Source organism: Coffea eugenioides, unplaced genomic scaffold (genome assembly GCF_003713205.1).
Source record: "Coffea eugenioides isolate CCC68of unplaced genomic scaffold, Ceug_1.0 ScVebR1_84;HRSCAF=423, whole genome shotgun sequence".
NCBI classification, from domain to species: Eukaryota; Viridiplantae; Streptophyta; class Magnoliopsida; order Gentianales; family Rubiaceae; genus Coffea; species Coffea eugenioides.
The window spans coordinates 9,495-81,583 of record NW_020864724.1 but is presented as its reverse complement, the minus strand read 5'-3'; the positions used below and the strand labels follow the sequence as shown (position 1 = coordinate 81,583).

At 36.8% G+C, this 72,089-nt stretch overlaps 1 protein-coding gene across 1 annotated transcript; it reads right to left on the bottom strand.

Moving 5' to 3' along the window:
- Positions 1-17,541: 17,541 nt before the first annotated feature.
- On the bottom strand, positions 17,542-19,869 carry LOC113759016 (pectinesterase 2-like). The gene is made up of 2 exons (XM_027301653.1): positions 19,146-19,869; positions 17,542-18,351 (listed from the first exon to the last, which is right to left on the bottom strand). Exons 1-2 carry the CDS (start codon positions 19,852-19,854, stop codon positions 17,660-17,662), a joined length of 1,401 nt encoding a protein of 466 aa, XP_027157454.1. The 5' UTR covers positions 19,855-19,869; the 3' UTR covers positions 17,542-17,659.
- Between the last annotated feature and the right edge of the window lie 52,220 nt (positions 19,870-72,089).

The window sequence follows — 72,089 nt, the reverse complement described above, 5'->3', positions numbered from 1 at the left end:
CCGAATTAGGCTTAGCATAAAACATGAAAGTTGTAGAGAATGATATTTTATAGATTCCTACAAAATTTCAGCCCAATTAGAGTAATGTATCCTGTAAAAAGACCAAAATACCCTCACTGCCCTAGGATGCATTCCAGTGATCCGTTTTAGACAGTTCATCCGTTTGGCTGTGTTTATTCACTATGATTCGTGCTGATTTAGCCATTTTCCAAAACATGAAAGTTTTAGTACTCTATCTTAGCTTTTCAACTTCTCTAAGAACGCCTTAAACGGACTTTGGTAGCCTGAGATATGGCCATTTAAATGTAGTACGGTTAATCAGCCGATTAGTTGGAATTTGGTTCTGTAAATTGGGAATTTGACTGGGTTACACTGGAAATTTGACTAAGTGATCTTCATGGAAGTTGTAGACCTTCGACTTAGCTTCGAAATGGTATAAGTTGTACCCCAATCCGATAAGCGTAACCTCAGATGTGTTCTTTCCGCAAAAACCCGTCAAATCTGTCTTTTGTAAACTTCATTTCCGCACTTGTTGTTAGCTTGGTTTTGACCTTGTATTGTCTTGAGCCTATTGAACGGCTATTGAAATGGATTTGTGTTGTGTGTACCTTTGGGTTTGAATGAGGAAAATAATGAAGCCATAAATGGCTGGAAATAGGAAAATACAAAGGGCATGCTGCCCAAATTTACGCTCGAGGACTAGAGAAATATACTTGCGACTTGAGTAAGGGTTAAGAGTGATTACCACTTGAACTATCTAGGATATTTGCCTCTTCTTTTACCGAGGTATATAGGTAAGGATTTGGCCGAACTTGTACCCTTGAGAAATACAACTATGACTACTAGGAATACGTTTTCCTTGTACTTTCGACTCAAATGGCATTTCCAAGTATAAATGTTACAAAGTTATATAGTTTGAAAAGCGAGCGAGTGTTTCACGAATATTCTCCAAGTGAATTTCCATTTCTTGATTCTTATTGAATGAAACGTCTACGTTTTGAACCTTAGTTGATTTTTAAAGTTCTGAAACAAAGTTTTATTGCAGATTTGGACTCCGAACCCGGAGTATAACCCAGACGTGATTACTAGGGGCACTTCATTTTGGTGAGTGCTTCCAAATACCTGATTGAACTGAACACTTGTTTCCAATACTTGATCAATATGATTAAATGATATATGATTGGTTTGATCGGGTAAGAGTGTATTTTATCGCACTTGCCCTTATTTGATATATACTTGTTTATTGTTGAAATTGAATTGATATACTTGTTTATGTTGTGCGCACTTCCTGGAATTCCAGAAACCCTGCGGCAAGTTACTCGAGTCGAGCCGGCAAGGGCTTGGTCGATTGGGTAACGAACCCTGGGTCTCATGTTTGTCGAGTGGAGTGATATCTCCTCGACTAATCGGTATACTCGAGTATTACCACCCGTGTTTATTGAGGATTTTGGGCCCAATAGGGGGTATGAATGGTGGACGGAGAGTAGTGTAAGTGGTGTTCTACTGGATTGGTTAATTACTTGAAAGTTGACGGAGTGTCAACTATTACGTGATCAAGCTCCTGATGATGAATGGAAGTTGGCTCCTGAGAGCCATCCGTATCTTTATGCTTCGAAATGATTATTGCTTATTGGATTATTGTTTATTTTGAAAAAACTTTTACACTCGCTCATTTTGAGATTGCTACTTGACGTGCTATTGCTCACTTTTATGAACTCTTCATGCTCGTTACTTTGCTATATCGAAAACTTGTACTTATAAATAATGGTCAATTTGCTATTTGGAACCTCACTGGGCTTTTATCTCATACCACGCTAGGGCTGTCAACGGGCCGGGTCCGGGCCGGAATTCATTATTCCGGACCCGGACCCGAATTACTATACCGGACCCGGATCGACCCGTTTACCCGACGGGTGTTTTATTCTATGTTCCGGATCCGGCGGGTCCCGGATCCGGGTCGGGTCTACCCGAACAAATTTAGCAGAATTTATAATTTCTAATAAAAATGAGAAAAAAATATATTTGTAAACTAATTTCTAACTAATGCAAAGAAAAAACCAATTATTAATTCATTTATATCCGGATCCGGGTCTAATACGGGTCGGAATACTATATTCCGTATCCGACCCGTTTTTTTATTTGACAAAACGGATCCGGATCCGAATCCGGGAAACGGAATTAAATCCCTACCCATACCCGCAATAATTTCACGGATCCGGTCCGGATCCGGGTCTAGACCCGACCCGTTGACAGGCCTATACCACGCCATTTGTTTTCCTTACAGGGGTACGAGCGAGGCGTGAGATATGTAAAGACTAGCGTAGACTAGTTGTTTTTGACTTTTGACTTATACTCACGCTATTACTCGAATAGAATGTTTTGTATCTGGATTGTAAACACTTTGAACCAGTTTGGGTATATTGAGGTTTTGTATCTTGATTGTGCATCGATGTAAATTATAAGTTTGAATTGTGTCATTATTTATGGTCTATGGATGTATGCACGTGATACGAGTGAGTGAGTCCTGGCGAGAGTTGGGCAGGCGGTTCGCCGAACCCTTTGGTACGCCTTAGGGGGAGGTGGGGTCGTCACATAAGTCGCTTCCATAAATAACATTAAAACTTACACCACTAGTTCCAAACAATACATCAATCATCCAATTCTTACATTGGTTCCCAAAAGATACATAAATTCCCAAAATATACAACAGCCACAATGTCTAGTCAATTACATTTGGAACCTTAACACAAAAGTACAATAGAAAGGTTTCTTCGAGTCTCACTCCACGTCCATTCCTGTTCAGGAAAACAAATCTATGGGGTGAGCAATCGCTCGTGAGGCCAAGAAATACACATGCAAGCACGTTGTCCAAATAACAATCCCAATTCACAAGAAAAACGATAATAATCGAGTAACTAACAATTCAAGTGAAATATAAACAGAAACAATTCAAGGATATGGTAGCTCTCAGGAGCTAAGTTCCACTTGCTTTGCCAGATCTCAATCGTATACCTTCCCATGGTGACTCTCCATCAGCCGGGTCGGTATTTCCAATCCGTAGACTCTACTTTACTTCACATGTCCTTTCACCTTACAACCCCCCACCGGACCCAAACGACGATAAAGGCACTACTGCACGAGTAGGCCAAGCAAGATCTCTCCAATAGATCAAGCTTATCATGTTATTCTCATGGCTTACCGAGGTTCCCGACCAAACCCATGCCGGCTCGAGTCCCAAGGTCGGCTTATGAGTTTGGGCGTCCCCCATGTAACATTTGTGAGTCGAGGAGATTCACTCCACGACGTATGCAGCCATAGCATACTATTTCATGTCATTCAAGCATTCAATACATTCAATCATTCATTTCATTTCAAGCAAGTCATTCATGAGTTATTCATTTCAAACGAGAACGAGTGCGGTAAAGTACACACTCGACTCCATTTTCAAAATTTCCATTCGACAATAACAATTAAGCATGTATCACGTTCCCATAATTTCAACTATTCATGCACTTGACACTCACCAAGTAACTCAACAAGTAAAGTACACTTGAGGGTTCAGGCGTCCACCGTGGGATCCTCTTGAGTGCCTGAGCAAATGATAATAACTATTACACATTATCACTTAAGACCCCTAATTATCGAAGAAGACTGTACTAGTGTACAATCTAAAAAGATATCACGAAAATGAGCCTTAATTACTCGTAAATCGAGGCTCAAAAGTGGGGTTTTAAAATATAAGAGAAATCTAATTTTTATCTTTGAAATTGAGTGTAAAACGGTCGAGTGGTATCGAAGGAAAAATGGAGAGTTCTAAAAACTCAATTTCCTTTAAGTTTGAAAATTTCAGATTCGACATGCAATCTTTGAAAAATCGTAACTCACACTCGGTAAGTCCAAAATTGGAAAACTTGGTACCGTTGGAAACTAATTCCAAAGTTCTAAAAGTTCCTAGAAGGCACTTTTCCATGATTCCCAATGGAAGACATTCAAATTTTGGGTCCAAAATGCTGTTTTGGAATACCAAGACAGATTTGGGTTGATTTTCGGCAAAGTTTGGAAATTTGGCAAAATTCACACAATGCGAACTAGCCTCTGAAATTTGGAATTGAATTAGAGTTACAATCAAATTTTAAAACACAACAAGTGGAACAAGAATCAGAGTTTCGAGCACCAAGATATAGTGGCTCAAAATTACTGAAATTTCCTCACCAAACAAGGGTTTTCCAGATTTAAAATGGGAACTTGAAGACTTTGGTTGAGCATCAAAATGGACCTGGAAGGGCATCAAATTTGGTAGTATTACCCTACCATATGAGGGTTATTCCTCTGTCAATTTTCATGTAAAAACCGCACGGAAAGTTGGGTAACAAAGTTGCTAAAGTTCCACGATTTCCTAAGGCAAATCTGCCTTGCACTTTCGTTTTTCTTTTCTCAATCATTTGGCCAATGAAATCTTTTCAAACATGGTCCATTTATGAAGATAATGTCTAAGAGATATAAAAAAATGTGTTTGATAGGTGATTAACACCATGAGTTTCAAAATAACAACTCCCAATCAAGATTAGCCATTGACCAGCCCAAATTTAGGGTTTTCAAGCAACGAGGCAGGTTTGAAATTCGGCCATAAATCACTCAATTCAACTTGGAATTGAGTGTGGTTATTGGCATTGAAAACTAAATTCATAAGGCTACAATTTCACAGAAGGAATCGTTTTAAAAATCTATCCACAACTAGCTCATATTTGAGCATCAAGTTGCAGCTCATAACATGCACTCCAGTAAATCCGTGAAACAGGACAGGCATATTCAAACGATTGGTACGGTTCACTCAGGTGGAATCAGGGGATACATTTTATAGTGATGGAAAACTGGAAATGTCTAGTTTCTAATGCCACAAGCAGCACTCGATTTCAACGTCGGAGCAAACAGTTATGGTCGATACAAAATCACTGCCAGAGAGACTCTGGTCACGTTTTCCAGTTTTGGTGAAATTTTGAAATCTCAACTTTTACCTAACCAAATCAAGTAATTTTTTGAGGAAACTTTCTACACAACCTATATTACACATTTACATCAAAATCAAGTCAATTGGACCACAAAAATTGCACTAAAGGGGCACGGTAAAACAGGGGCAGAACCGTCCATTTTTCTCATTTCACTCCCTTTGAGTTTTCTTCCACAATAGAACTTATATACACTAGATTAAGCACTAATCCAACATAAATAACACCCAATATCATCAAACCAGCTCATCAAGTCCATTGTGAGATTTCATAGAGCCCACTCACAAGATTTCCAACAATATAGAGCTACCCACATGCATCTATAAGCTTACAAATGCAATATAACTTATATAAGCCAAGATTCAAGAGATTGATCATTTGTTACCTCCTTAGATGACTAAAGCAGAAATTTTCTGTCCTTTGAAACTCAAGAAAACCGTGCAAATGAAGCTCCTTTCCTAGCTTGAGTTGATCTCCAAGTGGTTTGCAAGGTGTAGTAAAATTTTGGAGTGATTTGGACAAGAAATGAAGCAAGAAAATGAAGAGCTTTTGGTCTTGTTTCTTCCTTGGGGTGGCCGGCCAGCAAGAACAAAGAGAGAGAGTGTGTTTGGCTGATGATGAAGCTTCCTTGAGAAGCTTAAGTGTGTGGCCAAAAAGTGCTCCAAAAGTCAACTAGGAATAGTGCGCGTTCGGGCGAGTTTCGTGCTCGTTTCCTCTCGGGTTTGTTTCACTTGTGCACTAAACCTCTTATGCACTTCCATCCATACTATTATTATTCACTCTAAATAGTCTAAAAATAAAGGTCTAAAGTCCCTCGATTAATCGCGCGCGTGAAAAAGCGTACTTCCGATTTGTGCGCGATAGAGCGAAATTTCTAAGGAATTTTTGTAACGATAGTATTACTAACTAATACTTGAGTACTTAAACATAAAAATAACTATTTTGAGACTAATGTATGAGTCTTCACTCTCCAATCTCACTGTATCCTCAAATCGTTTATTGTCTCCAAACGCGTATTCACTATTCTCACTTAACGAGTTTTCAAAAATTAAATTTTGAAACGAGTCATTTTAAAAATATAAGTAAGTCATAGTTCCATGTAATTGGGTCTAAAAAGGTTGAAATAAAATATTCGGAGTAAACGGACAATTAAATATTTAAATAAGCTAGTAATAGGAATTTAAAATAAGTAAATTTTCGAGTCCTCACACTTTATCTCACTCGACCTACTAAAATGATAGATTTTTACCGTCAACTGAGAACTATTACAGTTTACCGTTTACCGTTTACCGATTTACTTGATTATTTGTGCATGTTGTAAGCTCTAAACTGAACTGGGCCCTGCCCTTAGTTACTAACCTGCTCGAGTCAGGACTGGACTCGGTCGGGTAGGTTGGAACCCTAGGCCACCGTTTCGGTATACTCGAGTATTACCACTGGAGGGATAAGGTGATGGCCAGACAAACCGAGGGGATCTGAAGTTATATGGTGAAGTTGACCGAAATGGTTCCACTGGAACACCGTATCCTTCAATATGTGTTTATTTCTGTATCATGATAACTGTCTTATTGTAAATGTGCCAATGTGAAATCTTGAACCGTATATGTATCATGCTTAACTTACATGATTTATTAGAATTGCTAGAGTGTCTTGGAACCTCACTGGGCTGTTTAGCTCATTCCACGTTTTTGTTTTCCTTAACAGGGTTCGAGACCAAGGGTGCTCGTGAATAGTACTAGATTATTTTCTTTTGAAGACCTTAAGTTGTATTATAACAGATGGTTGTAGTACATATTCTTTTGGATTGTATTAAACTTGAAAGCTAACTAATTGTAAGTATGAAATATTTTGGAGTACTTTAATTATATAGTGAAAATATTTGAAGTGTTTCGAACTTTTGGATTATAGATTGTAGTGAGTCCCGGCGAGAGTTGGGCAGGAATTCCGCGGATACCCTAAGATTCGCCCTAGGGAGAAATGGGGGCGTCACAAATTACGTATCAAGTGGGGGTTAATATAGACTTTTTGCAATTATTTAGGGAGATAAATGATATTTTTAAAATCTCAGGGGTGCCCAGTGATATTAGGAGAAACCTCAAGGAAGGTTTATGATATTATCCCATATCTTAAAAGTTCATTTTTAAAACATAAAGGTGTGAAAGAGCCATTTACCAACTTCTAGAACAACTCTATGTCCAGTAAAATACCACTACATTATCTCTTTAGTCTTCCCCTACAACAATAATTCAGTTTGTAAGATAATTCTAGTTCTAGTATACCTAAAAGCCAATTCGTATTACAAACTATTCACTGTGACATTCTAATAGGAAGCTAAAACTGGATAAGTAGAAGCAGTACCAATGCTGTGACGCCCCCACTTCTCCCAAGGGCGAACCCAAAAGTATCGGCGGGACGCCTGCTCAGCTCTTGCCAGGACTCGATACAATACCAATTCAAACTTAAAGGGACAACAATTAAATATACAAGTCGAAGTAGAGAAAATAAGTCGCTTCCATACATAGATATTCAATCTTACATCACAAGTTTCAAAGTATATCAACTTCCCCAAAATATACAACTTTCAAAAGATGTCTAGTCAAGTACATTCCCAAAATTCTAGTCAAAAGAACCATCAAGTAGGCTTCTCCATAATTCCTTCCAATTCAACTCCTGTTAAGGAAAACAAATCTAACGGGATAAGCGGATGCTCGTGAGGCCAAGAAAAAAAAACAAAACATGCACATGCGAACACATAGTTCTAGTAACAAGTAACGATAACATATGTACAAGAATTGAAGTCAGAAAGTTCAAGTAATTCATAATTTATAATATAACACACTTGTTAAGGATACGGGAGCTCTCAGGAGCTAATTTCCACTTGCTTCGCCGGGTCTCGATCATATACCTCCGCGTGATGACACTCCGTCATCCGGGTAGGTATTTTTAGTCCGTAGAACTCCACTTTACTTCACAAATCCCGTTCACCGTTACAACCCCCTGTTCCGGGCCCGCTCATCATTTAGAAGGCGATACTACTCGAGTATACCAAGCGAGATCTCTCAAATAGATCAAGCTTTACGAATGATCTCATGGTTCACCAAGCTTCTCGACCAGGCCCATGCCGGCTCGAGTTACAAGGTTAGCCTATGAGTTTGGGCGTCCCCCGAATACGAATACGAATATAAGTCGATGAGCAGCGCTCCATTCGATGATTCCAAATGCGAACCACAAATACGAATTACGAATACGAATCATAAGAATATAAGTCGATGAGACAACGCTCCAATCGACGGTTTCAAATATGATGCACATAGCCAAATTCGAATAAAATTTTCATTTGAAAGAGAACGAGTGCAATAAAGTACACATTCGATTCAAAACTTCCAATTTCACATAATTGATGCAAAATAATTCACGTATTTAACCGCATAACATGCACTTGACACTCACCAATCAAAATATGGGAATAAGTGCTCAAACAAGTGTTTAGGCATCCGCTTCGACATCCTCTTGAAGGTCCCCTTGAGCGCCTGAGCAAATAATAATTGTGTGACGCCCCGAAAAGAATGAGTGTGAGAACCCAAAAATTTTCTAATTTTCTGGTGTTTATTTTATTTAATCGCCCGCCTTTTCTACATTTTCTTTATTAGAAAAATTCCCCAGATAAAGTTTATGAGCAAAGATAGTTTGAAAATGATTTTTCTAGTATCGGTTAGTTTTTGAGAAATTAAAAGCGTATTTTGAACGTGGGACCCGCAAGTGCGGTAAATGCATTATATTTTTGACAACTTGTTGGAATTTTGTATTAAGTGATATTATTTTACAAAGTGTTAAGATATTTGTATTGGAGAGACAAAAAGATAAGTTTTAAACCAAAAGGTGACATGTGTCACCTTCTTATTCAAAGTTGGACTTTGACTAATTTGCATCACCTTTACTAAACCTCAAAAAATTGACCAATTTCTCTCCATTTTAAGCTTGTCTTGGCCGAACCTCTTGGAGCAAAAATACAAGAAGAAAGCCTTCAACTCCATTTCTTGCTCAATCTTGTGAATCAACCATTAAACTTTCAAATTCCTCCACAAAAGTCACTTGTTTAGGAAGATTGAAGGTAGTGGTGGAGTGATTAGAGAAGGCAAAGGACTAAGCCATCAACTTTCTTGATATTTCAAGGTTCATGTCTAGCAATCCTTTCTTTGTTCTTCATTATGCTAAATTAGTGACTTGTGATGGCTAAAGAGATGGTTTGATGGATTATATCTTGAGTTGTGGTTGACTTGATGAAGTTTTATTAATGTTGGGGATTTTTCTGTTTTAATACGAACATGGTTGTGTGGTTATATATGATTATTGGAAATGATGTTTAAGGACTCTGTGAGGTGGAAAAAGTGGTTAATTGCAAACAATTTCTGTTTTGGAAGAAATCTTGGAAAGTTAGGGTTTGATGTTCTTCATTCTGCCCGAATTTGTAGCTCCTAGTTAGAGGCCGAATTGGCCTTGGATTAAAACATGAAAGTTGTAGTAAATGACATTTTAGAGCTTCCTACAAAATTTCAGGTCAATCGGAGTAGTTTAGAATGAGAAAAGTCGAAATTACTATTGCTGTTCTGGTTTTACCCGAATGTAAGAATTGCGTCTGTAATTGGTTGTTGTGGCTGGAATGTTTTCGGAATTGGTTGTTGAGGTCTTCTGATGAAATTTAACCCTGTTTTTTATCTTTCAGCTGGTTTTGGAATTTCTTGATTTGGACTTGGATAGCCTGGTTTATGATGTTTCCGCTAGAATGCGTTCTGTGAATCTGTTTTTGTGATTCTGGTGTAGTATCTTGCATTTTTGACCTGGTTACACTCGAAACTGGGTTGAGTGACCTTCTAAAATATTGTAGCCCTGTCTCTTAGCTTCGAAACGGTGGGTCTTGTACCTTCATCCGACAATCGTAGCGCCTTTGGTACCATTACCGTAAAATGACGTCAAAACCTGTTTTTCTGGTTTTGAGCTTAACTTTCATTTCCGGACTTTTCCCTAGCTTGACTTGTACTAGTACTACTTGGAGCTTGCTGAATGGCTATTGGATGAACTTGTTGTTGTGTGTGTACCTTTGGGTTTGAATGAGCAAAATAATGAAGCCATGATGGCTGGAAAAGTTTGCAAATTCAGGGGAAGTGCTGTCCGAACTTTGAAGGGATTTGTTTGCATTGAGTTTGTGATCTGAGACTTGGATTTGAGCAAGGCAATGTTATATGATGGATGATTTCTGAGCCGTGGAGGTGAGTGACCCTAAACTATTTCCAAAGTACTTGTGAAATGTTTCTTGCATTATGTACTCGATTGCATATCATGCGTGCTTGCATGTGAGTTCATGACATGATTTGGCTTCAATGATTTCTGGGAAAGTCTTGTGCTGGACACCAACGTCTCCACTCTGTTTATGGTTCATGTTCATGTTTATCTGGAGCTCAAGAAGGGGCTCCTCTTAATGTTAATGTTAATGTTAAATGATCTATTTGAGCGTTGGGTGTTCAAGTGCTATGATTTCCCTGGCTCACGAGAGCACTAAACGAACATTTGATCTCTGAATCATGACATCATCGAAATGATCGAAATGCAACATTGTGAAATATATTTGTTTAAGGATTTTACTGGTTACTCGCTGAGCTTCTAGCTCACCCCAAAAATATTTTATTCCCCTCCACAAGGCTCAAAGCGAAGGAAGGACTTGTTGTGCTTATTCACATGTCTGGATGGCCTATATCTTGTACAGTTTGGATTTGGAATCATTTTATGTATAGTTGGGAATTGTTTCCGCTTCGCTTTTGATATGTAATTATTGGAGAACTTGATGTAATATTTGAGATTTATCTTGTAATTTATTTGAGGACTGTAGTGAACGACTGAGTCCCGGCGAGAGCCGGGCAGGCGGCCCGCCGAACCCTCTGGTTTGCCTTTGGAGGAGGTGAGGCTGTCACAGGTGGTATCAGAGTTTAGGCTTCAGATCTCTGTAGTGTATCCTAGGCTTGAAGTTTAGGATGCCTGACTGTGGGTTTGGTTTGCAATATTAGTGATTCTTGTGGGATGTCTCGACTTGATTGGTACAAGATGGAATGTCGAGGACGACATTCTTTTAAGGAGGGGAGATTGTGACGCCTCGAAAAGAATGAGTGTGAGAACCCCAAAATTTTCTAATTTTCTAGTGTTTATTTTATTTAATCGCCCGCCTTTTCTACATTTTCTTTATTAGAAAAATTCCCCAGATAAAGTTTATGAGCAAAGATAGTTTGAAAATGATTTTTCTAGTATCGGTTAGTTTTTGAGAAATTAAAAGCGTATTTTGAACGTGGGACCCGCAAGTGCGGTAAATGCATTATATTTTTGACAACTTGTTGGAATTTTGTATTAAGTGATATTATTTTACAAAGTGTTAAGATATTTGTATTGGAGAGACAAAAAGATAAGTTTTAAACCAAAAGGTGACATGTGTCACCTTCTTATTCAAAGTTGGACTTTGACTAATTTGCATCACCTTTACTAAACCTCAAAAAATTGACCAATTTCTCTCCATTTTAAGCTTGTCTTGGCCGAACCTCTTGGAGCAAAAATACAAGAAGAAAGCCTTCAACTCCATTTCTTGCTCAATCTTGTGAATCAACCGTTAAACTTTCAAATTCCTCCACAAAAGTCACTTGTTTAGGAAGATTGAAGGTAGTGGTGGAGTGATTAGAGAAGGCAAAGGACTAAGCCATCAACTTTCTTGATATTTCAAGGTTCATGTCTAGCAATCCTTTCTTTGTTCTTCATTATGCTAAATTAGTGACTTGTGATGGCTAAAGAGATGGTTTGATGGATTATATCTTGAGTTGTGGTTGACTTGATGAAGTTTTATTATTTTTGGGGATTTTTCTGTTTTAATACGAACATGGTTGTGTGGTTATATATGATTATTGGAAATGATGTTTAAGGACTCTGTGAGGTGGAAAAAGTGGTTAATTGCAAACAATTTCTGTTTTGGAAGAAATCTTGGAAAGTTAGGGTTTGATGTTCTTCATTCTGCCCGAATTTGTAGCTCCTAGTTAGAGGCCAAATTGGCCTTGGATTAAAACATGAAAGTTGTAGGGAATGACATTTTAGAGCTGCCTACAAAATTTCAGGTCAATCGGAGTAGTTTAGAATGAGAAAAGTCGAAATTACTATTGCTGTTCTGGTTTTACCCGAATGTAAAAATTGCGCCTGTAATTGGTTGTTGTGGCTGGAATTTTTTCGGAATTGGTTGTTGAGGTCTTCTGATGAAATTTAGCCCTGTTTTTTTATCTTTCAGCTGGTTTTGGAATTTCTTGATTTGGACTTGGATAGCCTGGTTTATGATGTTTCCGCTAGAATGCGTTCTGTGAATCTGTTTTTGTGATTCTGGTGTAGTATCTTGCATTTTTGACCTGGTTACACTCGAAACTGGGTTGAGTGACCTTCTAAAATATTGTATCCCTGTCTCTTAGCTTCGAAACGGTGGGTCTTGTACCTTCATCCGACATTCATAGCGCCTTTGGTACCATTACCGCAAAATGACGTCAAAACCTGTTTTTCTGGTTTTGAGCTTAACTTTCATTTCCGGACTTTTCCCTAGCTTGACTTGTACTAGTACTACTTGGAGCTTGCTGAATGGCTATTGGATGAACTTGTTGTTGTGTGTGTACCTTTGGGTTTGAATGAGCAAAATAATGAAGCCATGATGGCTGGAAAAGTTTGCAAATTCAGGGGAAGTGATGTCCGAACTTTGAAGGGATTTGTTTGCATTGAGTTTGTGATCTAAGACTTGGATTTGAGTAAGGCAATGTTATATGATGGATGATTTCTGAGCCGTGGAGGTGAGTGACCCTAAACTATTTCCAAAGTACTTGTGAAATGTTTCTTGCATTATGTACTCGATTGCATATCATGCGTGCTTGCATGTGAGTTCATGACATGATTTGGCTTCAATGATTTCTGGGAAAGTCTTGTGCTGGACACCAACGTCTCCACTCTGTTTATGGTTCATGTTCATGTTTATCTGGAGCTCAAGAAGGGGCTCCCTCTTAATGTTAATGTTAATGTTAAATGATCTATTTGAGCGTTGGGTGTTCAAGTGCTATGATTTCCCTGGCTCACGAGAGCACTAAACGAACATTTGATCTCTGAATCATGACATCATCGAAATGATCGAAATGCAACATTGTGAAATATATTTGTTTAAGGATTTTACTGGTTACTCGCTGAGCTTCTAGCTCACCCCAAAAATATTTTATTCCCCTCCACAGGGCTCAAAGCGAAGGAAGGACTTGTTGTGCTTATTCACATGTCTGGATGGCCTATATCTTGTACAGTTTGGATTTGGAATCATTTTATGTATAGTTGGGAATTGTTTCCGCTTCGCTTTTGATATGTAATTATTGGAGAACTTGATGTAATATTTGAGATTTATCTTGTAATTTATTTGAGGACTGTAGTGAACGACTGAGTCCCGGCGAGAGCCGGGCAGGCGGCCCGCCGAACCCTCTGGTTCGCCTTAGGAGGAGGTGGGGCTGTCACAAATTGACTATCACATACTATTACTTATAAACCCCTTGTTAACAAGGAAGATTGTACACTTGTACAATACTAAGAAAATATCATGAAAGATAGTCTTAATTACTCGTAAATTTCAAAAGTGGCGTTTAATAACACAAAAGGAAAAACTGATTTCTTCCATGAAATCAAGTTTAAAACTGTCAATCAACTTCAAAGGATGGAGAAGAGTTTCTAAAAACTCATTTCCAATCGAGTCGGAAAATTTTAGTTTTAAGTGACAATCTTTGAAATTTCATATCTTTCACTCAGTAGGTTCAAAATTGGAAAAATTTGTACCGTTGGAATCTTGGTTCAAAGTACTAAAAGTTCCTTGAAGACACTTTTCCAAGATTCTAAACAGAAGACATTCAAATTTCAGCTCAAAGTGGCTGACTTGAGCATACAAGACAGTTTCGATCATGTTTTTCGGCAAACTTTGGAAATTCGGAAAAATTCACAGGAAGTGAACTAGCCTCTGAAATTTGTAACACAATGAGAATTTCAATCAAGGTTTCAAATACGAAAAATGGAATTAGATTCGGAGTTTTGAGTGTCAAGATATAGTAGCTCAAAGTTGGAAAATTTTCACTACTAAACAGTGAATTTTCCAGATTTGAAAGTAAACTTTGGGTCATCATTTGGGTATCAAAATGGCCTTAGAATAACACTAAATTTGGTACAATTCAACTCCCAAATGAACTAATCCTCTACCAAATTTCATGTAAAAACTCATACGGGAAGGTAGTTAACAAAACTACAAAAGTTCAAGAAATTTCCAAGACAAATCTGTCTTCTTGCTTTTTTCCCTTTTTAAACACTTTGTACCATGAAATCAGTTCCATTTTGGTTCATTTGTGAAACCAAGGTCCAAGAAACATTTCACAAGCAATTGATAGTTGGTTGACATCAAAATTTTCAAACAAAGCATCTCACAAACAACCAAATCAGTTGGCCAGCAAAAAGTAGGGTTTTCCAGCTCAGCTGCAGTTTACAAATTGTACCATATCTCACTCAATACAACTTGGAATTGAGAATGGTTGGTGGCATTGGAAACTAGAATCATAAGGATACATTTCATCAGAAAAATTTGTTCTGAAAATCAGTTCATAGGTAGTTCGAATTCAGGTGACAAGTTGCACCTTCCCACTGCTATTCAAACAGAACAGACAACTTTGGTGAACCACTACGGATCACTCAGTTCGAACTAGATGGTGAATTTTATACCGTTGGAAAGCTACAAATGTCTTATTTCAAATTCCACAAATGGAACTCGATTTTGACTTTTATACAGAGAGATATGTTCAATTAAAGAGACACTGTTCATCAGCCCAAAACACGTTTTCCAGTTTGTCTTTCATTTCGAAATTTCAACTTTTACTCAACCAAATCAATTGATTTTTGGTAGAAACTTTCTATACACACTATATAACATATATACATCAGTTTCACAATCATTTGAGCAACAAAAATTTGAACTAAAGCCACGGTAAAAATAGGGCAGATTTCGGTCAGCTTTCCTACGAAATTTTCCTTCAACTTTCCTTCGATTCTCTATCTATAATTATCTTAAACAACCCAAATCAAGCATTATATCATCACATCAGCCCATACAACCAAGGTGGGATTTCATAGAGCCCACATCAACCATTCCAATTCAAATAACAACATCAATAATGAAGTTACAAACTTCATAGTCAAGATTAAACCCACTAAAGCCGAGATTAGAAGATTGGATGATTACCTCCTAATCCTTGAGAGAAACCAGAAATTTTTGCACCTCTAAAGCCCTAAGAAAAACTGTGAGATGATGTTTATCTCCTAGCTTAAGTGAATCTCCAAATGATTTTGAGGTTGGATGGTAATTTGTAGAGGATTTGGAGCAAGAATTGAAGTGAAATGGTGAAGAGTTTTTCTCTTCTTCTTCCTTGGAGTGTTGGCCGGCTATGGAGAGTGAAGAGAGAGGGTGGGCTGATGAATGAAGCTTCTTGGAGAAGCTTGAGTGTTTGTGGTTAAAAGTTTGAGCAAAAGTCAACTACGAATAGTACTCGCGCGCGCGTGTCGTGTCTGTTTTCTCTCGGGTTTGTTTCACTTGTGCACTAAACCTCTAATGTACTTCCTTTAACATTACTCTTAGTAGTCTAGTATTAATTTCTTAAATCTCCATTGGGTCGATTTGACGCGAAAAACGCGAACTTCCAATTCGCGTTTGATAAAACGAAACTTAAGAGAAATTCTTGTAACGATAATATAACTCACTAATACTAGGGTAAATAATCCTAAAAATAACTATTTTTGAAATAAAAACATGAGTCCTCACAAGTATTAATTCCTCAAATCTCCAATTAGTTTGTACAGGCGCGACTTTCGGGAAACTTTCGACGCGCACACGGTATAAACTTAAATTTTAACTCACTCACATCTAATCTATCAATTAACTTTTCTTAGTCCACTATTGATCATTCTTAATTCTCCAAGATTATTGCACTCTCAAATCGAATTTTACCTCGAAAATGTGTACTCATTATTCCTTACTAAACGAGCCTCCGAAAAATAAATTTTACTAACAAAACATTTTAAAAACATAAGCAAGGCATTGTTCCATGTAAATGGATTTAAAATGACTGAAATAAATTATTCGGAGAAAACGGGTGAATAAATAATTAAATAAGCCAGTAAAATAAGATAAAAATAAGAAAATTTTCGGGTCCTCACAAATGCTCTGTTTAATGGGGTATAAGTCAAATTGTGTAGGTAAAAAAAATCATAAAATTTGCACCATCAAAACTAGACTTAATGTGCTAAAAATCTTTAGAAGATAGCACTTGGTGATTTGAACCATAAACTGGTCCAAATTCAGCCGCAAGTCAGTACAATTTCCTATCCTTAACTGTACAAGTTACGATTTCCAGCCAAATATATGAACATTTTGATATTTATAGACAATGAACCAGAGTTCGAATTTTATATTGTTGGGAAGATGTTCCAATGTAGTTTCAAACTTAATTAACGACACTTTTGACTTTTCAACATCAAGTTATGAATAGTTTTCTAAAACTACACAGGGATGACCGATAGCTGCGGAATTGGTTAGAACTCAATGTGTTTTTAGCTATTAACACCTAAAATCATTTCAATTTCGTGTGCATATCCGTGTCAGATGTTTGGCTACAGATCAATAGCAACATATGAAAGAAATCACACCAGTAAAACAAATTTATATCTATCCAATCTCATTTCTTACAACCAACAGTTATTTGAGTTACCATATTCAAAGAAACCACTAAGATTCCACTGCATAATCTTTAAATTCAGCTCACGAAATTTAAGAAGACTTGGTTCTTTACCTCAGATTTGACTGAAATTGGTAGATGATAATCTTTCTCCCCTGCTCTCCAAGTCTCTGCCTGCCTCGTGTGTCTCTGTATCTTGTGATTCTTAAGACAAAATTATAAAAATCATAAAGTAAGGCGGTGAGCTATGGATAGATGTTGGAAAATTTACAATCTGGCTCCCAACTTAATTTTGCAATTATAAAGAATATCTCCACTTGTATTAATTCTAATTTAGGCAATTATATTTTGGGTAGCGAAGTTTGTATATTACACATAACAACTAACATGCTGTTTTATAAAATTGGTAGCCATGTGGCAATCCATGGACATATCTTGTTATTATTTTATTTATCAGGTAGATTATAATTATGCGTTACGCTCTTTGGAGGAAAAAATAATAAATCATGCTTTAGGCAATTTCACAATTCCATATGTATTCCTTATCCAAATCCAAACTATTAAATATGGTAGAGTTAAATGATGCGAAGCACCAGCAGTACACAAACGTACTTTGGTGTAGAGCAATTTGCTTAACTTGATTCAAAGCTAAAATACAAATACCTTGGTGTAGAGCAATTAAATCACTTTAATTTCATTACATTTTTTAAAAATTTCAATGCATCTTAGAATTGAGACATTTTCTATCCCAAACAGTCGGGAAAGAATGATTAAAGGACAAAAAAATAATTAACGAAACAATGGTCAAAATTGAAATGTGTACATAGAAACAGTAGAGAGACTTAAAGGTTAGAGTCCTGCAGCGAAAGGCACATTAGTTGCGGGCAGCCATGACCGACCGGCAATGAAATTTGCAACAGTGAATCGAGATGCTTCAGTTGGATTAGTTATGACATGGTAACCGCGCCATTTCACTCTTCTGCTTGTAGAAGAACCCGGGCCGGAGTTCTTATACTCTCCATAATACAAGGTGTTGAGAGCAAAATTGCCATCCCACTCTAACCATCCAGCAGGATCCACCAACGAGTCAAGGTATGTCTGAATAAAAACAGTTCGAGAATATTGTTTCCATGGTCGTCCCAAGTATGTTTTGAATGAACTCAGCACTGGTCTGAGGTCTGATGCAGCCATAACACGGGAATTATGGATTGAAATCCCAGTGTTTTGGTTAGGATCAGTGCGACCTTGTGCTGTTATGGTGTTTTTCTGCTTATCCATTGGCCTCCTCGCGTATATCATGCAGTTCTGGAGAACCACGGCAGCATTCCCAAAAATGAAGTCCACCGTGCCGTAGATATAGCATTCTTTGTAAAATTGGCGTTGGGAATGGACATATAGGGTATCTTGGTAGCCTTCAAAGCCACAGCGATGGAAGACAGAAAGATCGGATCCTGAGCGAAGTGCAACTGCTTGGTGGTTTTGTGGTCCTGCTGTGTTTCGGAATGTAATGCCTTGAGCAATAAATCCATCACCAGTCACAGCTGATATTCATACATTAAATGAAAAAAGGATCAGCAACGTTTTACAATGTATGTGATGCTATATGATGTCTATGCATTTGTAACTAAAACGTCAATGTTTGGTAAAGTTAGACAGTACTGCACCAAAGCTCGCAAATGCTAAGTTTAGCTGGATATGCATTGTTAACTAATCTATAATACTGTGATGCAAATACTCTCGAGGTTGGCAAAGTCAGACAACATGACACTAAAGATTATCAGAAGCTTTCTAGAGATTATTGGATTTACGTGGTCAGGAACTGATCACAGTCATGGAAATTTAAGAGCTCCAGTCGATCAACGTGGCGAATTATTCAAACGGAAGGACTTGATCTGATGAGTTTTTAATTTTTTGAAAGTGATATTTACCTAAATATACTGAACAAACGAAGTTTCTATATTAATTGATGATATGAGTATTTCATCAGAAACTTGAAAGGAAAAAAAGTGATTTTTCTTTTTGTGGATAATAATTGCATATCACGCATTCTGTGATTTTCAAAATAACAGACACAATGTCTGCGTCTGAGATTTTTTAAAAATATATATTAAGAGTGTTCACTTTTTAAGGGTGGATTTATCTAAAATTTAAGTATAATGTTAGGATTAGATTGTGAGAATGATTTGTATGAAAACACTGTTAATAGTTTATATAGGTATGTAACTTTCAAAGTTTCAATTTCTATAATCTTGACGTTATCTTTTTTTTTTTTTTTATTAAGTCAAAGGTACCTTAAAATAGTAAAGCAAATACATGCAAATTAAGAAGGACTTACCAACAGTAGCAGAGTCAAAGGTGGTGGATCCTCCGCCAACACTTCGGCTGCCGGTGATAATCGTGTCACGCATACCAGCGCCAAGCAACATGATGTTCTTCATTTTATTGCCGATCTCAAGGTTCTCTCTGTAAGTACCTCGCTTTACTTGTATCACAAACCTCCCGCTACCACTTCTTTTCGCGGCAGCATCAAGGGCAGCCTTAATGGTCCGATAATTCCCAGAACCATCTTGAGCCACTATGAGATTTGGCCTTACCAAAGATGACTGAAGCAGCTTTCGGTCTCCAGGCGTTACCCAAGTTGGGAATCCATCTTTATATGTTTGCTTCTCTACTGAAACGTTAATGTTATTGTTAAGAGCCAATGTGTTGCATATCAACTTGGAAACGTTGTTGCTCATGAGAGGCAACACAAAGTCAGAAACACCGAGCTCCTGGAACCCTGATCGACAAGTCTCGAGGTTCGTCAGAGCTGTACTTAGCCACGTTTGAACATCAAAATCGGTGCACTTGGTATTGGAGTCTAGGGTTCGGTTAAGTTGAAGAATGGTGCTTTCGTAGAGCTTCAAACAATCGGCCCATGCAGCCTTTTCGCGCTCATTTCTACATTTACTCTCGAGGTTCTCGGTATGAGTCTTGGCTTTGAGAGCTCGCTCTAGGGTTATTTGCATAGCCATCTTCTTGACATCGGCTTTTTCTTTAGGCATGAAGTGGTTTGTACCATGGTTTAAGAAGAAATAGTTGCATTGTTCTGGGTAAGGAGTCTGGTTGCACCACCAGTTGATATCACCGGAGGAAGGATTTTTGGAAAAGCCAGGGGAAAAAAATGAAGACAAGGAAATGAAGGTAAAGAATAGCCACCCTATCTTGGTTGCCATTGTTGCAATTTTTGGGTATGGTCCGTTGAGATTTGTATAGTGAATTTGTGATTGTATGGTTTCGACAAGGGCGGAGTCTCTCTTTATCTAGTGGAAAAAGTCGGGGGAGTGACAGGTTGGCCAGGTTTGAATGGAGAACTGTAGCTGCGGATTACAAAATTGACAGTTGACAAAGGCAACAAAGTGTGGCCAAGTCAAAAGCAATAAACGAGTGTAAAGAATATTCTCATACCTCAAGCTTTTTGTTTTATGGGCTTCATTTTTAATTTATGATATCTGTCTGTTGCTCCATTCTCAATCATACATGCATCCAATGAAGAATTTTAGGAAACTAAATCATATTTAACTTAGTTGAATAATTTGTAACCAGCCATGCAATAGCAGTCTCGACTCTTTTATTTATTAGTATTACGCGTGAAAGCTTGGGGCTGACCTTAGCGCATTTGATCTTATCTTTTCTTTTTAACACAAAAATCCATTTACAAAAAATAACTTTAAAAATAGATATGATTAAATGATAGATACAACATGAAAACTCCAAAAGGCCAAGTGGATCATCTTTTAATTTATATTTGTCATGTCGTGTTGTCCTATAAATTGTTGTCATTAATGTAGGATTTTCCTTCACACAAATCCAAGTTAATGCTGAAATTATAACTAGCCAGCGGAACAAGTAATTCTGATTTCTTTTTTTTTTTGGATGATGGCACTAATATCATTTTTGCACACAATTGAAGATGAATTAATGTAGAATTAGAGTATTTGTTTTAAGCGGTAAATTAAACTTGCAATTATGATATATCTCAGGCACTTTATCATAGTACTTCTACATCGAATTTAGGCTTTAACATGGTTGGCACGCATTAGATCATTGATGAACGGCTATAGTCTTCGTCTTCTTAGATTTTGGATCTAGGGAAGGCTTTTGCCGGATCCATAACTTAAGATGCGTTTGATAAAATTGAATTTTGAAAACTGAAATCTAAAATCTAAATTTTGAATCTATTAAATTATTGAATTGTTAAATATTAAATTAAATGCATGTAAGCATATATCACATTCAGTGATAAATGAATAACTTATCACTTATTTTTTAAAGCAAGTTTTGCCCAAAAAATTGAATAGCACTTAATTAATTTAGATATTCAATTTTTTATTATCAAATATATCTGAATATATTAAACTCATTAAATTTAAGTGTTGAATTGCGTTATCAAACAGGGACTTAAATCTAAAGGAAATTGTCCCCCTAGTATTCATCATATTTAGTGTCAATCAACAACTAATTGTGTTAGCAACATGGTCGGTGCCTTTGGGTTCTATATTAGACATTGGCTGTTACACCATATTTAAATAAAAGGACAAGTATCTCGTCTTATAAATAGTGTAACATAAAGTGTGACATAATGATCCAAAACCGTGTTTATTATTGTTTATGAAAAAGAAAAAGAAAAAAAAATCGCCGCTTGAACAAAAACTTATTTGGTGAATGTCATTCTTTTTAAATGGACCGTCTACCCAGACGTTTCGGGTTTGTTTCGCCGGCCCATCTTTGAAGCAAAATCCAATTCAAAGACTATTAAAATTGCAACACGATGATAATTACAACCTATCAAGCTTTTGATTAAGAAATTCCAATGTGTGGAGAGCAGTTTTACTTATTTAGAGAATTTCTACATTTCAGGTTAAAAATGGCTCACTTGCATGTGAACAAACAATACTACAGTAGGCGGAGCAAACTTTTAATAGTTAAAACTAAGGGCTTATTTGAATTGCATTTTTTACAGAAAAATTTTGTGGGTTTGCGTGAGACCATTTGCTTGTCATTTTTTATAATTACTTTTTTATTTCATATACATCACATAGGAAAAAAATTGTGTCATAGTATATTTTTCTACAAAAATTTTCAAAAAATTACAAATCAAATGGGCTCTAATCTCTACAGTAAAATTATATACTCCCTCCACCCTAATTTTTTATTGTGTTTCGGAAATTTAACTTTTTAAAAATAGTGATTTTATTGTGATATTTATATTTCTTTTTCCAATTTTATCTCTTAATATTTAAAATTTAAATTTGTATGTAACATGCACACAATTTAAGGAAGGGACGATCTTGAACAAAAATAAAAAGAATTTTGATTTTTTAACACAACAAACATTTCAAAACATTGCAAAACGCTTTCAATGAAGCGAAAGAGGCATCCTAAAAATGGTTTTAAACATTGCAAGGTATATTGATGAATTTTACGTAAGTTTTAATTCTCCTAATCTTTAAAAAAATAATTATCTGTTTCAATTAAAGATCCAACTAAATTTCCTTTTTAATAACATGTGTGTGATTTCGCAACACTTTCCAGGCATTTCTACTACACTTTTCATGCGTTGGTGTTCTAGAGAAAGCAGAAATTTAATAACAAACGTGCTTTGCCTGCCTGCCTGCCTGCCAGCCAGCACCTAACTGGGCTGGTGGATTAGCAGATTTGACCGTCTCATCAATTGACTTTTATAAGTGATTATATGCCCGAAGATTGCTAGGCTAGACCAAAGATGGCTACCAACGCGTTGACTAATACGAAGAGATACCACACGTGTCCGGCACCCATCAACACAGAAGCAAAGGAATGGTTTTCATCCCTTTGTAAATTACACTAAACCCCCTGTAAGTATTGTTTATTAAAATTTGCCTCCTAAGTTCCTTTCATTAGAACTTTGCTCCCTGTGACCAATGGTCAAAGTTCAAAGATAATATTTGCTTCCAAAAGACGTCTACCCTTAAATATTAAGTATTCAATTTAGTTAACTTTTTTTTATGTACCACTATTTCCTTCCATTTACAATTGTTATATTTATACCTAAACTAAATTTTTATATTTATTGTACTGCATTCTTTTACTTGTGCTGAGGTGTTTTTTGTCTGTCAATTTCCAATTTTATCCTACCAGTTGGGTATTCGCTATTGAGAGTCAGAGAGATGAAAAAACCTTATAATCTTCATTCATTGTAAGACACATATTAGAAGACATTATATATTTCTTGCATTAGAAAGAATATTTAATCTAGAAATATTTGTTGTCAAAAATACAAATAGAGAAGTTAGATAGTGGAATACTATTCCAAAACAACAAATAAAAAATAAAATAATAGAAAAGAAATTGCTAGAGCAAATAAAAAATTCTGTTGTATGTGTAGAAGTAGTCATATTAGGTGACAGTATGATCGAATTGTAGAATGTAGATGAAGAAAGGAAAAATAAAACAAAATAGGAAAGAAGGGCCACTTAATTTGGCAGTTCATAGTAAAGAGTGTGAGGACTCGCAAATTTTCTTATTTTAAATTTCTATTACGAGCTCATTTAAATATTTATTTGGCCAATTGCCCCGAATATTATTTTCTAACCTTTTTAGACCTAATTATATGGATCTATAGCTTAATTATATTTTTAAAGTGACTTGTTTCAAAGTTTAATATTCGAAGGCTCGTTAAGTGAAAGTAGTGAATACGCGATTGGAGTCAATAATAGATTCGAGAATACAATAAACATAGAAAATTAGAGACTTGTATATTAGTCTTAAAATAGGTAATTTTATACGTAAGTATTCGAGTATTAATTAGTGAAGCTATCGTTATAAGAATTTCTTGGAGATTTCGCTTTATCGCGCAAAAATCGGAAGTATGCGTTTTTACACGCGCGATTTAATTGAGAGACTTTACACCCTTATTTTGGGACAATTAAGATTGAATAATATTAATATGAATATAAGTGCATTAGAGGTTTAGTACACTAGTGAAATAAACTCGAGAAGAATCAAGCACAAAATGCGCGCGTGCGCGCGTGAAGGAGAGTTGACTTTTGGGTGAACTTGGGCCACACATTAACGCTTCTCTTGAAAGCTTCCTTTGATCAAACACTCCCTCACTTTTCTCTCTCATTTGGCCGGCCATCAAGAGGAGGAAAATACCAAGGAGCTCTTCAATTTTTCTTCTCCATTTCTTCACAAAATCATCACCCATTTCACCTCAAATTGTAACCATACCTAGCTAAACACTTGGTGATCATCTTAAGCTACAAAAGGGGGTTGCTTTCCACGGTTTTCTTGGGCTAACGAGGGCCGAAAATTTCTGTTTTGCCCATCAAAAGAGGTAATGGACGATCAACCTTGAAAATCTTGATTTATGGAAGTAGTGGTGCACATATAAGCTCATGCATGCATGTGGGTAGCTTGTTTATGTTGGAAAAATTATTGTGTGGGCTCTATGAACTCCCACTTGGATTGGATGGACTGATTTGATGAATGATGATGCTATTAATGTTGGTTTAGTGCTTAAATTAGTGGAATAATGTTGGGTTGTTGGTAGAAATTCAAGGAAGGTTCAATGAACAAAAGTGACCATTTTACCCCTACCATGTTCGTGCACTTTGGTGTGAAATTTTGAGATTCTAATGACTTCTTTGTGATGTATACATGTTATATGAATGGTGTAGAAAGTTTCATTGAAAAATAACATGATTTGGTTGGTCAATTGTAGTGATTTCAAAGGTTTAGCAAAACTGGAAAATTTTCCAGGATTGCCCAGGTAGTCCTTTTCTTTCGGCCATAACTTTTTACTCCGATGTCAAAATCGGGTGCCATTTGTGGCACTGGAAACTAGACATTTCCAGATTTCCAACAGTATAAAATACACATCCTGATTCCGTATGAGTAATCCGTACCAACCGTTTGAACTTGGCTGCCCTGTTTCGTTAGTTCCCTAGAAGGCAGAATATGAACTACAACTTGAGGCTCCAATTTGGACTAGTTGTGGACAGATTTTGAAAATGATTTCTTCTGACAAATTGTAGCTTTATGAATATATTTTTTAACGCCACCAACCACGTCCAATTCCGAGTAGAATTGAGTGATTTGTGGACGTATTTCGAAACTGACTTCTAGAAGGAAAACCCTCCTTTTGGGCAGATTTGTTACTAAACTTGATTGAGACTTGTTAATTCGAGATTCTTGGTGTTAATTGTAAGGCCCGAAAACAACCCTCTTTTCTAGGCGACCACACAATGGAGTAGTAAATGAGAAAGCACAAATGCTTGTGAGTAGAAGAGATAAACAAAGTACAGATTTCAAACGTAACAATAAGTAAATAAAAAGGAAAGAATAGCAAACCAATTAACTACACAACTCCTCTTGAGCTTGTAGATAAATTCAACCAAGCTACTTCAAGTTGATGAATTACAATCACTCTTGTGTACAAAGGAAGGTTCACCTCCTCCTTGCCCTGAACTCCACTCGGTCAAGCCAGGACGTTTTACTATCCCTCAGGACAACCCTCACAGAGCTACACTCATGAAGTATTCACACACAAATGAAAAGCTTACAATGAACCTCACACCACTAAGACTACAAATCTTCTTTGAAGAGTATTTTCTCACTAAAATCACTCTAGATCTTTTGTATCTTCAGTGTGCCAAAGTTGTTTAAAGTATCTGACCATCCACTATTTATATAGGACCAAGAAAGTGCCTCATTAATGCTTCCAACGGATAGAAAGTAGCTGAAGAGTCAGCTAGCCGTTGGAGTATCGGACGTCCGATGCTTGTGTCCGATACTGTCGGACGTCCGATGCTTGCGTCCGACAGCAGGCAGTGAGTTTGAAAATTTTTTTTCACTTCTATCGGACGTCCGGTAGGCTGGTTTTCTGCGTCCGAAGATATGATGTAAAACTGAGAATTTTTCTTCAATTCCTTAGGACGTTCAGTAGGCTAGTTTTCTGCGTCCGAAGATACTCAATGGTTGTCGGACGTCCGATGCAGTCTTTTTGAGCGTCCAATAGCTTTCAGCAACCTTTGTCTTCTTTCAATTGCACTTGTTCATGGAATCAAATAACTTCATAACTGAAAGTATATCTTAAAGAGATATTAGTATCATCCATTTGTTTTGTAAATATCAAAAGATAGGGATCAAGATCAACATTCTCCCCCTTTTTGATGATGACAAAACAATGGATGGAAAGAAACAAAAATAAGTATAGGCTCTCCCTCAATCATTGCATCCAAAACTTTCAAGAGCCAAACTCATAATCTCAGAATAACTCCCCCTTACTCATTGCAACCATTTCTCCTCCTTTTGTCATCATAAGATGAGAGTAAAAACTAGCTACCATAATCCAATAACAATAACAAAGAATCCAATATTCCAAATAAAAACAGAGAAATGACAGCAATAACTATCATATCACAGAGAATTGATATCAAAAAGGAGTATCAAAAAGAGAAATAACAATCAAAATAATTATCAGACCAAATCATCATTAGATCAGAATTGTTCTTTACTCCCTTTTTAACATCATACAGATCCAATAATATTCAAAAAATATCAGCGAAAACTCAGATCAAAATATCAAAAATATCAAAAGAAAAAAAAACATAATGAACGAGAATTACTGCAATGATTAATAAAATCTCCTACTTGTTAAAGTTAACATCATGTCTAACTATCCACATGCATTTTATGCTTTTTTTTTATATTTTTTCTCACATAGCAATCACTTTTCATGTGACCTTTTTGACAACAGAAATTACACATAACCAAAGAGTTATTCACATGAACGGGTTTAATAAATCTGACTTGCCTTTTCCTATGGATAGCAAACTCATTTGCATATTGATTCAGTCTTATCTGATGAGTGCCAAAATGAGGTTTTGATTTATTACTTTGAAAACAGTCTTGTTTTTTATATTGGAGCAACTCATTTAAACCATCCATTCTTCTTTTCAAATCACCTTGTTCCTTTTTGAACAATTCACAAAGCTTTATTTTTCTATCAAGTTCAAAGTGTAAAGCAGTCTCACTCTTTTTGAAGAAATCATTTTCAGCATTCAACTTTTTATTTTGTTGAAAAAGATTTGCATTATCTCGAAGCAAAAAACTAATTTTCTGTTTTAACTCCTTGTTTCTAGCATAAGATTCTTTCAAACTATCATGCAATTTTATAATGAAAGATTCAAGATCATCATCACTTTCATCATCACTTTCAAATTGAGAGTTACAAGTTGTTACCTTATCATCTCCAATGGCCATGAAAGCCAATTGAGCAGATTCTTCTTCCTCTTCAATTTCACCATCGGAGTTGCATTCATTCCATGTGAACTGGAAGTTATTGAATCTGGGTTTTCTTTCACCTTTTCTCTTATTCACTGGACACTCACTTGTATAATGTCCAGGTTGGCTGCATTCAAAGCACTTGTCATCTTGCTTTTTGTTGGCCTCATATTTTCCTTTATTTCTTACATTGTTGAATTGATTAGAATCTGAATTGTTAGATCCTCCTCTTCTAAATCTCTTTTTGTTGAGAATCCTCTTGAAACTTCTTGTGATGAGAGCAAGATCACTGTCATCAACTTCCACATCTTCTTCATCTAGGGAGGCAGAATCATCTTCATCTTGAGATGCATTTAAAGCAATGCTCCTTCTTACTTTCGCATCCTCCTCCTCTTGCACTTTGGATTTAAATTTCAGCTCATAAGAGGTTAGAGAATTAACAAGAGATTCAATAGGCATAGTATTCAAATCTTTAGCCTCCTCAATAGCAATCACTTTATTTTCCCAATCATTGGACAAGACATTCAGGATTTTTCTATTTTTCTCACCTAGAGAATATTCTTTTTCCAGCACCTCTAAGTCCTTAATGAGGTCATTGAATATACAGTACATCTCATCAATATTTTCATGAGGTTCCATCTTGAACGATTCATACTTGGTAACCAGAATGGAATTCTTTTGTTCTCTAACATTCTCACTACCTTCATGAATTTCTCTCAGTTTATCCCAAATTTCCTTGGCTGACTTGCAGCCTTTGACTCTAATAGATTCATTTGAGTCTAAAGCACAATGTAACACATTCATGGCTTTTCCATTTAAGGTGAGATGAGTTCTGTCTATAGCAGTCAGTTCACTTCTTGTTTTTGGTCTAGATCTATGAGTATTTTCATCTATAAGAGAGGCATCATATAGACCTTCACTAATAATAAACCATAATTCAATATCAATAGATTGCAAAAAAATAATCATTCTTTCTTTCCAACTCACATAATTTGACCCATTAAACATAGGTGGTCTAATCACAGAATGACCTTCAAAAAACATAGCATTATTGGTTGTCATTTTTACTTCCAAGCCGATTGAGCTTAATCTCTAGGAGACCAAGCTCTGATACCAATTGTAAGGCCCGAAAACAACCCTCTTTTCTAGGCGACCATACAATGGAGCAGTAAATGAGAAAGCACAAATGCTTGTGAGTAGAAGAGATAAACAAAGTACAGATTCCAAATGTAACAATAAGTAAATAAAAAGGAAAGAATAGCAAACCAATTAACTACACAGCTCCTCTTGAGCTTGTAGATAAATTCAATCAAGCTACTTCAAGTTGATGAATTACAATCACTCTTGTGTACAAAGGAAGGTTCACCTCCTCCTTGCCCCGAACTCCACTCGGTCAAGCCAGGACGTTTTACTATCCCTCAGGACAACCCTCACAGAGCTACACTCATGAAGTATTCCCTCACAAATGAAAAACTTACAATGAACCTCACACCACTAAGACTACAAATCTTCTTTGAAGAGTATTTTCTCACTAAAATCACTCTAGATCTTTTGTATCTTCAGTGTGCCAAAGTTGTTTAAAGTATCTGACCATCAACTATTTATATAGGACCAAGAAAGTGCCTCATTAATGCTTCCAACGGATAGAAAGTAGCTGAAGAGTCAGCTAGCCGTTGGAGTATCGGACGTCCGATGCTTGTGTCCGATACTGTCGGACGTCCGATGCTTGCGTCCGACAGCAGGCAGTGAGTTTGAAAATTTTTCTTCACTTCTATCGGACGTCCGGTAGGCTGGTTTTCTGCGTTCGAAGGTATGATGTAAAACTGAGAATTTTTCTTCAATTCCTTAGGACGTCCGGTAGGCTAGTTTTCTGCGTCCGAAGATACTCAATGGTTGTCGGACGTCCGATGCAGTCTTTTTGAGCGTCCGACAGCTTTCAGCAACCTTTGTCTTCTTTCAATTGCACTTGTTCATGGAATCAAATAACTTCATAACTGAAAGTATATCTTAAAGAGATATTAGTATCATCCATTTGTTTTGTAAACATCAAAAGATAGGGATCAAGATCAACATTAATCACCTACCAAACCGATCTTGGAATGTTTATTAGACCTTTTCTACACCAATGAACCATGTTGAGGGAATTTCCTTGGCCAAATGCTTGAAAACGGAAAAACGGAAGTCCAAGGCAGATTTACCTTGCAACTTCTTGGGGTTTTAGTGGTTTCGTTAACCGATTTCTCGTACATAGTTTTCTATGAATTTTGGCAGAGGAGTAGTCCTTATATGGTAGTATATTCATACCAAATTTGGTGCCATTCCGAGTCCTTTTCGATACCTAACCAAAGTCCCAAAGTTGGAAGTTTAAATCTGGATTTTTGCTTAACAGTTTCGGTTTCTCGCCAACTTTGAGCTATCATATCTCGGTGCTCAACACTCCGACTGTTGTTCCATTTTTTTTATTTTAAACTTGGATTGCAACTCTAATAGAGTTCCAAATTTCAGAGGTTAGTTCAAATCAAGTGAATTTTGCCGAATTTTCAAATTTGGCCAAAAACCGACCTAAACCTGTCTCAAGTGCTCCAAAACAGCAACTTTGAGCTAAATTTTGAATACTTTCCGTTTGGAATCATGGAAAGGTGTATGTAAGGAACTTTTAGTACTTTGGAAGGAGTTTCCAACGGTGCAAGTTTTCCAATTTTGGACTTGTAACGAGTGAGATACGATTTTTCAAAGATCTTGTATCAAAACTGAAATTTCCAAAACTTAAGGGAAATAGAGTTGTTCGAATTCTCCTTTTCCCTCGATATCACTTGAACGTTTTACCCTTGATTTCGAAGGCGAAAACTCGATTTCTCTTGTACTTTTGAACCCCACTTTTGGGCCTAATTTATGAATAAATTAGACTCACTTCCGAGAAATTTTCTCGGATTGTACAAGCGTACACTCATACGTGATAATTGGGGTTTATAAATGATAATTCGCTATTAATTTGCTCAGGCTCGCACGAGGACCTTCAAGAGGATCTTACGGGTGACCTTAAACCATCATTTGAACTTGCTACTTGAATCACTGTGAGTGTCAAGTGCATGAATTTGTGCTAAGTGGTTAACTGTTTCTTATCCGTTATGTGAATTTGAAATTTTGAGACGAGTGTGTACTTTACCGCACTCGTTCTCTTTCGAACGAAATTATATTCGTATTTTGCTATGTGAATTCATATTCGACTTGTACATAGTAATGTGGATGTGATTCGTATTTGTGATTCGTACATGTGATTCATATTTGTGATTCCTATTTGGAATCGTTGATTTGAGCATTGCTCATCAACTTATATTCGTATTCGTATTCGCCCAAACTCATTGGTTAACTTTGCAATTCGAGCCAGCATGGGCTTGGTCGATAAGCTTAGCAAACCATGAGATATTCGTAGAGCATGATCTATTGGAGAGATCTTGCTCAGCATTACTCGCGTAGTATTGCCATGATAAACTCGAGTATTATCAAAAATTTGACGAGCGGGCCCGGTAAGGGGGTGTAACGGTGACGGGATTCGAAGAAAAGTTGTGTATCTACGGATTTGATACTTATGTGGTTGACGGAGTGTCAATATGAGTTGTGATCAAGACTTTGACTCGACTACGTGGAATTTAGCTCCTGAGAGCTATAGTATCCTTGAATTGTTTCTGTTTATTTTCCTATTCCAAATGTGAATCATTCGAACTTGATAGCTTTACTTACAATGTAATTGTTGTTACTACTTGGATTATGTGTTTACATGTGTGTTTCTTTATCTCACTGAGTATTGGCTCATCCCATTAGTTTGTTTTCCTTAACAGGAACCCGATTGGAAGGAGTTAACCAAATGCCGACTTGAGGCACTTTTGTATTAGTGTTTTAATTGTAATCGACTAGACACTTTTGGATGTTGTATATTTAGGGGAAAGTGATTGTAAATTTGAAATTGTGATGTAAGACTAGATATTTATGTATGGAAATGAGTTCGTAACTTTATTCCGACTTTTATTGTTAGTATTAGACTAGGTTTGAATTGGTTTTGTTGACCTTGGTCGATCAATCCTTGGTTTTGATGATTAACAAACCAAAATGTAGATTTGGGCTAATGTTTTTATGTGAGCAATTTGTTAGAACAGATTCTTGTGGCACAAAAGAAGAAGCAAAAACAGGGCACTCATGTGGGACGTCCGAAAGGAAGCTATCGGACGTCCGAAAGGATGAAGAACATCAGGAAGGATATTCTGTCGGACGCTCGTGAGGAAGCATCGGACGTCCGGAAGGATCGGACGCACCCCTCGGACGCACATCAATCGCATCGGACGTCCGAGAAATTTCGCAAAGATTTGATGACTCTCTGACGACGTTCGGACGCAGGGTTCGGACGTCCGACAGGTGGTTTGGACGCAGGGTTCGGACGTCCGACAGTTGGTTCGAACGTCCGACAGGCCAACGGCTAGTTTTGACAGCATTTAATATTTGACCGTTGGAGAGCCTTTTGGAGCCATTTCTCACCTTCTATAAACACCCCAAAGGACAAGAAGACACGGGACTTTTGCCAACACAAAATACAAGCTTACAAGTGAGATTTTTGAGTAGAAAGATTCTTTGTTGGTTGTATAAGGGGTTGGGAAAGTTGGGTTGTGAGGTTGCTCAAGTGAAGGTTATTCTCTAGGAGGAGTAAAACCTTGGTGAAGGTGAACCTATCACTTGAAGTGGTAAAACCTTGGTGAAGGTTGCCTCATTTGTATAACATAGTTCTTAATTGGGTGAGTGATCTTTCAAGTGTAGGTTGTTGAGGGTTAACTAGAATAGTTGTAAAACTCCTTGGCTCAACCAAAGTGTGTTTGGGGTGAGGAAGGAGTGAGCCTTCACTTGTACATCTTGGTTAGCATCGCCATCAATTGAAGAGGCTATTGGTTTGATAGTTGGTTTGCATTTCTTATCCTTTCTCTTTAATTAAGTTTTCTTTATTGTGCTTAAATTTGATATATCTTTGTGCATCATTGTGAATTTGTTTGTACTCATTGGGTTGCACCGGGCACTTACAATTGGTATCAGAGCTTGGTCTCCTTGAGACTAAGCTCAATCGGCTTGGAGTAAAGATCATGGCAACCATAAAAGTTTCCTTTTTAGAAGGGCAATCTATTGATAGACCACCTATGTTTAATGGTTCTCATTTTAGCATGTGGAAACAAAGAATGATGATTTTCTTACAATCCGTTTATATTGAATTATGGTATGTGGTAGAAGATGGTCCTTATGAAGCTAGAATAGTTGACTCTACCACCAATTTGAGTAGATTAAAGACTAGACAAGAATTGAATGAAAAAGACAAGAGATACCTTTCTTTGAATGCCAAGGCCATGTGTATATTGTACAATGCATTAGATGTAAATGAATCTAGTAGGATTAAAGGTTGTAAATCAGCTAAAGATATTTGGGATAAATTGTGTGCATTTCATGAAGGTAACCAAGATATTAAAGAACAAAAGAAATCTTTGCTTGTTTCTCAATATGAATTTTTCAAAATGCATCCTCTTGAAAATGTTGATGAGATGTGTAGTAGATTTTGTGACATTATTGAAGATCTTAAATTGCTTGGAAAAGAATATTCTTTGGGTGAGAAAAATAGAAAGATTTTGAATGCCTTGCCAAAAGAATGGGAAAACAAAATAAATGCTATAGAAGAGGCAAAGGATTTAAATTCTATGTCCATTGAATCTCTTGTGGATACCCTAACCTCTTATGAATTAAAGCTGAAATTCAAAGTGCAAGAGGAAGAAAATGCAAGAATGTATAAGAGAGGCATAGCTTTTAAAGCATCTCAAGTGGGGGATAACCCATCCTTCATGGGTAATGAAATCATGGAAGTGGACAATGATATAACTCCTCACATCAAAAGTTTCAAGAAGATCTTCAACAAGAGATGTTCAAGAGGAGATTGCAAAATTACATGGGATGAATGCAATTCAAAAAGAGAAAAAGAAGAGTTGGCCCAAATGGCACTAATGGCCGTTGGAGAAGATGAGGTAAGTTCTTATCACTCTTCTTGTGATGAAGATAATGAAGATGATGATGTGAAAATTCTTATGATTAAAATGCATAAAAGTTTGAGAAAATCTTATGCTAAAAATAAAGATTTGAAAATAAAAATAAATGATTTGTTGGAAGAAAACTCCAAACTTTTTCAGGAAAACAAATGTTTGAGAATGGAAAATGATGATTTAAAAAATCAAAAAAATGTTTTTGATTGCAAAAATAATTTGAAAAGGAAGTTGGAAGAGAAAACAAAGTTTTATGAAAAAATGTTGGAGGAACAAAATTTGTTAAAGAAAAGAATTAATGACTTGAACGAGTTTCTCCAAAATGAAAAACAAAAGTTTTCTCAAACAAAAGAAAGCAAATCTTTTCAAGGCACAAATAAGTTTGATATGATAAGAAGTAAGAAAATTAGTTGCATTAAATCCACTTATGTGCAAAATACTTCTATCATGTGTCACTTTTGTTGTCAATTTGGACATATGCAAAATGATTGCTATGTAAAGAAAAATATGAGAAAAGGTATGAAATCCATGTGGATTGCTAGATCATGTTGTACTAACTCCCAAGAACCCTATAAAAAATTACAATTGGTATCATGAAAGTTTTGTCTTTCTATATGGTCTTGATTTGGAAAATAAAGGGGGAGTTTGCTTTTTGATTGATGTCAAAAGGGGGAGTAGGATTTATTGAAATTTCTTTGTATGTTGGCTTTTTCTAAGGGGGAGTTTTATTTGAACTTATTTGATCAAAGAAATCTTCATTTTGTTTGTCATCATCAAAAAGGGGGAGATTGTTGACCTTGGTCGATCAATCCTTGGTTTTGATGATTAACAAACCAAAATGTAGATTTGGGCTAATGTTTTTGTCGCGCCCCACTTTTTGGAAAAAATAAAATAATTTGTCTTTTGTTGAATTTTATTGGTTTGGGAAAAGTGAATTTTTTTTGATAAAAACAAAAATGGGTCTAAATGGGACTTTTGAAAATGCGACGATTTGACCCAAGAAAAATAGTTCAAAAAGGGTTTTTATATGAAAAATGGAGTCGCCACTTGGTATAGAGTTAGGGTGTACCAAGTCACCCAAAAATGAATTTTTAAAGTAAACAGTAAGAAAACCCTTTTTAAACGACTCCTAGTCCACGTAAAACAAAGAAAAAGGTTCGGGAGTCACATTTGACGAAGGGGAAGGCAAGGATAAAAATCCAAGGCACCCCTTCGACCTAGCCAAAGCTAGTTGCGTGATTTAACCCTTATTTTCCTAATTTTTCTACCCAAAGTATGTATTCGCAATTTGAACAAAGACTAATGGATGAGAAATGCAATCTTAAGTCTAGAAATGTCTCTGATGAGGCTTTTGATCCCATTCACATGAATTGTGAAGGTCAATAAGGAAAGACCTCATAGAAAATCATGAACGATGCAAATGAGGACTCAAATGAGAGTGTAAGTGTGCAAAGTGTAGAAAAAAGGTGCATGTGTGCAATTTGAAAGTATTTGTGTGCAAATGAATAAAAATATAAATGCTCGTGTGCAAGTGAATGAAAATAGTAAATATATAAGTGAAATAGGTGCAATGTGTGAAGTGAAAAGTAAAGAAAGTGAATAAGTGTGTAAATATGACATGTGGATTTAAAATATATAATTAGTGAGGAAAACAGTGAGAAAATGATATGAAAATGCATGAACTTAGAGGAATGCATCAGGTTGGGTACGGGAATGACCTCTAATTTTGTGATTTTAATTTTCCCTTTGATTAGAAGGAAAAACTAGCGTGCTAAGGCTATTTTGAAGCCACACTCGCTCGTTTCCCTTACCCAAGGGGGTTTCTCAGGCAAATGGACCCTATAACTAGCATGAAATGCAAAGGCCTAAAATGAAAGGGAAAAGGTTAGAGGGACATGCCAAATGCCATAAAAACTAAAAAAAATGCATGAAATGTAGTGAACATGCAAACATGTACTAACGAGGGGAAATCCCTAAGGGTCTAGCGTTGGACTAGCCCATTCTACGAATTCCGACTAGCATTGGACTAGCGGAAACGTACATTCATCCATCACATTCATTTATAAATATAGAAAGCAAGTAGACATGCAAAATCACTTATAACACGTAGCACATAACACTTAGCATGCTCGACTAGATGCAATAGCTTAATAAAGCAAATTAAACACATAGCAAACCAAATAATACCCCAAAAGCAAATGAAACTATTACATGGGCTAACTAAAACAAATGGGGGAAGGGAAAATGGACCAAATTACTTACTACGCCCTATCTATTACAAGCCAAGAGGTGTACACATACCCCATAAATGAAAATAAAAGAAAGATTTAAAAATGAAATAAAAGTAAATAAATGAAAGGCATTAATAAACATTTAAGAAAACCAAGTAGGCATGCAATTTTCATTTAGCAAGTTGGATCACATAGGGAGATACACAAAAAAGATAAAAGAAAGTATACCGTCCCCTTTTGTGGTGCTAATAAGTTGGAAAAGGTTCTAAATTGGAGCTACAACCACTAAACAAAGGATTAATGCACCAATTTAATAGTAAATCAAACAACACAAATTCTTCAAAAACAAAAATTAAAGAACCACTAATAACTATGAAATTGAACCATTAGATCCCTATTAAAATCAAGTTTGACCAATTCGCTACTGTGAGTCAAGTATCCTTCTCCACTACACTCAAAGGAAGCAGGTAATGCAGCAAAAGCAAGAGACAAAGCATCACTTTAATCAAGAAATAATTACAAAAGATAAAAGTAAACATGAAATTGGATCAATTCAAGGCATTTAAAGGAAGGTGAACAGCCCATGTAAAATTTAAAACAAGTAGTGACTTGATTGCAAAAACTAAAGGAATTTGAGAGGTCAATTTGATTGGTTTTCCCAATTTTTTGGGTCATACTGGCATAAGGGGAAACTTGAGGGGGTTAAGAGGCAATTTTGAAACAATTTTTCCATGCAAATTCATGCAAGCTACGTGAGACTTAAACTACTGCAACTAAAAATGCAACATGCTCTCTTTTGCTTCCAAGACAAAACCAAACGCACAGCTTATTGTTCAAGCTCGGATTTCAAACCCAAACACACAACTTTAATCTAGACCCAAACTTCATATTCACCACCATCCAATCAGGTAGAAAATTTAGAAATATTTCATGCCAAACTCTGGAAAATCATGCAAACATGTAAAGGGAAAAAAAAACAAAAGGCTGCTGCAATCTCTTTGCAATTTTTACACCATTTCAGCCGAGATTTCATCATGCAAACGAGTTCACCAAACCCAGATTTTAACTATCAATTATCAACTAAATCAAACCCAAGATTTAAATGTACAAACAAAGTGATGAAACCGACTTGTAAGCTGTTGCCGAATAGAGCATAAAACTAATACAGCAAAAATGATGTGAGAAACGTTTCTGCAATTTTCTTATAAACTCAGATACTTATCACAATCTTGATTAGATGTAATTAAACTCAACGTCACAACTTTAGACCAAGCCCATAACTAAACCCACCATCATAATCCAAACAAACAAAAAACCCAAGAAGATATCATGCAAATTTCTGGAATAAACATGCGTGCAACAGATTTTTGTTTCACTCAAATTTCTGGTTTACACACAGCCAATTAATCTCATGCAGGGCTTAATCATCCAGTATTTAGTTAGCTAAACACACAACCAAGCGAGGATCAAGCACTTTCCAGCAAATTTCATACTAAAATACCCAAAACAACTCCATCGGCTAAGCTGGAAGATTGGTCTAACAATCCAGCAACATCCAACAAAATTTTCCAGCCATACAACCGAATTCCCAGCCATAAAGATCACATGCAAGACCAAATAACAAACTATCTATCAGATTGGATCCAAAATCAAGTTCAAATAATATCCATAACCATCAAAATTTCCAGAAATTTTTCTGTTTAGCCCGGATGATCTTGCCTTAAGGCAGATTGCACTTTTGAATTTTTATTCCCCTGTTTTAAAACTTACTAGTCAACTACATGCAGGCCTAATTAACTTGTCATTACTAATTAATCAAGATTAAGGCTCCAAAACAGAAAAACTAAACCGAATGAGGCTACATCAGCAAGATAACCTCTCGGCAGTCACTTTCCATCAAAAAAAAAATTTCCTTAGCTTTTTATTTCTTCATCCGGCTTCATGAAATGATCATGCAAGGCCTTAATCCTAATAATCATCCAAAATCCAGTTAGTCCGGCTCCATTTCATGCTCAGATTATCACAGGGAATCAGAAATAAAATTGCATTTTCATCTCAGCTCTCGGCTGGAACATCAACATCCAAAACAGAAATTTCTAATGGCTTAATATCATCATCCGACTGCCTAACCTCACATGCATATTACTAGATGACTTAAACTTCTTGGTTTTGATTAGTTAGACACTTAATCCAACTCAGATTGTCGCATAAAGTCAGAAATAAAAACTACAATTCCAAGCAAGCTCCTCGGCAGAAATGTTTTTAACCAAAACAGAAATTTTCCACAGCTTTGGTTTCATCATCTAATTACCCAAATTAACACATGCAAGGTCACGGCTGGCTTAAACTACCTCTGATTATCCATTTTTAGTCCAGAAAATTTACCTCAAAGCAAGCTAAGACCACACACGAAAATCTGAAAAATTTCTGCTCCCTTTCGGCTCTCACGCACGCGACAGGTTTGCTGGTTCTGGTTTGGTGTAGCGGCTTCAACTGGTGGAGGTGGAATGTTGGAGTTGCTGGAAACGGTGTTGGTTGGAAGATGATTGCAGCTGGTGAAGGTTGAAGAGAAACGAAGGGAACTCACGCACGGCTTCTCCCTCTCTTCCTTCGAGCTCACGGACTGAAACCAGAAATGGTTGCAGCTCACGGACAGAACCAGAAATCTTCCTCTCGGCTGCAGAGTGCAGCTAGGCCTCTCAACCTCTTTCTCTCGCTCGGTCGATGATCACGAGGTGAAGAGAAATGTTGTAGTAGTCTCCGGTTTGAGGTGAGATGGTGGAGAGAAAAAATGGTGCACGGTTGGAGGAGTTTTAGTATTGGAGTCGAGAGGAAAAAATGAAGTGCGGCAGAAATTTAATTTTTTTTTTATTATTTTTTCACCTTAATTATTTAACAAAAATAATAGTAAAACTAAATAATAATAAAAACAACAATTTTAATTACAAACACATCGAAATAAACAAACTAAAAATAACAAAATTACCATTTTCGATCTTTTCTTTCATTTTTCATCATTTTTTCTTCTTTTTTTTTTTTTTTTTTTCAAAATAAATTAACAAAAATAAACCAAAATGTCAAAAAATTAAATTTGAACGTATTTTTGTGAACAATTTTCTTTTTTTTTCTCTTTTTCCATGATTTTTCTACGTTAAAACTTAAAAATTAAAATAGAAACTAGAAACTAAAAAAAGCACAAAAGCAACCACGACAAAATGAGAATAAAAAGTAAAAGAAATTACACCAAAAATTTGGTGTCTACAGTTTTTATGTGAGCAATTTGTTAGAACAGATTCTTGTGGTACAAAAGAAGAAGCAAAAACAGGGCACTCATGTGGGACGTCCGAAAGGAAGCTATCGGACGTCCGAAAGGATGAAGAACATCAGGAAGGATATTCTGTCGGACGCTCGTGAGGAAGCATCGGACGTCCGGAAGGATCGGACGCACCCCTCGGACGCACATCAATCGCATCGGACGTCCGAGAAATTTCGCAAAGATTTGATGACTCTCTGACGACGTTCGGACGCAGGGTTCGGACGTCCGACAGGTGGTTCGAACGTCCGACAGGCCAACGGCTAGTTTTGACAGCATTTAATATTTGGCCGTTGGAGAGCCTTTTGGAGCCATTTCTCACCTTCTATAAACACCCCAAAGCACAAGAAGACACAGGACTTTTGCCAACACAAAATACAAGCTTACAAGTGAGATTTTTGAGTAGAAAGATTCTTTGTTGGTTGTATAAGGGGTTGGGGAAGTTGGGTTGTGAGGTTGCTCAAGTGAAGGTTATTCTCTAGGAGGAGTAAAATGTGACGCCCCGAAAAAAAATGAGTTTGAGAACCCGGAAATTTTCTAATTTTCTAGGGTTTATTTTTTAAACGCCCGCCTTTTCTACATTTTCTTGATTAGAAAAATTCCCCAGATAAAGTTTATGAGCAAAAATCATTTTCAAATGATTTTTCTAGTATCGGTTAGTTTTTGAGAAATTAAAAGCTTATTTTGGACGTGGGACCCGCAAGTGCGGTAAATGCATTATATTTTTTACAACTTGTTGGAATTTTGTATTAATTGATATTATTTAACAAAGTGTTAAGATATTTGTATTGGAGAGACAAAAAGATAAGTTTTGAACCAAAAGGGTGACAAGTGTCATCTTCCTATTCAACCTTGACTTTGACCATTATTTCTTACCTTTACTAATACTCAATTTTGACCCAAAAAGCACCCAAATTTCTGCAAGCTTGGCCGACCCTCTCTAGCTAAGAAGAAAGAAAAACTCTCCAAGATTCTTGCTTCCATCTTGCTTGAGTGTAATCATCCAACCATTTGATATTGTTTCTACTCCATAAAATCTCTCCATTTGGTACTAGAAAGTGATTTGGTGAAGTGTTTAAGGAAGCTAAGGTGTCCAACAACTCTCCCTCTCTTGTTTACTAGGTGAGTGGTGATTGAACTTCCTCCTACACTTAATGAAGCTTAAGTTGTGCTTAGGGGTAGCTAAAGTGCTGAAATTTGTGGTTTATTTCTTGGTTTGAGATGAATTGGTGAAGTTTTTAATTTATTGATGATTTTGCTGGTTTAATTTGATCATGATGTTGTGGTTATCTATGATGGTTGGAATTGATGTTTAATGACTCTAGGAGGTGAAAAAAGTGATTAATTGCAACCAATTTCTGTTTTGGACCAAAAATTGAAAAGTGAGGGTTTTGTGATGAACATTCTGTCCGAATTTTTAGGTCCTATATAGAGGCCGAATTGGCCTTGGATTAAAACATAAAAGTTGTAGGGAATGACATTTTATATGTGCCTACAAAATTTCAGGTCAATCGGAGTAGTGTAGAATGAGATAAGTCGGAATTACTATTGCTGTTCTGGTTTTACCCGAATGTAAGAATTGCGCCTGTAATTGGTTGTTTTAGCTGGAATTGCTTCCGAATTGGTTGTTGAGGCCTTCTGATGAAATTTATCCCTGTTTCTTATCTTTCATCTGGTTTTTGAATTTCTGGATTTGGACTTGGATAGCCTGCTTTATGATGTTTCCGCTAGAATGCGTTCTGTGAATCTGTTTTTGTGATTCTGGTATGGTATCTTGCATTTTTGACCTGGTTACACTCGAAACTGGGTTGAGTGACCTTCTGTAATATTGTAGCCCCATCTCTTAGCTTCGAAACGGTGTATCTTGCACCTTCATCCGACCATCGTAGTACCTTTGGTACCATTACCGCAAAATGACGTCAAAACTATTTTTCTGGTTTTGAGCTTAACTTTCATTTCCGGACTTTTCCCTAGCTTGACTTGTACTAGCTACTTGGAGCTTGCTGAATGGCTATTGGATGAACTTGTTGTTGTGTGTGTACCTTTGGGACTGGCTGAGGATATAATGAAGCCGTGATGGCTGGAAAAGTTAGCAAATTTAGGGGAAGTGCTGTCCGAACTTTGAAGGGACTTGTTGCATTGGGTTTGTGATCTAAGACTTGGATTTGAGCAAGGCAATGCTATATGATGGATGATTTCTGAGCCGTGGAGGTGAGTGACCCCAAACTATTGTTAAAGCTTCTTATGAAATGTTTCTTGCATTATTTACTCGACTGCATATCATGCGTGCTTGCATGTGAGTTCATGACATGTTTTGGCTTGAAATGAGTACTTGGGGAGTCTTGTGCTGAACACCAACGTCTCCTCCGTTTGTTTATGTTCATGTTCATCTGGAGCTCAAAAAGGGGCTCCCTCTTAATGTTAATGTTAATGTTAAATGGTCTATTTGAGCGTTGGGTGTTCAAGTGCTATGATTTTCCCTGGCTCACGAGAGCACTAAACGAACATTTGATCTCTGAATCATGACATCATCGAAATGATCGAAATGCAACATTGTGAAATATATTCGTTTAATGATTTTACTGGTTACTCGCTGAGCTTCTAGCTCACCCCAAAAATATTTTATTCCCCTCCACAGGGCTCGTGGCGAAGGAAACGTTTGTATTAAAGTTCTCCGTGTGAATGGTTGGTATCAAGGATCAGAGTGGCGCAGTGGAAGCATGGACGCTTCGCTTTTGATATGTAATTATTTATTGGAGAATTTGATGTAATATTTGAAGTTTTATCTTGTAATCTGTTTGAGGAATGTAGTGAACGACTGAGTCCCGGCGAGAGCCGGGCAGGCGGCCCGCCGAACCCTCTGGTTCGCCCTTGGGAGAAGCGGGGCCGTCACAGTTGGTATCAGAGCTTAGGCTTCAGATCTCTGTAGTGTATCCTAGGCTTGAAGTTAGGATGCCGGACTGTGGGTTTGGTTTGCAAAATTAGTGATTTTTGCGGCATGTCTTGACTTGATTGGTACCATAGGGAATGTCGAGGACGACATTCTTTTAAGGAGGGGAGATTGTGACGCCCCGAAAAAAAATGAGTTTGAGAACCCGGAAATTTTCTAATTTTCTAGGGTTTATTTTTTAAACGCCCGCCTTTTCTACATTTTCTTGATTAGAAAAATTCCCCAGATAAAGTTTATGAGCAAAAATCATTTTCAAATGATTTTTCTAGTATCGGTTAGTTTTTGAGAAATTAAAAGCTTATTTTGGACGTGGGACCCGCAAGTGCGGTAAATGCATTATATTTTTTACAACTTGTTGGAATTTTGTATTAAGTGATATTATTTAACAAAGTGTTAAGATATTTGTATTGGAGAGACAAAAAGATAAGTTTTGAACCAAAAGGGTGACAAGTGTCATCTTCCTATTCAACCTTGACTTTGACCATTATTTCTTACCTTTACTAATACTCAATTTTGACCCAAAAAGCACCCAAATTTCTGCAAGCTTGGCCGACCCTCTCTAGCTAAGAAGAAAGAAAAACTCTCCAAGATTCTTGCTTCCATCTTGCTTGAGTGTAATCATCCAACCATTTGATCTTGTTTCTACTCCATAAAATCTCTCCATTTGGTACTAGAAAGTGATTTGGTGAAGTGTTTAAGGAAGCTAAGGTGTCCAACAACTCTCCCTCTCTTGTTTACTAGGTGAGTGGTGATTGAGCTTCCTCCTACACTTAATGAAGCTTAAGTTGTGCTTAGGGGTAGCTAAAGTGCTGAAATTTGTGGTTTATTTCTTGGTTTGAGATGAATTGGTGAAGTTTTTAATTTATTGATGATTTTGCTGATTTAATTTGATCATGATGTTGTGGTTATCTATGATGGTTGGAATTGATGTTTAATGACTCTAGGAGGTGAAAAAAGTGATTAATTGCAACCAATTTCTGTTTTGGACCAAAAATTGAAAAGTGAGGGTTTTGTGATGAACATTCTGTCCGAATTTTTAGGTCCTATATAGAGGCCGAATTGGCCTTGGATTAAAACATAAAAGTTGTAGGGAATGACATTTTATATGTGCCTACAAAATTTTAGGTCAATCGGAGTAGTGTAGAATGAGATAAGTCGGAATTACTATTGCTGTTCTGGTTTTACCCGAATGTAAGAATTGCGCCTGTAATTGGTTGTTTTAGCTGGAATTGCTTCCGAATTGGTTGTTGAGGCCTTCTGATGAAATTTATCCCTGTTTCTTATCTTTCATCTGGTTTTTGAATTTCTGGATTTGGACTTGGATAGCCTGCTTTATGATGTTTCCGCTAGAATGCGTTCTGTGAATCTGTTTTTGTGATTCTGGTATGGTATCTTGCATTTTTGACCTGGTTACACTCGAAACTGGGTTGAGTGACCTTCTGTAATATTGTAGCCCCATCTCTTAGCTTCGAAACGGTGTATCTTGCACCTTCATCCGACCATCGTAGTACCTTTGGTACCATTACCGCAAAATGACGTCAAAACTGTTTTTCTGGTTTTGAGCTTAACTTTCATTTCCGGACTTTTCCCTAGCTTGACTTGTACTAGCTACTTGGAGCTTGCTGAATGGCTATTGGATGAACTTGTTGTTGTGTGTGTACCTTTGGGACTGGCTGAGGATATAATGAAGCCATGATGGCTGGAAAAGTTAGCAAATTTAGGGGAAGTGCTGTCCGAACTTTGAAGGACTTGTTTGCATTGAGTTTGTGATTAAGACTTGGATTTGAGCAAGGCAATGATATTTGATGGATGATTTCTGAGCCATGGAGGTGAGTGACCCCAAACTATTGTTAAAGCTTCTTATGAAATGTTTCTTGCATTATTTACTCGACTGCATATCATGCGTGCTTGCATGTGAGTTCATGACATGTTTTGGCTTGAAATGAGTACTTGGGGAGTCTTGTGCTGAACACCAACGTCTCCTCCGTTTGTTTATGTTCATGTTCATCTGGAGCTCAAAAAGGGGCTCCCTCTTAATGTTAATGTTAATGTTAAATGGTCTATTTGAGCGTTGGGTGTTCAAGTGCTATGATTTTCCCTGGCTCACGAGAGCACTAAACGAACATTTGATCTCTGAATCATGACATCATCGAAATGATCGAAATGCAACATTGTGAAATATATTCGTTTAATGATTTTACTGGTTACTCGCTGAGCTTCTAGCTCACCCCAAAAATATTTTATTCCCCTCCACAGGGCTCGTGGCGAAGGAAACGTTTGTATTAAAGTTCTCCGTGTGAATGGTTGGTATCAAGGATCAGAATGGCGCAGTGGAAGCATGGACGCTTCGCTTTTGATATGTAATTATTTATTGGAGAATTTGATGTAATATTTGAAGTTTTATCTTGTAATCTGTTTGAGGAATGTAGTGAACGACTGAGTCCCGGCGAGAGCCGGGCAGGCGGCCCGCCGAACCCTCTGGTTCGCCCTTGGGAGAAGCGGGGCCGTCACAGTTGGTATCAGAGCTTAGGCTTCAGATCTCTGTAGTGTATCCTAGGCTTGAAGTTAGGATGCCGGACTGTGGGTTTGGTTTGCAAAATTAGTGATTTTTGCGGCATGTCTTGACTTGATTGGTACCATAGGGAATGTCGAGGACGACATTCTTTTAAGGAGGGGAGATTGTGACGCCCCGAAAAAAAATGAGTTTGAGAACCCGGAAATTTTCTAATTTTCTAGGGTTTATTTTTTAAACGCCCGCCTTTTCTACATTTTCTTGATTAGAAAAATTCCCCAGATAAAGTTTATGAGCAAAAATCATTTTCAAATGATTTTTCTAGTATCGGTTAGTTTTTGAGAAATTAAAAGCTTATTTTGGACGTGGGACCCGCAAGTGCGGTAAATGCATTATATTTTTTACAACTTGTTGGAATTTTGTATTAAGTGATATTATTTAACAAAGTGTTAAGATATTTGTATTGGAGAGACAAAAAGATAAGTTTTGAACCAAAAGGGTGACAAGTGTCATCTTCCTATTCAACCTTGACTTTGACCATTATTTCTTACCTTTACTAATACTCAATTTTGACCCAAAAAGCACCCAAATTTCTGCAAGCTTGGCCGACCCTCTCTAGCTAAGAAGAAAGAAAAACTCTCCAAGATTCTTGCTTCCATCTTGCTTGAGTGTAATCATCCAACCATTTGATCTTGTTTCTACTCCATAAAATCTCTCCATTTGGTACTAGAAAGTGATTTGGTGAAGTGTTTAAGGAAGCTAAGGTGTCCAACAACTCTCCCTCTCTTGTTTACTAGGTGAGTGGTGATTGAGCTTCCTCCTACACTTAATGAAGCTTAAGTTGTGCTTAGGGGTAGCTAAAGTGCTGAAATTTGTGGTTTATTTCTTGGTTTGAGATGAATTGGTGAAGTTTTTAATTTATTGATGATTTTGCTGATTTAATTTGATCATGATGTTGTGGTTATCTATGATGGTTGGAATTGATGTTTAATGACTCTAGGAGGTGAAAAAAGTGATTAATTGCAACCAATTTCTGTTTTGGACCAAAAATTGAAAAGTGAGGGTTTTGTGATGAACATTCTGTCCGAATTTTTAGGTCCTATATAGAGGCCGAATTGGCCTTGGATTAAAACATAAAAGTTGTAGGGAATGACATTTTATATGTGCCTACAAAATTTTAGGTCAATCGGAGTAGTGTAGAATGAGATAAGTCGGAATTACTATTGCTGTTCTGGTTTTACCCGAATGTAAGAATTGCGCCTGTAATTGGTTGTTTTAGCTGGAATTGCTTCCGAATTGGTTGTTGAGGCCTTCTGATGAAATTTATCCCTGTTTCTTATCTTTCATCTGGTTTTTGAATTTCTGGATTTGGACTTGGATAGCCTGCTTTATGATGTTTCCGCTAGAATGCGTTCTGTGAATCTGTTTTTGTGATTCTGGTATGGTATCTTGCATTTTTGACCTGGTTACACTCAAAACTGGGTTGAGTGACCTTCTGTAATATTGTAGCCCCATCTCTTAGCTTCGAAACGGTGTATCTTGCACCTTCATCCGACCATCGTAGTACCTTTGGTACCATTACCGCAAAATGACGTCAAAACTATTTTTCTGGTTTTGAGCTTAACTTTCATTTCCGGACTTTTCCCTAGCTTGACTTGTACTAGCTACTTGGAGCTTGCTGAATGGCTATTGGATGAACTTGTTGTTGTGTGTGTACCTTTGGGACTGGCTGAGGATATAATGAAGCCGTGATGGCTGGAAAAGTTAGCAAATTTAGGGGAAGTGCTGTCCGAACTTTGAAGGGACTTGTTGCATTGGGTTTGTGATCTAAGACTTGGATTTGAGCAAGGCAATGCTATATGATGGATGGTTTCAGAGCCGTGGAGGTGAGTGACCCCAAACTATTGTTAAAGCTTCTTATGAAATGTTTCTTGCATTATTTACTCGACTGCATATCATGCGTGCTTGCATGTGAGTTCATGACATGTTTTGGCTTGAAATGAGTACTTGGGGAGTCTTGTGCTGAACACCAACGTCTCCTCCGTTTGTTTATGTTCATGTTCATCTGGAGCTCAAAAAGGGGCTCCCTCTTAATGTTAATGTTAATGTTAAATGGTCTATTTGAGCGTTGGGTGTTCAAGTGCTATGATTTCCCTGGCTCACGAGAGCACTAAACGAACATTTGATCTCTGAATCATGACATCATCGAAATGATCGAAATGCAACATTGTGAAATATATTCGTTTAATGATTTTACTGGTTACTCGCTGAGCTTCTAGCTCACCCCAAAAATATTTTATTCCCCTCCACAGGGCTCGTGGCGAAGGAAACGTTTGTATTAAAGTTCTCCGTGTGAATGGTTGGTATCAAGGATCAGAATGGCGCAGTGGAAGCATGGACGCTTCGCTTTTGATATGTAATTATTTATTGGAGAATTTGATGTAATATTTGAAGTTTTATCTTGTAATCTGTTTGAGGAATGTAGTGAACGACTGAGTCCCGGCGAGAGCCGGGCAGGCGGCCCGCCGAACCCTCTGGTTCGCCCTTGGGAGAAGCGCCGTCACATAAAACCTTGGTGAAGGTGAACCTATCACTTGAAGTGGTAAAACCTTGGTGAAGGTTGCCTCATTTGTATAAAATAGTTCTTAATTGGGTGAGTGATCTTTCAAGTGTAGGCTGTTGAGGGTTAACTAGAATTGTTGTAAAACTCCTTGGCTCAACCAAAGTGTGTTTGGAGGTGAGGAAGGAGTGAGCCTTCACTTGTACATCTTGGTTAGCATCGCCATCAATTGAAGAGGCTATTGGTTTGATATTTGGTTTGCATTTCTTATCCTTTCTCTTTAATTAAGTTTTCTTTATTGTGCTTAAATTTGATATATCTTTGTGCATCATTGTGAATTTGTTTGTACTCATTGGGTTGCACCGGGCACTTACAATTGGTATCAGAGCTTGGTCTCCTTGAGACTAAGCTCAATCGGCTTGGAGTAAAGATCATGGCAACCATAAAAGTTTCCTTTTTAGAAGGGCAATCTATTGATAGACCACCTATGTTTAATGGTTCTCATTTTAGCATGTGGAAACAAAGAATGATGATTTTCTTACAATCCGTTTATATTGAATTATGGTATGTGGTAGAAGATGGTCCTTATGAAGCTAGAATAGTTGACTCTACCACCAATTTGAGTAGATTAAAGACTAGACAAGAATTGAATGAAAAAGACAAGAGATACCTTTCTTTGAATGCCAAGGCCATGTGTATATTGTACAATGCATTAGATGTAAATGAATCTAGTAGGATTAAAGGTTGTAAATCAGCTAAAGATATTTGGGATAAATTGTGTGCATTTCATGAAGGTAACCAAGATATTAAAGAACAAAAGAAATCTTTGCTTGTTTCTCAATATGAATTTTTCAAAATGCATCCTCTTGAAAATGTTGATGAGATGTGTAGTAGATTTTGTGACATTATTGAAGATCTTAAATTGCTTGGAAAAGAATATTCTTTGGGTGAGAAAAATAGAAAGATTTTGAATGCCTTGCCAAAAGAATGGGAAAACAAAATAAATGCTATAGAAGAGGCAAAGGATTTAAATTCTATGTCCATTGAATCTCTTGTGGATACCCTAACCTCTTATGAATTAAAGCTGAAATTCAAAGTGCAAGAGGAAGAAAATGCAAGAATGTATAAGAGAGGCATAGCTTTTAAAGCATCTCAAGTGGGGGATAACCCATCCTTCATGGGTAATGAAATCATGGAAGTGGACAATGATATAACTCCTCACATCAAAAGTTTCAAGAAGATCTTCAACAAGAGATGTTCAATAGGAGATTGCAAAATTACATGGGATGAATGCAATTCAAAAAGAGAAAAAGAAGAGTTGGCCCAAATGGCACTAATGGCCGTTGGAGAAGATGAGGTAAGTTCTTATCACTCTTCTTGTGATGAAGATAATGAAGATGATGATGTGAAAATTCTTATGATTAAAATGCATAAAAGTTTGAGAAAATCTTATGCTAAAAATAAAGATTTGAAAACAAAAATAAATGATTTGTTGGAAGAAAAATCCAAACTTTTTCAAGAAAACAAATGTTTGAGAATGGAAAATGATGATTTAAAAAATCAAAAAAGTGTTTTTGATTGCAAAAATAATTTGAAAAGGAAGTTGGAAGAGAAAACAAAGTTTTATGAAAAAATGTTGGAGGAACAAAATTTGTTAAAGAAAAGAATTAATGACTTGAACGAGTTTCTCCAAAATGAAAAACAAAAGTTTTCTCAAACAAAAGAAAGCAAATATTTTCAAGGCACAAATAAGTTTGATATGATAAGAAGTAAGAAAATTAGTTGCATTAAATCCACTTATGTGCAAAATACTTCTATCATGTGTCACTTTTGTTGTCAATTTGGACATATGCAAAATGATTGCTATGTAAAGAAAAATATGAGAAAATGTATGAAATCCATGTGGATTGCTAGATCATGTTGTACTAACTCCCAAGAACCCTATAAAAAATTACAATTGGTATCATGAAAGTTTTGTCTTTCTATATGGTCTTGATTTGGAAAATAAAGGGGGAGTTTGCTTTTTGATTGATGTCTAAAGGGGGAGTAGGATTTATTGAAATTTCTTTGTATGTTGGCTTTTTCTAAGGGGGAGTTTTATTTGAACTTATTTGATCAAAGAAATCTTCATTTTGTTTGTCATCATCAAAAAGGGGGAGATTGTTGATCTTGGTCGATCAATCCTTGGTTTTGATGATTAACAAACCAAAATGTAGATTTGGGCTAATGTTTTTATGTGAGCAATTTGTTAGAACAGATTCTTGTGGCACAAAAGAAGAAGCAAAAACAGGGCACTCATGTGGGACGTCCGAAAGGAAGCTATCGGACGTCCGAAAGGATGAAGAACATCAGGAAGGATATTCTGTCGGACGCTCGTGAGGAAGCATCGGACGTCCGGAAGGATCGGACGCACCCCTCGGACGCACATCAATCGCATCGGACGTCCGAGAAATTTCGCAAAGATTTGATGACTCTCTGACGACGTTCGGACGCAGGGTTCGGACGTCCGACAGGTGGTTCGAACGTCCGACAGGCCAACGGCTAGTTTTGACAGCATTTAATATTTGACCGTTGGAGAGCCTTTTGGAGCCATTTCTCACCTTCTATAAACACCCCAAAGCACAAGAAGACACGGGACTTTTGCCAACACAATATACAAGCTTACAAGTGAGATTTTTGAGTAGAAAGATTCTTTGTTGGTTGTATAAGGGGTTGGGGAAGTTGGGTTGTGAGGTTGCTCAAGTGAAGGTTATTCTCTAGGAGGAGTAAAACCTTGGTGAAGGTGAACCTATCACTTGAAGTGGTAAAACCTTGGTGAAGGTTGCCTCATTTGTATAAAATAGTTCTTAATTGGGTGAGTGATCTTTCAAGTGTAGGTTGTTGAGGGTTAACTAGAATAGTTGTAAAACTCCTTGGCTCAACCAAAGTGTGTTTGGGGTGAGGAAGGAGTGAGCCTTCACTTGTACATCTTGGTTAGCATCGCCATCAATTGAAGAGGCTATTGGTTTGATATTTGGTTTGCATTTCTTATCCTTTCTCTTTAATTAAGTTTTCTTTATTGTGCTTAAATTTGATATATCTTTGTGCATCATTGTGAATTTGTTTGTACTCATTGGGTTGCACCGGGCACTTACAGGTTTTGTCTCGAGTCCTGGCGAGAGCTGGGCACCGTTCCGCGGATATCCTTGGGTTCGCCCTTGGGAGAAGTGGGGGCGTCACAGTTGGTATCAGAGCTTAGGCTTCAGATCTTTGTAGTGTATCCTAGGTTTAAAAGTTTAGGATGCCGGACTGTGGAACTAGTTTGAAAATTTAGTGACAACTTGTAGGGATGAAAATCGGAGCTTAGGCTTAAAGAGTTATTTGGGGAGATATTTGAGAGACTTTACCCTCTGAATAGTGACTGGATAATTTGGTCATACCTTAAGTGATATTTGGGGCGAACTGGTGACTAAGTTAGGCATGCCTAAGTGACATCCGAGCGAGCTAGTGATTAAGTTTCTAACCCGAAAAGTGTGATTATTTTGCAGGGATGGATAATGGAAACGGGACCCCAGCAACTAACGGGAATCGCCATGCGAATGGTCACATAGAGCCTCCTAGGCCTATTTACTACCAAGCCCTTGGTGGAGGGGCTCGAGTGCACTATTCACCCTCTGATAGATACCCTCTGTGACGCCCTCGCTTCTCCCAAGGGCGAACCCTAGGGTATCGGCGGGACGCCTGCCTAGCTCGCGCCAGGATTCGAAATTTCAAAACAATAAATACTAGATAAACCAAAAACGTACTATTCACGATATAGCCAACTCCAAAAGAGTTCTATTTACATCCCCAAAAGCAGTTAGTCAAACCACTATATTACATTATGATAACAACCAGCAGAAAGTAGACCCTAAGGAGGGTCCTTATACAAACCACCAAAACAAAAACAACCATCTTAATTGTCCAACTATTACAAGCAAACCTAACTATACTAGTGAATGTGCCAAGGAGTTCCCCGTGTCATCCCCTGCTAAGGAAAACAAAGGAAACGGGGTAAGTTATGTGCTTAGTAAGTAAACAGGGGTAAAATCGTAAATTGCACATTTAGATAAACAACTATTTCACAAAATGTCAAGTCAAGTGCAAAAGTAACAATACAAATGAAGGATACAGGTTAGCTCCAAAGCCAAGTCGTTTGCCATGCGCGACCTCCTGCCGACACTCCGTGGACCACAAATATGGTCCGTAGAACTCCACTTGTACTCCCACCTAACACCTTATCACCCTCACTGGCCAGTCACCTCACAAACTTGCTCAAGCGAACGAAACGAAATTGAACTTGCTTCGCAGGCTCGGTTCACAAACTTGGTTCACAACTTGAACCTACAAACTTGGTGACCTCAAACTAGGTTGGACTGGCTTGGACCAAGCCCCGGCTGGCTCGAATAGTCCATCTAGGTCGGAAGATCGACCCCAACTCACAAACGTCACCCCGAGCTACAAGCTCAATGGGTTCAAACCCAAAATAATTCATTTAAACATGTCATGTATAAATATGCATGTAAATTAGGGTTTAGGTCGAGTGCGATGAAGTACACCCTCGCCTAGGTACCCTTTAATTCACCTTAGATACATAAGCAAGTCATATTTACAAAACGGCCCGAATACTTACTTCAAAACAAAGATATCAAAAGGTGTTCAATTTATGTCACGTAGAGTAGCTAGTAGTAGGCCCCACCGGCTCCGCCTAGCTCACCACCATCTGAAATAAAAGATTGCATCACATAATATCACAAACGGCTACTAACATGCCTAAAACAAGCAAAACGGAAAAATTGGCACATGCAAGTGCGGAAACGGCAAACGAAAACGTAAACGGCCGGCAACGGAAACGGCAGATTTGGCACCTAAAACCGTTTTGATCAAATTTCAGGCTACGGTTATCGGATCGAAGTGCATGAGGTACTGTTGCGAAGCTAAGAAGATGGGATACAACTTTTGTAAAGGCACCTCAAGCCAGATCTCAATGGAACTAGGACAAAAATGTGCAAAACAGTTCCAGCCCTTTCATTTCGGGTTACCAAACAGGCCCTGTTTGAAAGACCATAACTCACGACTCAGGAATCAGAATCAAGAAATTCCAGAGGCATTAGAAAGCTTATTTATAAGGCTATAACTTTTGTGTTTTGACCAAAAGCCGAATCAGTATGGAGCATAGGGAAAAAGGGGTTCAAAGTTCCTGTCAGAACGGTCCAAATTCGAAGGCAGTTCTGACAACCGATCTTGTTTTGGTCATAACGGAAGCTACGGAACTCGGATTCGGATGTAATTTATACCGTTTCGAAGCTAAGACCAATATCTACATTTCTTATGAAGGTATCAACACCCAGTTCGCACGTTATCGAAGTGAAATAAACACGGTCAGAGGCAAAATCCAGAAACGTAGCAAAATCCTGGGTTTAGAACAGAAGTGAAGGTTTTAGCCATAACTCAGGATCTACTGATCGGATTGGCCTGAAATTTTTCAGGCACAACAAGGACTTAATGAGCTACAACTTTCATGATTTGGGAAAATCCTGAATCCATATGTAACATCAAGAAAAATGGAGCCAAAGTTCAGATGCTGAACTGCCCTGGTTTCTAGTTTGCCGGTTTTTTACGCGCCGCAACCGCACGGTCCGTTCTATGGTTCTTATGCAAGCTTTCTAACCCAATTCCTACCAAAAGCACACATATACTAACTTCTACATGGCCTACTAATGGGCCAAAACTTTCCCTCTAAGACCATAAAATTACCAAACACTAACCAAAATCCCTATCCTCACTCATTGGCACCATTGAACTTATTCCAACAATCTACTAACCAAATCCTAACCAACTAAACTCTAGCCAAGCTAAACTAACCTAATGGAGTCTAGGGTTTCATGGTCAAAATCTGATTTTACTAACAATTAACCACACAAGTGAAATTAACACATCATAGGCTCCATATACAAGCCAAACAATCATCCAAATCAACTTGAATAACTATGAAGCAAGAAACCCTAATTCTTTCATAAGCTTAACCGAAATTTGGGCAGCAATAAACCACTAAAATAAACCATCAATCAACACCATAAACACCACATGAATCATACAAGTTCATAATCACAACAAAACTTCACTTTCATGGCTTCAAAATTAATTCCCCAACTTTAACTTCCAAGAGAGAGATAATTTTACCTTCAAGAAAGCTTTGTAAATGAAGAAAGCTACCACAAACAAGGCCCAAGTTGTTTCCCTTAAACCCCAAGATCAAGATGGAAGCTAGATGAAGAAGAACTTTGAAGAATTTTTCCTTTCTCTCTTTGCTCTTGCTCTCAGCCACCTCTCTCTCTCTCTTCTTTCTTATTTTGTTTTGTTTTTTATGGAAATCCTATGATATGTATAAGATGGTCAAAGCCTTGGAAGATATTTCTACTTCCACCAATCACACAAAGGCTTCATTTTTGCTCTCAAGCCCTCACACCTTCAACTTTGCATTTGATCAACTCTTGCCCTTAAACATTTGAAAAGCTTTCAATTTACTCCATAGGTTACCAACTTAATCTAATCTAAAACACTTGACCACACTTAATTACTTCACTAATCACCCTCCTATATTAATCACCTATACTTAAACATACTTTATCCCACATAAAAGCAATTAAACAATAACCTTTTTGTCAAGGGCAAAATTAGGGTTTAAACCCAACTTAAAACTTCTAATAAATCATAACACTAGAGGTTTTACTCATTTAGGGTTTCTAACCTTCTTAAACTTATTTAACCTATATAAAATGGATCAAATCCTATACTTACCTATACTAAAACACACACTAGCATAACTAGCTTTAATCACCACTTGAACTTATGATTAATACAAAAACTAGGGTTTCAATCCTAACCCCAACTCAGGGTTTTCTAATTAACCCTAAAATCCCAAATTTTACCGCACAAATAATGAATATCACCTAATATCAAACTTAAGAACTGACCGGGGTCTCACACCCTCGATGTTCATGTAGGGTGACATTTGCCTACTCGAACCACGTTGTGCTATCCTTGGACGATGAGCATCATCAGTTGGTGAACCTTAACCAGGATTTACAGGCAGAGGTAGATGAGCTGAGACGGATGGTTAGTGCTCAGGGCGAGAGAATCGCTGAGCTTGAGGAGGTAGTAGAGGGCGAGGTGGCTACAACTGCAGTTGTTCGTGAGGAGCTCCAGAGTACTAGGGCTCGACTTACTAGATTAGGAGAGGAGGTCCGTGATCGGGCTTCCGGGATTCTGGCTGATGCTACTAGGATGGTAGATGAGGTGATGGATGTAGTCCAGAGCGCCGATCAGGAGGAGGATCCTGAGGAGGAGATCCCCCTGGTAGTCCTACTGTGGACTAGGCCCCTAGTGATTGGCCCTCTTTTGACTGGTATAGCCAGGATTAGCATGGATGATGCTAAGTGCTGAGGTCATTGTATTTTGCATGACTGTGTGGCCTACTTTTGAGGCACTTGTTTTTACTTTAGTCGTGCATGACTAAAAGTATTTTGTGGCACCTGTGTGCTATATTTTTGTAATTCTCCCATGACTTGCTAATTGCATGAACTCTGAAATGTTAATGAATGTAAATTGCCAATATTTCTTGGTTGGCTCTTGTTTTAATATTTTCTCGTGTGGTCACTCTTTATTTCTTGCATTCGACACCACTAGAATTATGAAAGGACAATGAAGGCGTTGTGATGTAGGTTTAGGCAATCCCGCACTCCTGAGAAAGATTGTTGGATGGTCTTATACAACTCAATGGGACCCTAGTGCTAGATATAAATCAGAAATGAACGAGAAGAATAGACCTACCAATGTTATAAAAGATTGATCTAGTTGGGTATCTAGAGAGGTTCTCCCCTGTGAAATTTTAATAATTGTTCTACCGTATCTTGTGATTGGTCCTGTGGACATGCTTCAACCCTTCATAAATGTTTGAACTTTCAAAGTATTTTGTCGGTTATTTGTGAAGTGACTTGAACTCATTACTTAATTGCTTTACTTAAATAAAAGCACTTTCTCTCTTAAAAGTGTTTTCTAGAATATACGTTTATTCAAACGCAATTCTTAATTCGAAACTTTGAGGGAATTTTTTTGAAACATCCTTCAGGCATACGTTATTCCATTATATACCTGCTTTAATACCCATGCATTGAGTCGCATGATTAAACTTCTTAAATGTATTTGAGGAAATTGAAATATGTATTAATGACGGTGGCAAAAACATTTCCTGAATTTCTTACTAAGAAACCTTAGTTTCGGATCATGAAGAAAAGTTTGTATCTGTTAGCCCTAAATTTGAAATTTTGAATCGCAATTTGCCACATACATATCCAAAATACATTAAAAACCTTGATTTTATCTCGCATATTACGATTGACTTGATTTGAACAAAAAAAAAAAATTGATTGGTCATGTGGGACCAAAGAAACCAGGTTATTTCTAAAATTGTAAATTTTGGAGATAGAATGCCAGTAAATGGATTTGGACAAATTGAGTCCAAAAATTTTGGTAAACTTAGTCTTCTATTGAAAATGTACCTTCCTATTCGAGTTTCGAACTACCAGACTAAATCATTTAACTAGACTTTTAATTGACTTTGGAGTCAACTATTCTTGTGTAAACCCTAATTTCATGAGTGGTACAAGAAAAGCGTGATTGCTGCCCTATAGCTTGGAGGTTAGGACTCCAATGGGGAAATCAGTGTTTAATTGTTGGTGCAAATTATAGAAGCTATGAATTTTGGCAGATCTAGTGGACCTAGCAAATAAGGGGTACGATATTATCTTAACTGTTAATTTCGAGGACGAAATTTTCTTAAGGGGAGAGGATGTGAGGACTCGCAAATTTTCTTATTTTAAATTCCTATTACGAGCTCATTTAAATATTTATTTGGCCGATTGCCCCGAATATTATTTTCTAACCTTTTTAGACCTAATTATATGGATCTATAACTTAATTATATTTTTAAAGTGATTTCTTTCAAAGTTTAATTTTTGAAGGCTCATTAAGTGAAAGTAGTGAATATGCGATTGGAGTCAATAATCGATTCGAGAATACAATAAGCTTAGAAAATTGGAGACTTGTATATTAGTCTTAAAATAGGTTATTTTATGCGTAAGTATTCGAGTATTAATTAATGAAGCTATCGTTATAAGCATTTCTTGGAGATTTCGCTTTATCGCGCAAAAATCGGAAGTACGCATTTTTACACGCGCGATTTAATTGAGGGACTTTAGACCATTATTTTGGGACAATTAAGATTGAATAATATTAATATGAATATAAGTGCATTAGAGGTTTAGTGCAGTAGTGAAATAAACTCGAGAGAAATCGAGCACAAAACGCGAGCGCGCGCGCGAAGGAGAGTTGATTTTGGGTGAACTTGGGCCACACATTAAAGCTTCTCTTGGAAGCTTCCTTTGATCAAACACTCCCTCACTTTTCTCTCTCATTTGGCCGGCCATCAAGAGGAGGAAAACACCAAGGAGCTCTTCAATTTTTCTTCTCCATTTCTTCACAAAATCATCACCCATTTCACCTCAAATTGTAACCATACCTAACTAAACACTTGGTGACCATCTTAAGCTACAAAAGGGGGCTGATTTCCATGATTTTCTTGGGCTAAGGAGGGCCAAAAATTTCTGTTTTACCCATCAAGAGAGATAATGGACGATCAACCTTGAAAATCTTGATTTATGGAAGTAGTAGTGCACATATAAGCTCATGCATGCATGTGGGTAGCTTGTTTATGTTGGAAAAATTGTTGTGTGGGCTCTATGAACTCCCACTTGGATTGGATGGACTGATTTGATGAATGATGATGCTATTAATGTTGGTTTAGTGCTTAAATTAGTGGAATAATGTTGGGTTGTTGGTAGAAATTCAAGGAAGGTGCAATGAACAAAAGTGACCATTTTACCCCTGCCATGTTCGTGCACTTTGGTGCAAAATTTTGAGGTCCTAATGACTTCTTTGTGATGTATACATGTTATATGAATGGTGTAGAAAGTTTCATTGAAAAATAACATGATTTGGTTGGTCAATTGTAGTGATTTCAAAGGTTTAGCAAAACTGGAAAATTTTCCCGGATTGCCCAGGTAGTGCTTTTCTTTCGGCCATAACTTTTTACTCTGATGTCTAAATTGAGTGCCATTTGTGGTAATGGAAACTAGACATTTCCAGATTTCCAACGGTATAAAATGCACATCCTAATTCCACATGAGTAATCCGTACCAACCGTTTGAACTTGGCTGCCTTGTTTCGTTAGTTCCCTGGAAGGTAGAACATGAACTACAACTTGAGGCTCCAATGTGGACTAGTTGTGGACAAATTTTGAAAATGGTTTCTTCTGAGAAATTGTAGCTTTATGAATGTATTTTGCAACGCCACCAACCACATCTAATTCTGAGTTGAATTGTGTGATTTGTGGCCGTATTTCGAAACTGACTTCTTGAAGGAAAACCCTCCTTTTGGGCAGATTTGTTACTAAACTTGATTGAGACTTGTTAATTCGAGATTCTTGGTGTTAATCACCTACCAAACCTATCTTGGAATGTTTATTAGACCTTGTCTACACCAATGAACCATGTTGAGGGAATTTCCTTGGCCAAATGCTTGAAAACGAAAAAACGGAAGTCCAAGGCAGATTTGCCTTGGAACTTCTTGGGGTTTTAGTGGATTCGTTAACCGATTTCTCGTACATATGTTTCTATGAATTTTGGCAGAGGAGTATCCCTTATATGGCAGTGTATTCATACCAAATTTGGTGCCGTTCCGAGTCCGTTTCGATACCTAACCAAAGTCCCAAAGTTGGAAGTTTAAATCTGGATTTCTGCTTAACAGTTTCGGTTTCTCACCAACTTTGAGCTACCATATCTCGGTGCTCAACACTCCGACTCTTGTTCCATTTATTTTGTCTTAAACTTGGATTGCAACTCTAATAGAGTTCCAAATTTCAGAGGTTAGTTCAAATCAAGTGAATTTTGCCGAATTTTCAAATTTGGCCAAAAACCGACCTAAACCTGTCTCAAGTGCCCCAAAACAGCAACTTTGAGCTAAATTTTGAATACTTTCCGTTTGGAATCATGGAAATGTGTATATTAGGAACTTTTAGTACATTGGAAGGAGTTTCCAACGGTACCAAGTTTTCCAATTTTGGACTTGTAACGAGTGAGATACGATTTTTCAAAGATCTAGTATCAAAACTGAAATTTCCAAAACTTAAGGGAAATAGAGTTGTTCGAATTCTCCTTTTCCCTCGATATCACTTGAACGTTTTACCCTTGATTTCGAAGGCAAAAACTCGATTTCTCTTGTACTTTTGAAACCCCACTTTTGGGCCTCAATTTATGAATAAATTAGGCTCACTTCCGAGAAATTTTCTCGGATTGTACAAGCGTACACTCACGCGTGATAATTGGGGTTTATAAATGATAATTCACTATTAATTTGCTCAGGCTCGCACGAGGACCTTCAAGAGGATCTCACGGGTGATCCTAAACCATCATTTGAACTTACTACTTGAATCACTGTGAGTGTCAAGTGCATGAATTTGTGCTAAGTGGTTAACTGTTTCTTATCCGTTATGTGAATTTGAAATTTTGAGACGAGTGTGTACTTTACCTCACTCGTTCTCTTTCGAACGAAATTATATTCGTATTTTGCTATGTGAATTCATATTCGACTTGTACATAGTAATGTGGATGTGATTCGTATTTGTGATTCGTAAATGTGATTCATATTTGTGATTCCTATTTGGAATCGTCGATTTGAGCATTGCTCATCGACTTATATTCGTATTCGTATTCGGGGGACGCCCAAACTCGTTGGTTAACTTTGCGGTTCCATCTAGCATGGGCTTGGTCGATAAGCTTAGCAAACCATGAGATATTCGTAGAGCATGATCTATTGGAGAGATCTTGCTCGGCATTACTCGCGCAGTATTGCCATGATATACTCGAGTATTATCAAAAATTTGATGAGCGGGCCCGGTAAGGGAGTGTAACGGTGATGGGATTTGAAGAAAAGTGGTGTATCTACGGATTTGATACTTATGTGGTTGACGGAGTGTCAACATGAGTTGTGATCAAGACTTTGACTCGACTACGTGGAATTTAGCTCCTGAGAGCTACAGTATCCTTGAATTGTTTCTGTTTATTTTCCTATTCGAAATGCGAATCATTCGAACTTGATAGCTTTACTTACAATGTAATTGTTGTTACTACTTGGATTATGTGTTTGCATGTGTGTTTCTTGGCCTCATTGAGTATTGGCTCATCCCATTAGTTTGTTTTCCTTAACAGGAACCCAATTGAAAGAAGTTAAGCAAATGCCGACTTGAGGCACTTTTGTATTAGTGTTTTAATTGTAATCGACTAGACACTTTTGGATGTTGTATATTTTGGAGAAAGTGATTGTAAATTTGAAAATGTGATGTAAGACTGGATATTTATGTATGGAAATGAGTTCGTAACTTTATTCCGACTTTCATTGTTAGTATTAGACTAGGTTTGAATTGGTTTTGTCTCGAGTCCTGGCGAGAGCTGGGCAGGCGTTCCGCGGATACCCTTGGGTTCGCCCTTGGGAGAAGTGGGGACATCACAAAGAGTTATATAATCCTAACACCTAATATTCAATGGTATTAAAGTCATTATTTATTCTTTTAAGATGGAAAAATTTACTCTAAGCTTTGACTATAATTCAGGGGAGGGGGCAAAATACATAAAAAAGAATTCAAGGGGTAAAGTGCAATAATCACCTAACTACAGGGTTTGGTATAATTAACCCGTTTGCAGTTTCAAGTGAATAAAATGGTGAAGACAAGTAAGGCTATTCTTGTCTTTTATTTGAATATTGTAATTCCATCCATCAGTATTGATCTCTCAATAAATCTGTTTAGTGTTGGATTGATGTTTCTAATAATGTTGGTGTAAAAGTTTCTTTAACTAGCAAATATTTCAAAATGTATGGCAAAGAAAATTAAATTTGAATGGTGATTATGTGTTATGAATCTGTTCGGCTAGTATTAAAAAAGAAAATTATCGTAACAGTGTGGAGAAAAATTAAACATTTTCGATTTATGTTTGGCTGAAAGTTATAATTTCTAACCAAGTAACTAAAATTATTTACTAGGCAAATATTTAAAATTAGTCTCATAACTTGTATAATTAAATTATCCCATAAACTCTTGCTACATCATTTAATAATTTAAACTTTTCAAATCATTTAAGAACTGATAAATCTTATTACACATCCAATGGTGGGTAGATTGGCATGGTACCCGAAAGGATTGCAAAACTTCCCTATAGTATACAGCGAGCCAATACTGACTTTTGCTAAATTGATATCCAAAAGAAAAAAAAAAAAAGAAAAACGCTATGCTCAGTCAATGTAACATATATTCGGAAAAAATGTTCTGCATTCGCAAGAGTAGTATACTGTCACGCTCCGAGCCCGCACGTGCCCGTCACATGACATCCTCCGTACTCCCAAGTCCCACTCAAGAATACAAGGCTACATTAACTAGCTTAACTTTAACAGTACTAAAACAATATAATATAATTAAACAAAGTGCGGTACACATCTCATATAAAAGGTAGGCTACGAATACCCAAGACGTTCGTACATTTATTCTCTAATTGAAACCACGGAAACAAAAGTAAATGAAGCTAACAACTAGAGTAGCTAGCCCGCCAACATCTAATCATCTAAAATTAATAAAAGTCATCCTCAGGGTCTTCTATGTAAACCAACTCATACTCTTCAGAATATGCAAAAAATGGTAAGAAGTGGGTTGAGCGACATATCGCTCAGTAGGTAATATTTACCCCTCTGTTGGACCATGTACTCGTAACTTTATAAATATATATACATAGGTACAAATCAAATCATTTGTGCATCGACCACCTCCATAATTTTGAAAGTAACGTCATTTATAAAATAATCAGTAGTAACAAGTGGCAAGCCATTTAAAAGCATCTTATTGATAAATGAGCATGGAAAATCATAAAGCCATAAATCATTTCGTCTCAATTCACAAGTCTCTTCATAACCAATCATAAAACAATTCATATCAGTTCGCAAGTCTCATTTCAGACCAGTTCATAAATCATTCCATAACCGTTCGTAAGTCTTCTTTCAAATCAGCTCATAACAAGTACATGCAATGACCGGCTACTGAGTACTCAGCCTAGAGATTTTACCCCTTCTAGGTGGGCGACCAATAGGTTTCATGACTACCGATTGGTCTCATTTGATACATGGGTCAATTGGCCGGACTTTATACCAGGCTACCCTGACCTTGTCAATCGGCTGGGCTTTATACCAGGCTACCATGACCTCGCCAATCGGCCGGACTTTATACCAGTCTACCATGGCCTTGCCAATCGGCCGGACTTTATACCAGGCTACTATGGCGTTTAGACAGGACTATAGCCCCTACCGTCTATTCCATGACTGCTCTGAGCTTTACTTGTCAAAAATTTCATTTCACGTGTCACATACATAAGTCTTTGAGGTCATAAAGGATTCAACTCGTTTGTATATACTAACGTATCAAAACATTTGAAATAAGTCACATGGTCCATTTTTTTATAGTAAAATATAACTTTCATAAATATCCAAGTAAAGCATTTAATCAAACACCTTTCGAGTCAACACAACTAAATAGGATTGAAAACAAGAATTTCATTTTTGCACATTTGAAATCTCAGAAGGGTAAGTACCACCTACCTCTGTTTGGCTGCTCGAGTGGAACTACCTTAGATCCTTGCATCGGACCTATCAAATGCATAGGTTCCCTAATTAGTTGTTTCTTCCTATAGATGCATAAGTATACAACCTCTAAGTAAGTAAAAGATTCATATCTAGACCATTATACAGACCCTAATAGCACTTCCCTTAAATTGGACGATTTCTATCTTTGGAACATGTTCATAAATTGGAAAGTTTCTATTTTTAGAAAGTTTCTTAATTCGAAAAGTTCTCCTTTTTGTAAAGTTTCTTAATTTAAAAGAAAATAATTATTCATAATCATGTTTAATATCTTGACTACTATCTTACTATATTTACTTATAATTTATAATTATTCATTATTATTAATATCGTCCTCGTCGTCGCTAATTTATTTTATTACCACTTATATATATGTTAAATAGTTACTATTACCTTTTCCCTTTATTTCCACTTTTATGCGTGTGTAGGTGTTATTATTATTTGTGTATATATGTACATATATATTGACTTATTATAATTATTATTGTCTTAGTTTATTCCACTCGTATTTATATTTTTATCTTTTAATTTAATTTCCGTTTATATCTATGTTGTTATTATTATTACTATTATTGTTATTATTATTATTACCCTCAGGGTTATCGTTAGTATTATTATTATTATTATTACGATTTTACGCGTCTCGTTTAACAATTTAGGACTTATCTTACATTGTATAAATTACTCTAATAAAGCTAGATTAAGACGCTTTAAATTTCTATTGACGTAATCAATTAAGTATAAATTTAAATGACTAAATCTTCAATTCTAACAACTACTATAAGTTGGGTCCTGAATTTTAATACTCACGATAAACCATAAAAATGGACTAGTTATATTTAAAATTTATTTTTTTTTAACATTTACTAAATTTTATACTATAGTTTAGTCCAAATCTAATTTGCCGTTTTTCTTCCTTGGGTTGGACCCATGGTTGGCCTGGCCAACCATGTCTGACCATGGTCGCCAGAGAGTCTGGCGACCCAAATCTTCAATTGGTTGGCCGAAAAGGCCAACCATAATCTTATTCTATTGTCACCAGCAAGTGCTGGTGACATCATCAAAAATTTTTTTTGTTTTGGTTTTCGGCCAACTTTCCTCTGTACCAAGGTTGCCGTACTTGCGAGCGACCTTTGACTTTTTTTTTTTTGCCTTCTTTTTTTCATCGCTGAAGCTTGGCTTTAGCAATGGCAAAGAATAGCAACGGCGAGCTCTTTTCTTCCCTTTTTTTTTTCCTCTTAAAAACTATCCAATCGATTTGGGTAAACCCCTATTCATCCCATAATAAAATTTAATACATTAATCCTACTAATCCATATATGAATCCTCCTAAATCTCATATACCAGCATATATATCTATATATCTATAACATAATACATGTCCGTAAAATCTTTAGAATAATTAATCCGACTACTAGAACTTAAAAGAGAAGTTTCACGTGAATTCGGGACTTACAGGTTTAGGGGCCTAGTCGTCTGATCGATTGACGGTGTCGCCTGCTTCTCCTTCTTTACTCTCTGACGGCTTTTGCTCTAAGGGAGGCAGATAATGAAGGGTAGGAGAGATGTTATTTTTTTTCTCTTTGTTGTTTTGATAGGTATGCTAAACCCTAATAACCACCCAGTAGTAGGTGGTTTAGATAGGAGTTTTAACTGTTGTAAACTTTTACCCTTTCTTATCCCATCCTATCCCTCAATTAACCCTTTAATCTAACCTGCAATTATTTTTGCTTTTACCAAGGGTAAATTACCATTTAATTTAATTGGGTAAGATATTGAAAATGAGTCCCAAAAATCGTGGGTTTTACATTCTACCCCTCTTACAAAAAGTTTCGTCCTCGAAACTTACGTGCCTCGATAAAAATATAGGGATATCTATTCCGCATGTCTTATTCTAACTCCCACGTTACCTCTCGCGGTGTATGATTCATCCATTGCACCTTCACGTAAAGTATAGTCCTTGTCTTTAGAACTTGATCCTTCTAATCCACGACTCTCAAAGGAACTTCCTCTACTGACAAGTTCTCCCTCACCTTGATGGGTTGATTCTCCAAAGCATGGCTTGGGTCAGATACATACTTTCTCAGTTGGGAGACATGAAATATCTTCGACAGAGTAGGTGGAAGGGCGATACGCTAAATGTCCAACTCTCTCTCCAGTATTTCGTAAGGTCCTACATACCTCTGATTTGACTTACTACTTCTTCCAAATCTCATCACTCCCTTGGTGGGGGATGCTTTCAAATATACTTTTTCTCCCGTTTGAAATTCTAAAGGTCTTCTCTTTAATCTATCCAACTCTCGTTTCGGTCCTGTGCTACCTTTAGTCTTTTTCGAATAACCTTAATCTACTCCAAGGTTCTTTCCACCAAATCGAGACCAGTGATCAGCTTCTCACTTATTTCATCCCAATATAAGGGAAATCTACACTTTCGTCCATACAACGCCTCGAATGGTGCCATGCCGATCTCGCTATGATAGCTATTGTTATATGAGAATTCCATTAGTTTTACTAACCTATCCCAATTATCCGAGAAGTCTAGAGCACAAGTTCTGAGCATGTCCTCCAGTGTCTGTAGGGTCCTTTCCAACTATCTATCCTTTTGGGGGTGGAAGGCGGTACTTAATTTCAGGTCAGTCCTCATAATATCTTGGTAGGTCGATCAAAATCTATATGTGAATTTAGGATCCCAATTCGACACTACTTTCGCAATTCATTTTTAGACTAGATATCACATTCTCTCCCCCTTTAAAGGTTTCGTCCTCGAAACCTAAAAGACATAAACATCAGAATAAATTAACAATATCTCTAATGTTCTTGCAATACATCTTGGAAATTATTCTTACAATGTCTAAATTGGATTTCCTTATTTAATTCCATCAAGCTTCTGCTGCGCACTCTTATTTTCCTCAATACCTCCCAACTTCATAATTATATAGCTGAGATGAACATAATATCTCTCACAATCCAACATTCTAATTATTGGCTTACAACGCTCTATAGAGATCAACCTATAAAAAGGATGTCATAGACACTAACAGTACCATTTCTTCTTTTGTCACACATTTAATCACAACTTATTTATCCACTATCACAAAAAGTAATCCTTATCCCGATATATGGGTTCCTGCCCACTGTGTTTGTAATTGGTAATGAAAATCCCTTCTTTCCCTAAAATCTCAAATCTAAAATAGCATCACACCTATTTGTAGATCCTATAACCTGAGTTCTTATACCACTAAATGCCATGAGAATCTTATTTCCTTTGGTCATTTTTTTTTTACCTAGCTCAATTCAATTTCTGAAAACATTAATATCTCAAATATCATTTCACAAACTTCTTGATCATACAAAAATATAGAAAATTTTATACAAAAGTTATCACCAAATTCTCATATAAGAAATTAATAACTTTATCATAACCTTGGTAAAGTATTATCTATGCATAGAATTTCAAACTCACACAAGTTTAGAAACTGAAAGTGTTTGAAATACATAAGTCAACTAACTATACTTCTTACAGCATTAGAATTTAGAGTACAAAGAGAATTTATCAAGAATTATTGTTAGATTTTTCTATACGATAAGGAAAAAAAATATTTTTTTTGTAGAATACTTTTATCTAAAGCTCTTTTGAGATTGGGTGAGTATAAAAAAAATATTTTGCACAAGATTACAAGATATAATTATTTAATGTATTTATTCTTTTTTTTTCTTATAGATATATACATATATATTTAGAAACTATACTTACCCAGCAACTGTAAGGTAAGGTACATATTTAAAAATTCTGATTAAAAACTATTTGTGCAATTAAAATTTTGGTTCCACTATTTATTCACTTTTAGGTAAAAAGTATGTAAAATTATATATTGTAAGAAATTTATAAAATATGTATCGCCTGATCATGATGTAATAATACTCGAACTAATAATATCAGCTAATTTAATAAATATCTTGAGCATTAGTTCTATTTATCGTGAACCTCAAAATAAGTCAACAAAATTCCCAGGTCCAACACGTATTGCATGCGTTCGATGACAGCATATTGTTGATCATTCATGCTTTCGCTGCGTACTCTAATTCTCTCAATATTTTCAGTTTTCTCTATACTAGACTTCAACTAGACATAAAATTATCCATAAGTCTGACGTCCTAAAAGATAAATTTAAAATGTACTATAAAGATCAAAACTTACAAAAAGAACACCATAAATACCCTTTTATTTTTTTTTTGTAAGCGTCAATCATATCTGGCAGGTGGGCTTGGTTACCTTTTCAACTTAACATATACATATAGTCATCACTTACTCACTAAAAGTAATCATCATCTCAACACCTGAGTTCATTCCAGTACATTCGTAATCTAAAATTCTAATACCATTAAATTTTATGGAGTCACTTATTTTCTTTTACTCCCTTATCCATTTCATTCCAATTCTCAAAATCACAAATATCTTCAATATCTTTATACCTACTTCCAACTATCACAACTTCAGCTATAATACCACAAAATATCATAGGAATCTCTTGATCTGTTTGGCATCTCCTTTCTATTTCCAAAATCATTAATATCCAAGCATCATTTCTCACACTTCCAGATTATAAAACCTAAGCTCTGATACAGCTAAAAAATCACAGCAATCTCTTATTTCTTTTGATCTATTTTTCCATCTCCTTTTAATTTCCAATAGACAATATTTCAAATACACATAATATTTCTTACACGTCTGACATCTTAAACGTAGAGTGTACTACCAAAATTACATCCAATAAAAGGACATCATAAACACCAATTGTACCATTTCAACTATTCACACATGCAAATTTTCAAGCCTGTTTATTTAATCACAATTGATCATTTCCTAGGGTATACTTCATCTAAAGAGTAAATCGTACCTCAAACTCTGTTATCATTAAATATTATGAAAATCTCTTATTTCACCATATTCTATCCAACCTCATTCCCATTTTCTAAAATCACTAATATTACAAATATCATTCAACATACATCTAGATCGCACAACCTACACTTTGATAACATTAAAAATCACACGAATCTCTTATTTCCTTTAATCCTCTTTTTCTTTTCATCTCATTTCAATTCTCAAAACCCCTAATACCTCAAAAACTATTTCACATACTTCCGGACCATATAACCTAGGCTCTGATACAACTAAAAATGTCACGCCCCGAGCCCGCACGTGCTCGTCACATGACATCCGCCGTACTCCCAAGTCCCACTCAAGAATACAAGGCTACATTAACTAGCTTAACTTTAACAGTACTAAAACAATATAATATAATTAAACAAAGTGCGGTACACATCTCATATAAAAGGTAGGCTACGAATACCCAAGACGTTCGTACATTTATTCTCTAATTGAAACCACGGAAACAAAAGTAAATGAAGCTAACAACTAGAGTAGCTAGCCTGCCAACATCTAATCATCTAAAATTAATAAAAGTCATCCTCAGGGTCTTCTACGTAAACCAACTCATACTCTTCAGAATATGCAAAAAATGGTAAGAAGTGGGTTGAGCGATACATCGCTCAGTAGGTAATATTTACCCCTCTGTTGGACCATGTACTCGTAACTTTATAAATATATATACATAGGTACAAATCAAATCATTTGCGCATCGACCACCTCCATAATTTTGAAAGTAACGTCATTTGTAAAATAATCAGTAGTAACAAGTGGCAAGCCATTTAAAAGCATCTTATTGGTAAATGAGCATGGAAAATCATAAAGCCATAAATCATTTCGTCTCAATTCACAAGTCTCTTCATAACCAATCATAAAACAATTCATATCAGTTCGCAAGTCTCATTTCAGACCAGTTCATAAATCATTCCATAACCGTTCGTAAATCTTCTTTCAGATCTGCTCATAACAAGTACATGCAATGACCGGCTACTGAGAACTCAGCCTAGAGATTTTACCCCTTCTAGGTGGGCGATCAATAGGTTTCATGACTACCGATTGGTCTCATTTCATACATGGGTCAATCGCCTGGACTTTATACCAGGCTACCCTGACCTTGTCAGTCGGCTGGGCTTTATATCGGCTGGGCTTTATACCAGGCTACCATGACCTCGCCAATCGGCCGGACTTTATACCAGGGTACCATGGTCTCGCCAATCGGCCGGACTTTATACCAGGCTACCATGGCGGTTAGACAGGACTATTGTTGATCTTGATCCCTATCTTTTGATGTTTACAAAACAAATGGATGATACTAATATTTCTTCAAGATATACTTTCAGTTTTGAAGTTGTTTGATTCCATGAACAAGTGCAATTGAAAGGGGACTAAGTATGCTGAAACTGTCGGACGCTCAAATAGTCAGGATCGGACGTCCGAAAGGATGAAGAACATCAAGAAGGAAACTCTGTCGAACGCTCGTAAGGAAGCATCGGACGTCCTGAAGGATCGGACGCACATCAATCTCATCGGACGTCCTAAAAATTCCACGAAGATTTGATAACTCTCTGGACGACGTTCGGACACAGAAGCTCGGACGATAAAATACCATCGGACGTCCGAACGACAACTTGGCTGATTTTCGGACGATGGGATCGGACGGTGATTAATCTGTCGGACGTCCGACGTCCCCAACGGCTAGTTGACTATTCAGCTACTTTCTATCCGTTGGATGCTTTAATGAGGCACTTTCTTGGTCCTATATAAATAGTGGTTGGTCAGATACTTCAGATAACTTTTGCACACTTTGTTTACAAGATCTCAAGAGATATTTTAGCTAGAAAATAGTCTCCAAAGCTAGATTTGTAGTCTTACTGGTGTGAGGTTCATTGTAAGCTTTTCATTTGTGAGTGAATCTTTCATGAGTGTAGCTCTGTGAGGGTTGTCCTGAGGGATAGTAAAACGTCCTGGCTTGACCGAGTGGAGTTCGGGGCAAGGAGGAGGTGAACCTTCCTTTGTACACAAGAGTGATTATAATTCATCAACTTGAAGTAGCTTGTCTCAATTAATCTACAAGCTCAAGAGGAGTTGGGTAGTTAATTGGTTTGCAACTCTTTCCTTTTTATTTACTAATTGTTACATTTATGATCTTTAATTTGTTTATCTCTTCTACTCACAAGCACTTGTGCTTTCTTATCAACTGTCTCATTGGTTGTCTTCGGGCCTTACAACTATAGTCCTACCGTCTATTCCATGACTGCTCTGAGCTTTACTTGTCAAAAATTTCATTTCACGTGTCACATACATAAATCTTTGAGGTCATAAAGGATTCAACTCGTTTGTATATACTAACGTATCAAAACATTTCAAATAAGTCACATGGTCCATTTCAAATAAGTCACATGGACAACTCACCCGCCAGCTCCCTATCGATGTCAACTGGAGGGGTGGAAGGCGACGATGTCAGGACCCGAATTTTTACTTATTTTAATGGCTTAATTAATTATTTATTCACCCATTTTAAATCCATTTACATGAAACAATGTCTCACTTACGTTTTTAAAACGTTTCGTTAGAAAAATTTATTTTTCGGAGGCTCGTTCGGTAAGGAATAGTGAGTACACGTTTTTCAAGGTAAATTCGATCCGAGAGTGCATTAGTCTTGGAGAATTAAGAATGAATAATAATAGACTAAGAAAAGTTAATTGAGGCATTAGTGGTGAATGAGTTCAAAAAATTTCGCTTTATCGCGCGCGAATCGAAAATTCACGTATATCGAGCCGGAACAGCTAAGTGGAGATTAAGAAACTTATTCTAGACTATTAAGAGTGAATAATTATAATGTTAAAGGAAGTACATTAAAGGTATAGTGCACAAGTGAAACAAACCCGAGAGAAAACAGACACGAAACGCGCGCGCGCGAAACTATTAGTAGTTGGCTTTTGAGACAAACTTTGGCCCCAAGTATCCAAGCTTCAAAGAGAAGCTTTAGTTATCAGCTGCACACTCTCTCTCCTCTCATCTTGCTGGCCGAAATTCTCCGAGGAAGAAGAAGGAAAGCTCCACTTCATTTCACCTCACTTTGTGCTACCATTTCTCACTCAAATTCACCACACAACTTCCACTTCACTTGGAGATTCACTTGGACTAGGAAGGAAGCATCATCTCACGGTTTGTCTTGAGGTCTTAGAGGTGCAAAATTTCTGATTTCACTCAAAGGAAGAGGAGGTAATCATCCAACCATCTAATCTTGGATTTAGTGGGTTGATCTTTGCTAGGAAGTTTGTAGCTTCATTGCTATTGTTGTTGTTGGGCTTAAATTGTTGGAGTGGGCTCTATGAATTCCTACCTTGATGATATAGGACTGATATGATGATGATAAGTGTTTTTTGTGTTAATTATGTGATAAACAAGATGAGATTTGTTGGAAAAGTGAAAGGAAAACCAAAGGAATTGCATAGGAAGCTCAGCCGAAAATCTGCCCTGTTGAAGCTTTGGTTCGAATTTTTGATGCTCAAATGACCTTGAATCTGATGTAGATATGTTGTATAGGATGTGTAGAAAGTTTCTACCAAAAATCAATTGATTTGGTTGAGTAAAAGTTGAAATTTCGAAATGAAAGGCAAACTGGAAAACGTGTTCTGGGCTGATGAACAGTATCTCTTTAATTGAACATATCTCTCTGTACAAAAGTCAAAATCGAGTGTAGTTTATGGCATTTGAAACTAGACATTTGTAGCTTTCCAACGGTATAAAATGCACCATCTAGTTCAAACTGAGTGATCCGTAATGATTCACCAAAGTTTCCTGTTCTGTTCTGCTATTCTGTTCGAATGACAGTGGTAAGCTGTGTCTTGTCGCTTAAATTTGAACTACCTATGAACTGATTTTCAGAACGACTTCTTCTGATGAAATGTATACTTTTGAATCTAGTTTCCAACGCCACTGACCATTCTCAATTTTAAGTTGTATTGAGTGAGTTATGGTTCAATTTTCAAACTGCAGTAAAGCTGGAAATCTTGAAAATCCTTCTTTCTTGCTAGCCGACTGGTCTAATTTGATTTGGAACATGTTGTTTCGAAAATTCTGGTGTCAATCACCTACCAAATGTATAATATATGTTTATAGGACCTTGGTTTCAAAAACGAATTGAATTGGGACTGATTTCATTGTGCAAAATGTTTTGAAAAGAAAGGAAAGCAAGAAGACAGATTTGCATTGAAACATTTTATGAACTTCAGTCGTTTTGTTAACTACCTTCCCAGGTAAGTTTTTGCATGAAATTTGATACAGGGGTAGTCCACATATAGAGGTTTAAGTGTACAAAATTTGGTGTTATTTCAACAACCTTTCGATATCCAAATGGTGCTACAAAATTTGCTTTTCAAATCTGGAAAATTTCTGATTTGTGCCCAAATTCCAGCCAACTTCAGACTATTATATATCAATGCTCAAAACTCCAAATTTAGTTCCGTTTGTCCTGTTTGAAACCTTGTTTGGACTTCATATTGTGTTACAAATTTTGGAGGCTAGTTCACTTTCTGTGAATTTTGCCGAATTTCCAAAGTTTGCCGAAAACTAAGACTGAAACTGTCTTATAGGTTCAAGTCAGCCACTTTGGGCTGAAATTTGAATGTCTTCCGTTTATAATCTTGGAAAAATGTCTTCTAGGAACTTTTAGTATTTCGAACGGTGTAAAGTTTTCCATTTTTCGACGTGTCAAACTCCAGATTTGATTTTCCAGAAAGCTGAAATTTGCTGATTACTTAGAAAATGCAATTTCGGGAACTTGACTTCTTTTCTCGATATCGATTGAACGTTTTGAACTCGATTTCATGGAAGATGCTAGTCTCTCTTCGGACTTTAAAACTTCACTCTTGAACCTCGAGTTGAGAGAATTGAAGATCTCTTTTAAGACTTTGATTTAGTCTAAATGAGTGTGCATCCTTTCTTGGTAAATGCATGATTGTGAGTGAAGTTAATTATTATTTGCTCAGGCGCTCAAGGGCACCTTCAAGAGGAACTCAAAGCGGACGCCTAAACACTTGTTTGAGTACTTACTCACATGTTTTGAATTGGTGAGTGTTCCATATAGGAGTACGTGAGTTGAATAGTTTTATGACATGTTTACTCTATGGTCATTATGTGTTTAACTGTTAAGTGTGAGAACCCGTAAATTTTCGTATTTTCTAGGGTTTTATTTTATTTAATCACACGTTTTTCTGTAATTTCTTTCTTAGGAAATTTTCTAACTCGTTTTATGAGTATAAGTTAGTTTATGAGATTTTAGAAGTGTATACCGGGCGTGGGACCCGCTAGTGCGGAAAGTTCGGTAAAATTCGGCCAGTTAGGTTAAGTTTCGTATACCGGGATTAATTTAGCAGGTGTTAAGAGATAACTAGAGGTTACTAGATGAATTGGTGTGAGAGGGACAAAAGGATAACCAAGTATTAATTGAAAGTGACAAGTGTCACTTGGAGATTAAGTCTTACTTTTGACCACTATTCACTCTTTTACCATTTTACCAAATAAATCAAAAATTGACCAAAATCTCTTCATTTCCAAGCTTCTTGTGGCCGGCCATCTTCAAGGAAAAAGAAAG

Bases quoted from the DNA above. Each gene is read 5' to 3' on its own strand.
- LOC113759016 (XM_027301653.1), bottom strand. From the start codon at position 19,854: ATGCCTAAAGAAAAAGCCGATGTCAAGAAGATGGCTATGCAAATAACC. The intron at 18,352-19,145 runs GTAAGTCCTTCT...TATGAATATCAG, and splicing joins CTTTGACTCTGCTACTGTTG to CTGTGACTGGTGATGGATTT.